The sequence below is a fragment of the Heterodontus francisci genome, chromosome 11 (assembly GCF_036365525.1).
Source record: "Heterodontus francisci isolate sHetFra1 chromosome 11, sHetFra1.hap1, whole genome shotgun sequence".
Taxonomy (NCBI): domain Eukaryota; kingdom Metazoa; phylum Chordata; class Chondrichthyes; order Heterodontiformes; family Heterodontidae; genus Heterodontus; species Heterodontus francisci.
In genome coordinates, this window is record NC_090381.1 from 98,274,254 (window position 1) to 98,346,342 (window position 72,089).

The 72,089-nt window shown below is 43.9% G+C and overlaps 1 long non-coding RNA gene across 1 annotated transcript; it reads left to right on the forward strand.

Moving 5' to 3' along the window:
- The first annotated feature begins 1,066 nt into the window (after nucleotides 1-1,066).
- Nucleotides 1,067-44,655, forward strand: LOC137374936 (uncharacterized). The gene is made up of 3 exons (XR_010975923.1): nucleotides 1,067-1,122; nucleotides 35,857-35,980; nucleotides 44,418-44,655. It is a non-coding gene; the product is annotated as an uncharacterized lncRNA (long non-coding RNA).
- The last annotated feature ends 27,434 nt before the right edge of the window (nucleotides 44,656-72,089 follow it).

Below are 72,089 nucleotides of genomic sequence, written 5' to 3' on the forward strand. Positions count from 1 at the left end.
AGCAAATTCACTGTGTTTTGTGAATTCTAACAATGGGTGTAAATAAGTTTGAGGAACTGACTCCCTCTAGTGACCTGATCATAGCATTTCTTTTTCTCTGCACATCTTTTTCAGCCCAATGCTCAGGCACCAGCTCCTGACATTCCACTTTGGCTTAGACCTTCAGCAGGCAGATGTTCAAGCGCACTGATCAGGAAATTGTGAGGACTACAGTGCTGGTATTATTGGAACCTGGACAGGTCCGTGCCCACCAACAATCAACAGGACATTATCTTCCTTTGCCATGTCACACTAGACAGTCCTTGCACCTTCTCCTGCTACCCAGAGAAGTTATCAGTGGAGTTTTAGGCAGATACACTTTGTTGGATTAGAGACCAGATAGAATAATGGATGCTTGGAGTGATCACATGCAGTAACCTCTTGAAGAGGTTCATAATAGGGACTGATTACCAGCAGTATCTAATGGGGTTTATTAAATTACATGTGGACACTAAATACTTGGAGTGAGTACAGAGTAATCTATTAGAATGTATTAGATGTCATGTAGTATAATGGACAACTGAAGTAGTTGCAGGTTTATAATTAAAGATATTTCTTGGAGAGTTTCAGTTACATGAAGTTCCTTGTATATACCTTGCACAAAGCAGTCAGAGTACAAGAATGCTTTTATGCAGCAGGCATGAAAGGACAAAATATCACTTTTGAATAGATTTTCCAGCCATTATTATTTCCATGAGTTTTCTTTTTAACTGTTTTGTTGACCTTCTCTCAATATTGTGATTCTTTTTTTGGGGGGTAACTATATCTTAGAGCAGTACTATCGCAGATGCGATCTATAGACGACCCGTTAAACCGAAGCCATGTCTGCTGTCTCATTTTGACATAACCGATCCCTGGCCACTATTGTGAAGAGGAGCAGGGGAGTTCTCCTGGTGCCCTGGCACTCAAATCACCAGAAACAGATTAGTGACTCATTGATCCTGTTGCTGTTTGTGAGGCTTTACTGTGAGCGGATTGGTTGCCTTGTTTGCCTACAAACCAACAACAAATAAACTTCAAAACAATTCCTCGGCTGTCAAGCTCTTTGGGATGTCCTATGGATGTGAGATGTGCTTTATACATGTAAGTTCTTTCTTCCATATTAGCAATTATTTATTTTTGAGTTGAAGGGGGAAAGGCTAGTCAATTAAGTTGTAATGCAAAGCATTTTGAAGAATTTTCTATCCATTCATGGGATGTCAGCGTCACTGGCCAGGCCAGCATTTATTGCCCATCCTTAATTGCCCTAGAGAAGGTGGTGGTGAGCTGCCTCCTTGAACCGCTGCAGTCCATGTGGTGTAGGTATACCCACTGTGCTGTTAAGAAGGGAATTCCAAGTTTTTCCACAGAGAAGGAACAGTGATATGGTTCAAAGACAGGATGGTGTTTGACTTGGAGGGGAACTTGCAGGCGTTGGTGTTCCCATGCACCTATTGCCGTTGTTCTTCTAGGTGGTAAAGGTCATGTGTTTAGAAGGTGCTGTTGAAGGAACCTTGACGAGTTGCTGATCAATGGCAACCCCCAGAATGTTGATAGTGGGGGATTCAGCAATGGCAATGCCGTTGAATGTCAAGGGGAAATGGTTAGATTCTCTCTTGTTGGAAATGGTCATTGCCTGGCTCTTGTGTGGCACGAATGTTACTTGCCACTTACCAGCCCAAGCCTGAATGTTGTCCAGGTCTTGCTGCATGCAGGCATGGACTGCTTCATTATCTGAGTAGTTGCAAGTGGAATTATACACAGTGCAATCATCAGCGAACATCCCCACTTCTGACCTCATGAAGAAGAGAAGGTCATTGATGAGGTAGCTGAAGATGCGCTAACGCCCTGTCCTGAGGAACTCCTGCAATGATGTCCTGGGGCTGAGCTGATTGGCCTCCAACAACCACAGTCATGTTCCATTGTGCTAAATATAATTCCAACCAATGGAACATTTTCTCCCTGATTCCCATTGGCTTCAATTTTGCTAGGGCTCCTTGATGCCATACTCAGTCAAATGCTGCCTTGATGTCACTCTCACCTCACCTCTGGAATTCAGCACTTTTGTCCATGTTTGGATGAAGGCTGTAATGAGGTTAGGAGCCAAGTGGCCCTGGCGGAACCCAAACTGAGCATCGGTGAGTAGGTTGTTGCTGACTAAGTGCTGCTTGATGGCACTGTCGCCAGCACATTCTATAATTTTGTTTATGATTGAGAACAGACTAATGGGGTGGTAATTGGCCAGAATGAATTTGTACTGCTTGTTTTGTGCAGGACCTACCTGGGCAATTTTCCACATTGTCAGGTAGATGCCAGTGTTGTAGCTGACATGGAACAGCTTGGCTAGAGGCGCAGGTTCTGGACCACAAACTTCAGTATTACAGCCGGAACGTTGTCAGTCCCATAGCCTTTGCTGTATCCAGTGTGCTTGGTTGTTTCTTGATATCACGTTTGGCTGAGAAGTGTATGTTCGAGCAGTTGGAAAAATATAGTTCACATAAAACCTTTTCCCCTGAAATGGTTAGAATAGTCTTGACAGAAGGGTGGCACAGTGGTTAGCACTGCAGCCTCACAGCTCCAGTGATCCAGGTTTGGTTCTGGGTACTGTCTGTGCGGAGTTTGCAAGTTCTCCTTGTGACTGTGTGGGTTTCCTCCGGGTCCTCCAGTTTCCTCCCACGTGCCAAGGACTTGTGGGTTGATAGGTAAATTGGTCATTGTAAATTGCCCCTAGTGTAAGTAGGTGGGACAAGAATTGTGGGGATGTGAGAGGGAAATGGGATTAATGTAGGATTAGTATAAATGGCCTGTTTCAGTGCTATATCTCTCTATGAGAATGATGGACAAGGGGCAAGATACACACAATTTATCTTGTTCAACAAGATAAATAAGGAAAGCAAATGAGAACTAAGGGCAGTATCCAAGTTACATAAATTACTGTGGTAAAAAGGAGAAGAAGTGATTTGTATATACTTTTTTTAAAACCCAGATGGACTGCATAAGATAGATGTTCACATGACTAGCTGCTATGGAACAGGTAGCGCTAAGGTGGAAGTTTTGACGAATCTGATCTCTAAGGCAGCACACTGCATCGTGCAGATGCTCACATGCTCTATTCCACTTTGCACAGTCTAGCTCATGAGAAATGCTCACGTTTATTACCACTGGAGCCTTAGAGTTGCCAATCTTCCAGGAGTTTGTTCACTTTCCACTTGTAGTGGGAAGGCAGCGTTCGTGAGGATGTTATTGTTGGGCGACCAAATAGAGGGACGGTGGCAGTGAGTCATGTGATGAAACCAATAAGAACAAAGAACAAAGATAATTACAGCACAGGAACAGGCCCTTCGGCCCTCCAAGCCTGCGCCGATCCAGATCCTCTCTTTAAACATGTCGCCTATTTTCTAAGGTTCTGTATCTCTTTTCTTCCTGCCCATTCATGTATCTGTCTAGATACATCTTAAAAGACTCCATCGTGCCCGCGTCTACCACCTCCGCTGGCAACGCGTTCCAGGTGCCCACCACCCTCTGCGTAAAGAACTTTCCACGCATATCCCCCCTAAACATTTCCCCTTTCACTTTGAACTCGTGTCCTCTCGTAATTGAAACCCCCACTCTGGGAAAAAGCCTCTTGCTGTCCACCCTGTCTATACCTCTCATGATTTTGTACACCTCAATCAGGTCCCCCCTCAACCTCCGTCTTTCTAATGAAAATAATCCTAATCTACTCAACCTCTCTTCATAGCTAGCGCCCTCCATACCAGGCAACATCCTGGTGAACCTCCTCTGCACCCTCTCCAAAGCATCCACATCCTTTTGATAATGTGGCGACCAGAACTGTACGCAGTATTCCAAATGTGGCCGAACCAAAGTCCTATACAACTGTAACATGACCTGCCAACTCTTGTACTCAATGCCCCGTCCGATGAAGGAAAGCATGCCGTATGCCTTCTTGACCACTCTATTTACCTGCGTTGCCACCTTCAGGGAACAGTGGACCTGAGCACCCAAATCTCTCTGGACATCAATTTTCCCCAGGACTTTTCCATTTACTGTATAGTTCACTCTTGAATTGGATCTTCCAAAATGCATCACCTCGCATTTGCCCTGATTGAACTCCATCTGCCATTTCTCTGCCCAACTCTCTAATATATCTATATTCTGCTGTATTCTCTGACAGTCCCCTTCACTATCTGCTACTCCACCAATCTTAGTGTCGTCTGCAAACTTGCTAATCAGTCCACCTATACTTTCCTCCAAATCATTAATGTATATCACAAACAACAGTGGTCCCAGCATGGATCCCTGTGGAACACCACTGGTCACACGTCTCCATTTTGAGAAACTCCCCTCTACTGCTACTCTCTGTCTCCTGTTGCCCAGCCAGTTCTTTATCCATCTAGCTAGTACACCTTGGACCCCAAGCGCCTTCACTTTCTCCATCAGCCTGCCATGGGGAACCTTATCAAACGCCTTACTGAAGTCCATGTATATGACATCGACAGCCCTTCCCTCATCAATCAACTTTGTCACTTCCTCAAAGAATTCTATTAAGTTGGTAAGACATGACCTTCCCTGCACAAAACCATGTTGCCTATCACTGATGAGCCCATTTTCTTCCAAATGGGAATAGATCCTATCCCTCAGTATCTTCTCCAGCAGCTTCCCTACCACTGACGTCAGGCTCACCGGTCTATAATTACCTGGATTATCTCTGCTACCCTTCTTAAACAAGGGGACAACATTAGCAATTCTCCAGTCCTCCGGGACCTCACCCGTGTTTAAGGATGCTGCAAAGATATCTGTTAAGGCCCCAGCTATTTCCTCTCTCGCTTCCCTCAGTAACCTGGGATAGATCCCATCCGGACCTGGGGACTTGTTCACCTTAATGCCCTTTAGAATACCCAACACTTCCTCCCTCCTTATGCCGACTTGACCTAGAGTAATCAAACATCTGTTCCTAACCTCAACATCTGTCATGTCCCTCTCCTCTGTGAATACCGATGCAAAGTACTCGTTTAGAATCTCACCCATTTTCTCTGAGTCCAAGCATAACATTCCTCCTTTGTCCTTTAGTGGGCCAATCCTTTCTCTAGTTACCCTCTTTCTCCTTATATATGAATAAAAGGCTTTGGGATTTTCCTTAACCCTGTTTGCTAAAGATATTTCATGACCCCTTTTAGCCCTCTTAATTCCTCGTTTCAGATTGGTCCTACATTCCCGATATTCTTTCAAAGCTTCGTCTTTCATCAGCCGCCTACACCTTATGTATGCTTCCTTTTTCCTCTTAGCTAGTCTCACAATTTCACCTGTCATCCATGGTTCCCTAATCTTGCCATTTCTATCCCTCATTTTCACAGGAACATGTCTCTCCTGAACGCTAATCAACCTCTCTTTAAAAGCCTCCCACATATCACATGTGGATTTACCTTCAAACAGCTGCTCCCAATCTACATTTCCCAGCTCCTGCCGAATTTTGGTATAGTTGGCCTTCCCCCAATTTAGCACTCTTCCTTTAGGACCACTCTCGTCTTTGTCCATGAGTATTTTAAAGCTTACGGAATTGTGATCACTATTCCCAAAGTAGTCCCCTACTGAAACTTCAACAACCTGGCCGGGCTCATTCCCCAACACCAGGTCCAGTATGGCCCCTTCCCGAGTTGGACTATTTACATACTGCTCTAGAAAACCTTCCTGGATGCTCCTTACAAATTCTGCTCCATCTGGACCTCTAACACTAAGCGAATCCCAGTCAATGTTGGGAAAATTAAAATCTCCTATCACCACCACCCTGTTGCTCCTACATTCAATACATTCAAGCGGAGTTGGCAGCCCAATGGGGGACCAAGCATAGTTATTTAAGTCGACAGCTGGCTAGTTTGGGATTGGACCAGTTTTGAAGATTTCAACCAACTTCAATTGTCGCAGAGAAAAGTACCTGATCTACATTACAATACTGCCATCTGCTGTTCAAAACTGGAAGTACAACCAGGTTAGAGTTTGATCAACTGAATTATTCTTGGTTGCACAGTTAGAAACATAGATAAAAATAATTCAGACCACAGACTGAAGCCATTCAGCTCATCGTGTCTGTACCAGCTTTAAAGAGCTATCCAGCCTAATCCCACCTTCCAGCTCTTGGTCCATTGCCTTGTGGTTACGCACTTCAAGCGCATATCCAAGTGATTTTTAAAAGCAATGAGGGTTTCTGCATCTACCACCCTTTCAGGGAATGAATTCCAGACTGCCACCAACCTCTGGGTGAAAATAATTACCCCCCAACTACCCTCTAATCCTGCTAGCAATTACTTTAAATCTATGCCGCTAGTTTTCAACCCCTGCTAACAGAAATAGGTCCTTCCTATCCACTCTATGTCGGCCCCTCATAATCATTGAAAACAGTCCCTTTAAAAAAAAATGAAGCCCAACTTTTCAGAGTTTCAGATAGAACCCACAAAATATCACTTAAATTGCCTTGTGGCAAAATGCTTTCTGCACCACACACACATTGATTTTCCTCAGAGGTGGTTTCCTGACAGCTGTGGAACCTGCATCCGTGGGGGTTCGTCCAATATAAGTCAACAATTAGAGATTTCAAAGGTAATTACTATAGTTATGGCTATAGTTATAGTCCTGGCAGTGGTCCTGTTGTATTGTATGGGTTTTCCTAAGGCATGAATAGCTAAAGACGAACGCAAAACAGAAGAGAGTTTAAAGGTTGAGGCTGTTCGGCTTAAAATGGAGGCCTTGAAGACTCTCAGTCAGAGACTGGGCAGAATTTTGTACTGCTCTTGGAGGCAGACATGGAGGCGGGGGGTGGCAAACATAATGGCAGGGGTTGCTGTTCCCGATGTTGCCCGAGCCCCTGCCATTATGTCTGGTGCGGGGAAGGCCAAGGACAACCTTCCTGCCTCAGGCCAATTGAGGCCCTTATGTGGCCAATTAACGGCCACGTGAGGGCCTCTTCCTGCCTCCACCTCAGTTTTGCTGAAGGCGGAGGGGATCTGCTGCCACAGGGAGGCACTGCCAAGTAAAGCCTGGGGGCCTCCTAGCAGGGTTGGGGGCGTCCTTCCTTTGGGGGCAATCCAGGACCCTTGGAGGGCCCCCTCGGCAGCTCGCTGGCCCCCTGACCCCCTGACCCCCTGACCCCCAGAAGACCCCCCCTTCAGCATCATAGCACCGCCCCCCCAACAACTGTTGCCAGGGCCTGCTTGAATGGCCCCTGTGACTCCAACCCCACTCACTGCTCCTGGGATCTGCACTCCCCTCAATACTGCAGTGCCTCCTGTAGTACTGGCAGTGGCCTTCTGATTGGTCAGCAGCTCTGGAGGTGGGAGCTCATCCCTTAAAGGGATGGCGACCCCAATGGCAGGCAGTTAATTGCTTGCCCTCCATGAAATAGTTTTGGGGGTCTGATGGAGGGACAAGGCAGGGTCTCCATTCTGCCTTCTGGCCTGCCACCGGAATCCTCATCCCCATAATAAAATGCAGCCCTGTGAGTCAGACTCTGTGAAAAATAGTGATCAATTGGAGGACAGTTGGGAGTCACGGTCGAGAATAACACTTTTACCTGTTATTTGTAAAACAGTGGGTTGTATTTTACAGTTGGGTAGTAGTAATCTGTGGGACCATCCTGTGAATGCTTTAATAAGTCTATCACATCTGTTCTCCGTGGTTTAATGAATTACCAATTGGCAAGATTTTGGACCACACAGATACTCTTCCCTCTGAACATTGAATGGTGGCATTGAGCAATTATAGCCTTTGATCAATGAAGTAACCCTCTGATTCGAAGACTCTGTACTCAGCAAGGAGTCTTCATAAACTATAACCACAACCTCACTCCCGTAGGTGGAGAAAAATACAACTGTACCCATTATATTCGACAGCATTTTTGTAAGAATTCCCCAAAACAATTAACAAATCAAACATGCATTGTCCTTAGGAAGGGTCAAACTTGTCTTGATGTAGTTGAGGAATGTGCAGCCTAAATATTTTGCTACCACTCAGACAGGTGGGGGCTGTGACTCAATGGGCAGCACGCTTGCCTATGGAGTCCGCAGATTCAACTCCGACTCCATGAAATTTGAGCACAAAATCTAGACTGACATTTCAGTGCAGTACTGAGGGAGTGCTGTACTGTTGGAGGTGCCATCTTTCAGATGAGATGCTGTGTGCCCCCTAAGGTGACCCCAGGGCACTATTTCAAAGAAGAGCAGGGGAGCTATCCCTGGTGTCCTTTGCTGTACATAAATTGTGTGTGTTTCCTACATTACAACAGTAACTGCACTTCAAAAATGCCTCATTGGCTATAAAGCACTTTGGGATGCCTTGAGATAGTGAAAGGTGCTACATAAATGCAAGTCTTTTATTTTTTAACCACTCTTGCCAACACTCCACCTCCACATGCCAACAGGCTATTCCCCAGGGTAGGAGACTGACTTCCAGCCGCCATTGTAGAATCAACTATAATCCAGAGATTCAGTTGCACTTGCTATCTTCCAGAAGCTACATGATGTTCCCTGGATATCCTGCAACATGCAGTCCAACTGCAATGCGAGTGAATGTGATCAGCTAGTTTAGCTTTGCTTCTCTTGATGAGTTTTGACAGTCACAGATTGGTTTTCTGGTGTTTTCCTTTAGTGTTTTAGAGTCACTCAGATAGGTTTCCAATTTTAAACCTCTCTGAAAAATTGCAGATCGGTCACCCATTATAGAAGTTGCCAGATTTCCGTTTCAATCAATTTCAATGGTGATAAAAATCGGACAGTTTGACAATAGGCTGCTGATCCACACTGGCAGTTTTATATCCAGACAGCAAGTTGAAAATCTCCCCCAATTTCACCTCGCTATATTAGAACCATTAGGTTTCCTATATCTCCTTTTGATGCAAATCAGTGAGTGTTTCCCATTCATGCTAAAGGAGTGACTTGTCTCCTAAGGCTGATTTACCCCTGACTCTCACCAGGTTTGGTTATTGTATTATGTTTGGCTGGAAGAGGGCTACTGTAAAATCTCATGTGCAGTTTCAAACCATATTGTTGTGAATGCTTTTAGATGTCTGGCATAGCGTATTAATGGGACATTGCATAAATTTCAGCAGTCATATGGTTTATTTGTCAACGGGCCTTTCTTGTCACCTTATGGGGAACATCTGGCCGCCCCCTGCTCAATTTCCATTGAATGGGAATGGAAAGGTGCATAGGAAAAATTTGGAACAGGGTAGGCCACTCAGCCCCTCGAGCCTGTCCCACAATTCAATTAGCTCATAGATGATCAGCCCCTCAACTCCATTTTCTCACCCTTGCTCCATATTCCTTGATAACCTTGCACAGGAACATAGAAACAGAAGTAGTCATTGAACCCCTGGAGCATGTTCTGCCATTTAATTAGATCTGTATCTTAACTCCATCTACTTGCCTTGGTTCCACAAAATCTCGCCTGACAAAAATCTATCTCAGTCTTAAAGGCCAAAATTATTCTAACATTTACAGCCTTTTGGGGGTGTTTTCTAGTGCCCTTTCTGTGAAAAAGTGAGAGGGTAAATTGACAGGGTGTACAACAGGTGGACAATCTCTGCCCACCTGTTTTGCACCCCTGCTGCAGTTTAGAAGCTGGTCATAAGTAGTACCCTTGCTTCTTCCTTCTTTAACTTATGAATGAAGATGTTATTTGTGGTGCTTAAGACAGGTCTTTGTTATGTAACCATAGCTTACAGTCCAGACTCTGCCCCTGTTGAGAAATTAAATAAAAAAACTTTTAAACAGCATGGGGTTGGGAGACAATCACAATGACTTAAAAGACTACACTTGTCAGAGATGTACCATCCCACTGATTCCTTCCCCTCCCATCATCTTTATGATGCCCTTATTCTCTTGAACCTCTCCAGGTAGATTAATTTGTGGACTCTTTGCATGAATTGAAGCATTATAAATGTGGGTTTCTGTGGGGGGAAGCTCTAACTGGGGGTGGATTTCAGGCAAGCAGGCGTCAAGGCAAGTGTCAAATCTCCACTCTCCCAGAAGCCATCAATTTAAGGCCCAGTATAATTTAACTCCCAGTGTCCAGCTGCCCCCTGAATTGGCCGTAAAGAGTCAGGGAATGGCTGTTGGCAGGCAACATTCGGGCAACCATAGAGTGCCCTCTGCCACTCAAATAAGTTGTGCAGGGGCCTTTGGCAGCATCCTATGGGTGGTATAGGCCCTATATATATTGACTTATACATTAAAGTAATAGGGTAGAGTCATGAAAACCCTATATGTCAAATGGGAAATATTAATTTCATCAGTTGGAACCTTACATTAGACTATTAATGGCCACTGCAATTTACATTTGACATACCAGAAGATTAAACTGGAGGTGAAAAGTCTCACCCAACCAAGCCAGAACAATGGTTGGCTCTCAGTGATTGAATTATCAACACGGTTGTCAAGGCCATCTACACCCATTGACTTTGAAAGAGCCAACCCCCTCCAAGTGTGACTGGACATCTTGAAGTATGTAACACCTTGAACCTGAGAGAAGATTCCAGAAAAAAACTCATTAAAAAACAAAGGGGCTTGATAGAGTCATGTGACTGCCTGCACAGCTCTAGAGAAACTGTAAGCTTTGTCACACAGAGAGCAGACAGGAGTAACTGAAAAGCCATCAACGAAGCAGCTCTCTCTCTCTCCATCTCTCTATCCCCAGAAAGTATCAAGAGAAGATCTGGCTGCGACTGGGAACCCCCTCAAGCCTACAGACCACCACAGCCAGAAACCAGGGGACGAGAATCAACCCCCTCTTTTGCCTTCAGGAGCCCTGAGCAAAGCAAGGCCACCACCATGCACGTGACCCAGCGAGGACTTCAGGACTACATTTTCAGCTGAGGCCTATTGGACTCAAACTGTATTTAAATTCCATTTATTCCAGTCTTTAATCCAGCCACCAAATCTGTTTCCCTCTGTAATCTATTTGTGTATGTGTGTGTGCCTCTCGTGTGAATATGTGCGTGAATGTGTAACACATTTTTGTATTTTTAACTGGGTTAGAGTGTTAGGAGTAATAAACTTACCTCTTTCTTGTTTAAACTCAAGAAAACCTGTCTGATTGGTTCATTTGCAACCATATTAGAGGAACAGGAGCAAACACTCACTGAGCTGGTAAGCTCAACCACTGTGTTAAAAAAGGATAAACCCTGTTGCGGTCAAACCAGAGAAGGAGGGAAAGGGGAGCCTGAGACCCCCTCCTCACCTGGCAGGAACAGTAGTGATAGAGTAGACATCGAGAAAATGTCTCCACTTGTGGGGGAAGCTAAAACTAAAGGCCATGAATATGTCAATCACTAAAAGGCAAAGGAGAAACTTTTTTATCCAGAGAGTGGTCAGAATATTAAACACATTACCATAAAGAGTAGTTGAGGCAAATAGTATTGTGCATTTAATGGGTAGCTAGATAATCAAATGAGGGAGAATGTGTGAGAAGGATATGCTGATAAGGTCAGATGAAGAGTTGTGGGAGGAGGCTCCTGCAAGTATAAATGCAGACATGGACCAGTTGGGCTGAATAGCCTGTTTCAGTGCTGAGGACTTGGCGGAAAGGTCGTATATTCACTATTTCACAGAAAAATGGACAAGCATTGCGGAATTTGATCCCCAAAGCACTGGTTAAAATCACAGAATAAAAACAGAAAATGTTGGAAATACTCAGCAGGTCTGGCAACATCTGTGGAGAAAGAAACAGAGCTAACGTTATTCATTCACCATAAATCAGTAACCCTAGCTACAGATGGTGTCTTACAGAACATGAAAACCCTGTTGCTATATAACAGCGCAGCCTCTCACTTACAACAAGCATCACCGCAGGTGATCCCCCAGTAATGTAACCACCATTTTGCTTGTAGCGTGCACTTTCTGTAACTGTCGCGTTTACCTCCTGTGGTGCACTGCTCGTCACATGCTGTTGACAAAATCCTGTTGTACTATAGCCTCTAACCCACCACTGCAAGAGATCAGGTAGTATAATGTAGTCAGAAAAGTTTGCTTTCCAAATAAGTGAGTTGACAGATAGGTGGCAATAGCACCAAGTTCTTCTTAATTCCTTAGAAACCATCGAAAATGCCTTTTGTAGTAAGGTTTACTTGATATCACTATTGCATTGAAATTGCTTGTTTTTATTGGTGATGGGAAGATTAGGATAATGTCTGGAGGACATGTCCATGAATCTCCTGCTGACTGGCCTGTGGAAAATGACCCCTCTAGAGTTCAATTAAGATGTCAACTCTGCACAGTTAATGCATCCTCCACCTTGGGCAAATCACAGTTCTTAAAAATTGCCACCTTCTATCATGCAACTACTGCAAATTCAATTTTCTGTAAATAACTAATTCTAGGTTTTGCTAAGATATAATGAATAAAATATTAACATCCTATGCCAGTGGCTCATTTAAATGAATCTGTGTTGCAATTTCATTATAATAGATGTTGAAGCAAAGAGCGTGGGAGTCAAACATCCACCTGCCACATGTATAACATAAAACTGCTTTATTACATTCATAAACCCTCTGGAGTAGATTCCACATATCTCGGAAAAAAAGGTTAATCCTGGGGGGTTGGGGAGGGGGTGGGTGGGGGGGGGGAGGGGTGGGAGGGAAACTCTTGGTGCAGAAATTCGTCTTGGGTTTTAGTGCTGTATCAACAGACGAGGCATGGCCCGCCTGTTGTGCGCCCCACCCAATATTCAGTTCTATTGAAGTCAATGGAACTGAATATTGTGTGGGTCATATAACAGACGGTGGGTGCAATACTCGTCTTGCACTACCTCCCAAAACCAAAATCTACCCCTTTATCTTTAGTGTGGGCCAAAAGCTGACCATATGGGATTAGCCCCACTGTTATATATCCTGCCCAATTTTAATTTCCATTGAAGATATAGAGAGGAGAATTGGGGGGTAGTGGTAGTGCTGGGGGGTGGTGTGGGGCCAGTAAAACAGGGTTGGAGAGTGGGTCCAATCTGCTACCATTTAATTTGTCAGACCTCTTTCTACTGGACAACAGTTTTGGTACTTTAACCTCATTCATAGAGATAACAGGATGTTAAATCTGTTTCCAAAATTCATTATTCAGGAGCCATATATTTTTAGACTTTTTTATACATTGCAAAGATGATGATTGATTAAATAATTATTAGCTTGGAAGTTGCACTGTTTTGGTGGGAATGAAATAGCAAACATTTAGGGCGGACCCTACTCTCATTGGTTTTCCATCGTTTGCTGGTTCCAAAGGCAGTGGGAGTAGACATTTCTTCGACCCAATCCCTGCCTCCCAGGGTGACATCACTTTTGGGCGCAGGGTAGGGGAATGTCAGGCTAACCCAGGAAGTCCTGTTAATTCTGCTTCTTGAATGGATAAGCGTAAGTGTGGAGGCAGGTTCAATCGAGGCATTCAAAAGGGAATTAGATAGTTATCTGAAAAGGAAGAATGTGCAGGGTTACGGGGAGAAGGAGGGAGCATGGGATTAGGTGAATTGTTCATTCGGAGAGCTGGTGCAAGACACGATGGGACAAATAGCCTCCTTCTGTGCTGTAACAATTCTGTGATTCTGTAAACCATCATGAAGCAGGTGTACTTCCTCTGCAGGGCTATTTCTGGACACCCAACTCCCAGCAATACTGTATTCAAATGATAATTCATCCAAAAGAGATCAAAGGAGTAGAATTAGCAGGGGATCTGCAAGTTTATCAATCTTGACCCATGCTCTTGTAACTGAATCAGAAGGTTGTGAATTCAAATCCCACTCTTGTGGCTCATCTGGAAGGCCGATTTTGTGGCTGGGGGGCTGGAACAGCCCGCCACGGTACCAGACGCCGAATTCCTGGTTCCTATCTTAGCGGTGATGGGATAGGCCGACGACGACCTTCCCATCCAGAAGCCTATGAGGCTCTTAAGTGGCCCATTAACGGCCAACTAAGAGCATCTTCGCACCGCTGCTGGAATCTTACCAGCGGCGGGGGGAGGAGGAGGCCTCCGCCACACAACAAGGATGCCTTGGTGCTCTCCCTGCAGGCTTGGGAGGTGTCCGTCCTTCATGGGCAATTTGTGGCCCACAGAGGACACCCATCCTCCCCCAGGAACAACTACACACCCTGGGATCTCCCTCCCACTGAACCGAACGACTATACCCCACCCCCCTTCGCTGAGGCCTTCTGGCATAGTCCTGGTGACCCCGCCTCACCTACCTGTGTTTCGTACCCACTGGACCTGGGTCCAAGGGTTCTGTAGTACCGGCAGTTGCCACCGCTCCTGGTGGTGCTGCTGATACTGCTGAGCTGCCGGCGCTCTGATTGGTCAACAGGTCTTGTAGGCGGGATCCCTGTCCCTGTAAAGTCTTTAAAGGGACAGGAACCTACCTCCTGAAACGTTGACCCCAAAAGACAGGAGGATCGCTTCGGGTGGTCGAAGAAATGTAAAGGCAGGGATCCCCCTGCCTTTACGGCCCAGCACCAGGAACGCTGCATCCTGCACAAAATCCAGCCCTCGGACTTGAGCAGATAATCTAGGCCAACACTTGAGTGCAGTACTGCAGAAGAGCTGCTTTGTCAGAGGTATTTTCAGATGAGATGTTAAACTAAGGCCCCAATAGTCCATTCAAATGAACGATATTCAAGAAAAAACAGGGAGGTGCCCTCTATCCCCCTAAGTAGTGGCAGGATGGCATCCCGAAATACCACCAGATCTGGGTGCATAGTAATATTGGTATTGACATGGGAATTCTGCACCTGCTTTTAAAATACCCTCGTCCCCAAGGATTGGTGCTTCTGCCAAGATGAGGACCAACACTAGGGATAGAAGGTCTGCTGTCGCGCGGTTAGGCGCAGCACCAGGAGTACTATTCCTAGATTGTTATATTTAATATACAATGCACTGTGCTTCCTATTTATTTAAAGCAATGGCATTCAATGGTATTACCATCGCTGAATCCCCCACTATCAACATCCCAGAGACTACCATTGACCAGAAACTGAACTGGAGTAGCCATATAAATACCGTGGCCATAAGAGCAGGTCAGAGGCTAGGAATCCTGCGGCGGGTAACTCACCTCCTGACTCCCCAAAGTCTGTCCACCATCTACAAGGCACAAGTCAGGAGTGAGATGGAATACTCTCCACATGCCTGGATGGATGCAGCTCCAACAACAGTCAAGAAACTCAACACCATCCAGGACAAAGCCGCCCACTTGATAGGCATCCCATCCACCACTTTCAACATTCACACCCTCCACCACCGACGCACAGTGGCAGCAGTGTGTACCATCTACAAGATGCACTGCAGCAATGCACCAGGGCTCCTTAGACAGCACCTTCCAAACCTGTGACCTCTACCAACTAGAAGGACAAGGGCAGCAGATGCATGGGAACACCACCACCTGCAAGTTCCCCTCCAATTCACACACCATCCTCACTTGGAACTATATCGCTGTTCCTTCACTGTCGCTGGGTCAAAATCCTGGAATTCCCTTCTTAACAGCACTGTGGGTGTACCTACCTCACATGGACTGCAGTGGTTCAAGAAGGCAGCTCACCACCACCTTCTCAAGGGCAATTAGGGATGGCCAATAAATGCTGGCCTGGCCAGCGACGCCTACATCCCATGAATGAATATAAAAGATTCAATAACTGATCTCACACCTTTCAGAATGTCCCACTGCCAAGTAATTACTTCAGTCATTATAGTTTCAGCAGGCAAATTTAGCAGAAAATTTATGCTCAGTAAGATCCCACAAACAGTGTCTGAGTGGCTTGAGGCATGATATTTTATGCTTTTTCCTGGTGCAAATTATAATACAGGCAGCAGAATTGTGAATGAATACATGTTTAGGTAGGGTGGAAGTTGGGAGGTCTCTGGGAGAGCACTGGAATAGTCAAGTCCAGAAGTTACAAAGACATGGATGAGGGTTACAGCAGTACATGAGCCGAGGCAGTGTCGAAGTCAGGTGATGTTACGAAGGTGGAAATGGGCAATCTTGGTGATGAGTAGATACGTGGTCAGAAGCTCAGCTTGCCATGAAACGCCAAGGTTGCGAGCAGTCTTCAGCTTCAGAGATTTGCCAGGGAAAAGGATGGAAATGGTGGTCAGGGAACAGAATTTGTGGTGGAGACCAAATGCTAAGACTGAATTTAACCTCCACCAGCCCTGAATGCCACAATGCTATTTTGTATCACTCAGGCAATTAATTGCCTGGGGCTGTGGCTTCCGCCTCACTGAGGCAGCTTGTCCCGCCTCCAAGAACTGCTGGCCAATCAGAGGGCCGACAGCTCTTCAGTCCCAGCAGTGCCACCAGGAGCAGTGGTCATTGGTGAGACTGCACCTGGTTCTGGAGCTGCAGCCATCATGGAGGCCTTGGATTACAGGTAAATGGGATCAGGGCTCGCCGGGACTAAGTCGCCAGGCCCGGCAAGGGGGAGACGCGCCGGTCACAAGGGCGGGGTGGGTCTCCCAGTGCGGCCAGGGTGCCCAATTAGAGGACTTCCCCTCCAAAGCCTGCAGGTTTTTCTGGGTGGCTCCCCAGGTGGTGAAATGCCCATCCACTGCTGGTAAAATCTGAGTGGTGGCGGGAAGAGGCCCTTAAGTGGCTACCTAAGGCCCTCAATTGGCCTAAGGGCAGGAGAGCTGTCCAGCATCTCCCCTGCTGCTGGTAAAATACCAGCAGAGCTGGGTAGGCGACGGGTATGGCTCCTTGGGTGGTGGGAGGGTGGTGCGTAAAATCCAGCAAATGGGTCGATATTAATGGGCCCTTCAGGAGCAGGCTGGGAGGTGGGGTGGAGCCGGATGAAAAATCGGGAGAGAGGACGAACGCGTGGTGTGCCCATCGCCTTCCTGCCCCACTGGCATTTTACTGGTGGCGGGTGGGCCCTCCGCCATGTGGGGAGACTACCTGGTAAACCCTGGTAGCCTCCCTGTGGGTTTGGGATGGCGGGGCTCTCCTGATCGGGCTCTCTGTGGCCCATGGAGGCCCCCCCACCCCCGGCGGCAATGGTCACTGCCACAGCAACACCCTCCACAGTCGCCAACCATCCGTGTCCCCCCTTGCTGGGGCCTGCCTGACTAGGCCCAGCGACCCTGATGCCAATTACCTCAGTCTGAGGTCGACGTCCATGGTACTTCTCCGGACTAGGTGCAGTCCCAGCATTGGCCAGCAGCTGTTGGAGCTGGGTTCCTGTCTTTTAAAGGGACTGGAGGCCCGACAACAGGCAGTTAATTGCCTGAGCACCAAAAATGTGGCCAAGGGTCTCCCAAACAGCTGAGGCGGGGTTGTCCTGTGCTTTCCCGCCCTGTGTTGGGACCCCACCACACCAACAAAATTCAGCCCAATGACGTCAATCTTCTCAATATTTCGTTGGATGTTGAACAAGCAGTATGAAGATTAAGGATCGTGACAGGACCATGACAGGTGGTGGTGAGATAGAACTGAGTGTCATCAAACTACATGTGGAACCTGACGTGTTTTCAGATGATGTCGCTGAGGGGCAGCATGTAGATGAGATGAATAGTCCAGTGGTTTGAATAAATTGGAATGATCCATCAGCTGTCAGTTTAAAATCAGCTCAGCTTTCCTTATTTAACCAGCATACTGCAGAATACTGGGAAGAAACCATGCCAGGTTCCCCATTTTCCAATAAAAAATACCCCGGCATTGAAAATGGTTCATTTACATTTACTTTTCAAAGATCAGAGCTTCTATGAAAAAAAACATAATTAGTTCAATTTTAGATAAAATGTACCTAAGTTTGGAAAAAAGATCAAAATGTGATGGGTTGTTTTAAAAATTGCCCATCAAATTAACACCATGGTCAGGCAACAACTGCATAAACATACAAGCCTCCAGGAAAAGCTTTACGGTGCCATCTGTGGTCTGATCTGAAGCAAACTGAACCCCCCTGATATTTAAAATGCTCTTCAAGTCTCTTTCACAGAAGGAGTTTTATCTTCACAGAAGGAAAGGGATGTGGTCTGATGTGTTTCAATTGTAGGGTAATGCTTGTCCTCCACAGCCTTTCAGTGCGATCACCCGGGAAAGGTGGAGTTTTGGGGGGGGGGGGGGGGAGTTGCACCTGTGATTTTTGTATTCCAAAGAGACACTTAAAAATACTTTTTGTGTCAGCCACATTGTGAGCATCCTGTATCAACAAAAGGTGATGAAACAAAGACATTGAAGAAACAAAACAAATAGAATATTATTCACACTTCTCAGTGTGAAAGGAAGCTCCCGTTCATTTGAACAGAAGCAAGGAAGATGAAAGGAATCTGTAGATGATGTAAATAATAAATGCATTTTTTATAAGGAGGTGAAAGTTGCAGCACTTGGAACAAAACATTTTCTTCTACTTTTGGCACACAGTGCAAAGCACTAGTTGGTTGGATATAGAAAGAAAAGAGTTCTCCTGGTTGCTATTTGTTAAGTGACATTTTAAACATAGTGGGAAGACTTCCTCTGGTTACTATTTCCAGTGAATTTATAAATTAAACTCTTTTTGAACACTTTTACTATTTTGCTCCAAGTATCAAACTCTCTACTATATCTCTGATGGCATTGATGCATGGTTGCAGTGCAATTCTTCCATCCATAGTGCAGAAGTAAAGATACAAATAGAAAGTGTACTGTTATGAAAGGGGAGTGGTTGGTTCCCACTGTTAACCTCCCAACTGCCCACAATCGTGTTTTGCTAAAAATGGTGCATTAGTCCTGAGTGTTTTTAGGATCAAATGAACAGACACATGATAGGTTTTCTTGTAGGTTAAGAAGAAAACTATTTTTACACAATAACTGAAATGGTTGCAATCTCACCCACACACATATTCACCCGTACACAGATTCACAAGAACAGATAGCTAGAGAGAAAAAGGGTAGGATGTAGTTTAAAATGCAAAGTGAGATAAGTGTTCTTGGTTTACAATAAACCTGTTGAATCTTCTCAGGAGGAAAGTGTTTTTAAGGTGCAGGCCTGGATGTTTGCAGTCTTGAACTTGTTGAGGTGTTGCAGCATTCTAGTGGTTACAACTCAGCACAAAACTGGTGGTGTTGATTTTGTTGCCCTCACAGATGGAAAGTCTCAAAGTCACTTTGTGATGTCTCTGTGGTAGTGGCTGTTCCAGTTGTTGTTCCGCAGGGTTCTTCTTGCTTGGCTGGATCTCTTGCACAGCCTCTGGCTGGACTGACTTTCTGAGGTTTTGGCTTGATCTCTCCTCTTTCTCTAGAGGGCTATCTTTTTAAGGCAAAAATCCAACACATTCAAGTTTCTGTTAGGAAACACATGGCCCTCTTCCCTGGTGTGACCACACAATGGACCAGGATAGGGAGACCATTGCTATCGATTGATGCCTGAATGAGGACCATTCTGTTAATACGGTGCTACTTTATACCTATTCATTTTGGATTGGGCTGTGAGTCAGTCTGTCTTTAGAACACTTTCTTCGTTCTTTCATGTCACAAGGGGCCATCAAATATGCAATAGTGCTCCTTTCAATTTAAAATGGGTTCTTCCCGGAGCTATTTCAGACGAGGCTAGTAAGTTTCATCTTTGCAGATAGGTTTGTTGATTTCTAGTACAGGAGGGGTCACGTGACCATTACTTCATTTTGACTGTGGTACAAATGCCCATGTTATTGTGGTTTTGATTAATCGGTTGACTTTTTATATTCATAATTCTTCCATTTCATTGTTTATTCCATCACGGCTCCTTCTGTACATGACAGTACCTTGAGAAACTATCATTTTGCACATTTTTTCACAAACCATGTACCAATTGTCCTGTCATGGACTCTATCTAAGCTTTTGAATCTCTTGACGTGATCTGTAAGGTTTCTCACTGATTCTCAAAGGCAGATTAACATGTCTAATCTTATAACCGGTATCATTCAACCATGATTGATTGCTTTTTGCACATGATATTTCAATAGTCACAGAGCACAGGAATCACCATCTTGCATGGACTGTTTGATTAGGCCTGTTGAGGCTTCCCTTCAATCTCATTCCTCGCTAGATATTTATTCTGCTCTTTTTGAAGAAGTCAAATGACCCAGCATTGTCTGTAATTTCTGCTGCAATCTGTCCAGTGTAAGCTGTGGAGAAAAAAGAATTGCTCAAGATTGCTTCACTTGCAGCTTGTTAAATTTATGTTCATAGCCATTAGCTCTGGACTCACAGACCAAGTTAAATAGATTGCTCACAGATATGTCAACGAATCCAAATCATTTTTTTGCTGCCATTTCTAAATGACATCTCTTTATCACGTTCATGCATCACGGTCCCTGTTCTAATACATAGTATCTTACTTTTTTCATGTTAAATCAGAAGATTATGAATAGTATAGGTGCAATCAACCTATTCAACAAAGCCTGTAAGTGATGGATATATGCAGCAAACTCCAATGAAATGGTATTATGTCACCTTTCCCTATTCTGTAGCCTCATCCAGCACTACAACACTCTGAGAATTTTGTGTTCCTCCAATTCCGGCCTCTTGCGCTTCCCTGATTTCCTTCTTCCTACCATTGGATCCTGTGCCTTGGCCATCCTAGCCCTAAGCTCTGAAATTCCCTTCCTAAACCTCTCTGCCTCTCTACCTCTCTCTCCTTCTTTAAAGCACTCCTTAAAACCGATCTCTTTGACCAAGCTTTTGTCTCATAGGAACATAGGAACAGGAGTAGGCCATTCAGCCCATCGAGCCTGCTCCGCCATTCAATATGATCATGGCTGATCATTCACTTCAATGCCTTTTTCCCACACTATCCCCATATCCCTTTATGTCATTTGTATTTAGAAATCTGTCAATTTCTATTTTAAACATACTCAATGGCTGAGCTTCCACAGCCCTCTGGGATAGAGCATTCCAAAGATTCACAGCCCTCTGAGTAAAGAAATTTCTCCTCATCTCTGTTCTAAGTGGCTTCCCCCTTATTTTGAAATTTTGAAATTGTGTCCTCTGGTTCTAGACTCCTCATCTACCCTGTCTATCCCTTTAATTATTTTGTAGGTTTCAATGAGATCACCTCTCATTCTTCAAAACCCTAGAGAATACAGCTTAGCTTCCCCAATCTCTTTTCATAGTATAGTCCTGCCATCCCAGGAATAAAGTCTGGTGAACCTTTGTTGCACTCCCTCTATGGTAATAATATCCTTCCTTGGTTCAGTGTTAATTTTTCTTTGTTTCAGATCATGCCCCTGTGACATTTTCCTACGTTAAAAGCACTACATAAATGCACGCAGTTGTAGATAAACTTCTTCTGAAAAAAACCCGGACAACTGGAGGCAATCCTCACCTTCTTGCGCAGGGACTCCAATCTCCCCGTCCAATATTGCACGGCCGCCCTGGGTGCTCGCCAGCTCCAAGGCAGCTTCCACGGTGGAGATGAGTGGACGTACGTCTGGGAGTCCTCCACCTGTCTGGGCCATCTACCTCCTATGATTGGGCCCTCTTGTCCTGTAAGAGGAAGGATGGAGATTGTAGAGAATGACACATGGATCAATGGAATGGTTTAGCTCATTTCAGTCATTCATTTCAGTACTGGGGAATCTGATGTTTCTCATACCAACACTCACTGTCAGGGGAGTTAAAGGAGGTGAGCTATTAAGGAAGGTGACCTGTGGCTGAGAGACAGCCATGCACCTGTCAGGAAGAGACAGAACTCTAGGCACTCAGCCAATACGGCAGCACTGCTACCCTCCCCATGTCGCGCAACCTCCCATGTAGTCACATGCAATCCTCAAGGAGGCGACTGGTATGGAGTACTCACACTGGCAGAATGCAAGAGGTATTGCTCATCTTCCTGCACAGTTCCGGTGTGTGACCCCATGGCTGCTGACCTCCTCGGCAATCTCCATCCAGGCTTGCTTGGTCAGGCGGGAGGATCTCATCATCGCGGTGGAAGAGAATGTCCCACCTTGCCCTTGTAGCCTGGAAGAGAATCTGCAAAGAGGCTTCACTGAACCGTGGGGCCACCCCGTTGTCTCAGACATCATCTTCTGCCCTTCTCAGAGAGTGGGGGGAAGGTCCAGGACCCAGTCGGACAAAGTTGTAGGCTGCACCAAGCTGACAATGAATGCAGTGCTGGCAGTCCCTTAAATATGATTGCAGCACCTGCTCCAGAGTCATCTAAGGCCCTAATCAATGACTCGCCTCCCCTCCCCCACCCCCCCCACCATGACATTGGGGGGGACCCCTGCCTCCACTATGAAAAATGGCTGCCCTCCGCGTAAGCGTGGAGGCGTGGGCGCTGATATGACAGACGGGAATGGTGCCCTTTACCAGGCCCATTGCAAGGATTGGCAGCGGGTTCATTAAATTCAGCCCTTTATCTTTAGAAAATCTTTGTGCCTGTTACATTTTTGCCACATTAGTGTACCAACTTTTTCTATTTTAATTTCCTATCTCCACATTTCTAATGGAAATTACCTATGTAAACATGTCACACTGTAATTACATCCTGCCAATGGTATTGATGTCGGACCTCCATTTGTGTCTGCTTCCATACATTACCATACATTATGTTATGTAACTGAAAATAATACAAAATCAAATATCTAACTATAATCAATTAAAATCTTGTACGAGTCTCAACATTCCATCCAAAGATATATTGACAAATCATGAGGTTTTGTTAATGGGATGACCCATTTTAAAAGTGTCAACTTTTACCTGTAGTACCAGTTATGCCTGTAGGTGATGGTGTGATTGATATTTAAGGTGTTAAGTGACTGCCATATAATGCTCGGAGCAAAGCCCATAATTCTTGGCCCTGAAACTCAGCTTGCAATTCCAGCACCAAGATTATTGGGTACCACAGTAGAAACATAGCAGGACCTAATCAGGGAATTCCAAATTTCAGGCAAAAGTTAAACTTTTTGATTAAAAGAATAATCATCAAGGCCAAAAAATCCATTCCCACAGTAACCAGACCAAAACAACCAGAGTTCCTAGTTCTAATTCCTCTGGCTTCAATTCCTGCTTTGTCCACTGTGAGGTGTCAAAAGTATTCCCGAAATTCATCCTCACCTTCCCTCTTTCTGAGATAGTTTTGTGACCTTCTGTATACCCTTTCCCTTACTATCCTATTGAGTAAAAGTTGTCTTTTGCTAACAGGGGCAACAGCGAAGAGAACAATAAATAACTTGTATTTTAAGTAGCCAAAATGTGAATCCCCCAACACAGAGGATTTGCCAGATAGCAAACCCCTCCCTTTCTCTCTAGCCTTTCCCCCTCTCCTTCCCTTCATTCTTCGCTGCCACTCCTTCTCCTCTTCCAACCTTGCCAATGTCATAAGAGGTGGACTAGAATATTACTAAAATTATGTTAAGTCATCTTCGTATTAAAAAGTCCTATGTCCAACAGTACCTAACAGATTTTTAGTGTTAACTGCATCCACAGTGTCAACATTGACTCAGAATGCCATGGGCTCAATCCCATCCCACAAACTTGAGCACATAATCTAGGCTGCTACTTCAATGCAGTACTGAGAGAGTGCTCCATTGTGGAATGTGTCATCATCCGGATGATACGTTAAACAGAGGCTCCTCTGCTTGTTTAGATGAATGCGAATATTGTCAATTCAGAGCAAGAAGTGCTCCAGGTGTTTTGGCCAATATTCATCCGTTAAATAATATCATCAAAGGGTTTGAACCTATGGCCTTCTGACCTAGAGATGTAAGTGAACCATAACATGTATTCTTTATTCTCCTATGAGTTATGGGTGGTGCTGGCGATGCCAGCATTTATTGCCCATTCCTAATTACCTTTGAGAAGGTAGTGGTGAGCTGCCTTCTTGAACTGATGCAGTTCATGTTCAAACCTAATTCAAGTGAACAGTTCCACTAATGTTTTGAACTTGAAGATAAGAGAGTTAGTGTGTAAGAGAATAAAATGAGTGGCTTTGTTGAGCAGGGGTAGATTCCCAAAATCAGCATTGAGTTGCATTCTCAATGTAAAATTTTAATGGGACACCCTAGTGCTAGAAGTGACTGAGGAGTGCTTGTAACGCTCAATGAAGGGCAATGGAAAAATACTTAGCATTTTCCAGCTGTGTTATCCTTCACTATAATGAGCACTTTAAAACAAAGAGTGACGAGCTTCTTTGTAACAACCTTAGACATTGTATAAATTTTCTGTAAAATTATCCAGCGAACAGCAGGAACACTTTTTTTGGATTGATTTTATTTTTTGGAGGCACTATTGTTCTGACAATCAACATGACGGGCTCCAAGAATGAAACATTGCTGTCACTTCCTGTCCAAGTAGTAACCGTTTTTATATCAGATACAGCAGGTGCCGATAGCTTAAGTACCAACAATGAACCCCTGCGCTCAACCTCAGAAGAACATTATGCAAGTTATTTGACTTGAAACTACTGAACTAAATGCCACATTTTGGAAATGCCCTGCGATAGATAAATAGAACAAACACTATGCCAAAGATATCATGCAAACGCCCTTACTTCCCAGCTTCAGTGTTGTACTATAGAACACCTCAGTATGTTATTAACTGCATTGATTTCTTATCATTGGCCCCCCCCCATCATGGAATGTAATATATTAGAGAATGCAAAGACAAAAATAGCCTTACCAGAGGATCTAATTACAGCCATAACCATACCACCAGCTTAACATATAAAACAGCAGCTGCACTCTAGTGAATTAGGTCCATGGCACAAAAGAGAGGTCCAGAGGATGCACACAAACCACAAAAGAAAAAATGTGAAGTGGCTTTTGAAAATCTTTTGAACTTTTTGCTCCAACTTAATGGGGTAGATTAGTAACTTGCCGGCCAGACATAAAACTGGCATTGCAGATCGGACTGTGGAATCCACACGATTTTCGTCTCCATACATTTGAATGGAAAGGAATGGAAAGTTGTATAAGCTCTATAATTTGTTGTGATAGAGTTTCACCTCACAACAAAAGAGTTTGGAGAAAACTGAAGGGGGGGGGGGGGGGTGGTGTGGTCAGGTCTCACACCCGCTTTAGGCTCCATCTGATTTTACACTCAATCGAATGGAAAATGAGCACCCGGCCTGAACCCGTCCTATTCCCACCGGAGAGGTTAGGTTAAAATTGCGGCTTAAGTTTCCACAAGCTATTTGACCACAGAGAATGTTGGAACTGAGCCCAGTCTTGCCATCATCTGACATTTATGCAAGCACATCTGCTTTCAGTGGAGCGGGGTGGGGGTCACTGGAAAATTACCAGGAGCCGGAAACTTGGCTGACTTTGTACTTTCTCCCACATTCTTCACAGGGGCTAAGGTCAATTCTTGCACCTGACTCATTGAGAGCATCAAATTTAAGATAGAATAAGGATCAAACCTGGAGCAATAGTTGAGCACCATGTATATGGTGTGATGACTCATTAAACCTGAGCTGTCAAAGCTTTCGTCTTCATGTTTCACATTGGTTCTTCTGTATCATGGAGCTTCAGGGGCCGTACATCAACCAATTTTCCATTAGTTTATATACATCTCATATACCTCCAAGCTTAAAAATTCAGAAGCAATAGTAAATGAGAAATGTAAACACAAACAAGACTGTATTTTTCTTTATTTCAAGTTTCTGACTACCAGATTTGGAGCCTACTTGTGGCAACAGTGCCGTTGGTTGCATCCCACATACTCAGCCATCAGTGGATCTATCGATATCTATTAAATTGAAAGCTCTTTACCAGGAAGTGAATTCTACAACAGTGTCAGGGTATCAAGCTATTAGGAACATTTTGTTTGAACTATCAGATGTATAGAATCACAGAATCACAGAATTGTTAAAGCGCAGATGGAGGCCATTCAGCCCATCGTGTCTGCACCAGCTCTCCGAGTGAGCAATTCACCGAGTGCCATTCCCCCACCTTCTCCCCATAACCCTGCACATTCTTCCTTTTCAGATAACAGCCTAATTCCCTTTTGAATACGTCAATTGAATCTGCCTCCGCCTCACTCTCAGGCAGTGCATTCCAGACCTTACCCACTTGCTGTGTGAAAAATTATCAGTTTTATTTACCATGCCAACACTATCATTCAGAAGGAATATGATTCCATACACAGTAAAACACTCATAAGGAAATATACTGCCTGTTCTCCACATGGAAATTAACATACACTTTTAATAGAGCTTCAACTTCATTGTTGTACTGGGAATTACACAACATCCTTAGAAACTAAACCATTTGCCAAAGTGTCTAGAGTTTTCCCCCCTTTACACCTGTATTTTGGTTGATGAGTTGAGAATATTTTACTGAAACGATCAAGGTGGAAAAAATGTTGATTTGATTTCCCTGCTATTCATGTTTGATATTATCTCCAGTTGTGGTCAGTGATGTTATTCTCTGATATTGTTGACAAATGCTGACCTGCTGTGCCAGACCATCAAAATGTTGATCGTCAGCAGGAAACACTGATGATTGACATGAATTATGGAGCTTCCTGCAATTGGAATTAGAAATTGGGTTTACAGTACAGTGTGCAACTGAATACAGCCCAACAGGTGGATTTGCTTATGGTCATATGACCTAGTATTCAAACTGTAATTTTCTTGGGCATCCATTGTTTGATAGATAACTAGACTCATTGTTAGTCAGTTCGTTAAATTCTCCTATGGTTAGTCGCACACAAGGTAGCCCACTTCTTTCACTGCTGTCTGTCCAGAGAAAGATATTTGACTCCAATCGGAGTATCATCTTGCCTGGTCTTCTCACACAGCATGCTCACTGCCAGAAGGCCTTTGCTAATGCTGTCCTGAATTGGCAGCCAGGAGATTCACTACATTGGCTTGCTTTCTCTCTCTGGTATTTTCTTCCCTGTAGAGAAGTTCTTTGCATATTGCTTCCCTGCAGTGATATAACTGAAGCTGGGGACTCAGGGCATGAGACATTGAACAGCATTCTGCCATTTGCTGGCACTGTGCATTGGTCCCCTGAAAAGCTCCACCATCATACTTTAGAAACCCCTTTTAAAGAAGCAGCCACAATGACAGTGTGCTCTTGAATATGCAGACCAGAAAAATGCCAGGTTGAGTCAAATGATTCAAGGTAGCAGTAGGATACTGTAATTTGTCTCAATGTCTTTTTGCTCGGGTTGGTAAGAGTCAACCAAACATACCAGCTTCTGATCATTAACCAGTGACCTCTGCTGGACAATACATATGTGCATGAAATCTGGAACTCTCTCCCCCTAAAAGCTGTTGAGGCTAGAGGTCAGTTCATAATTTCAAAACTAAGAGTGATAGGCCTAGAAATTTGCGAGGGTCCATTTTTGGGAGTTTTACAGGAAAGTGCGATAAGCCTGCGCCTCAACTGGGGAGGTCCAAGGAGCACGGAACTTTGGGCCTCGGACCTCATTATCATGTAGATGGTACAGCAGTCAGAACTCGCACAGGTTTGTGCGTCAATTTTCAGCTAAGTGATTGTGTATGATCTTGGGAGTCTGGAGGAGAAATAGTTGGGCCTCAGGATGCAATCAGAGAGATGTTGGGGGTTGGGAAAGAAGATTACAGTTGGTTGGAGGAGAGAGGACCGGGTCAGAGTGCGATCGGAGGACTGTCAGGGGTCGGTGAAGAAGATCGTGGCAGTCTGGAGTAATGTGGGGAGTGCTATCCAGGGGAGGATAGAAAGTTGCAGCAAGGGTATGGAGGGTGGTGAGGGGGGGGGGGCGGGGGCGGGGTGGAGATTGGAGGGGAGGGTGCATGGAGGTCAGATATCTCAGGAATGAGGTCACAGATCTTGGGATTGGGAGTGGCAGTGATTATGCTTTTTTAAATTCTCTGCTTTTCAGCATTAGTTTTCCCAGAGGCAATCAGCACTAGTGCTGCCTGCCTTAAGTGCAAACCAAAGTTGCAAGAGGGAGCAGAAGCATGTGTTGGGCCCCTTAACTGCCAGAAATAGCTGTACATCAGGAAATGGAAGATAGGGAGGAACTCAAGAAAATTACAATCATCAGGGAAGTGTTACTGAGCAAGTTGTCAGAACTGAGGGCTGACCAGTCCCTGGGTCCTGATGGACTTCATCCGAGGGTCTTAAAAGAAGTGGCTTGTGAGATAGTTGATGTACTGGTTTTAATTTTCCAAAATTCCCTAGATTCGGGGAAGCTTCCATTCGATTGGAAAATAGCCAATGTAGCTCCTTTATTCAAAAAGGGAGACAAAAATCAGGAAACTACAGGCCAGTTAGCTTAACATCTGTCATAGGGAAAATGTTAGAAGTTCTAAAACTAATTAAAGAAAGGTTTTTGGAACAGAGGGATGAAACCTCTGTGCTAGATTATGTATCCGTGTTCTGGGAATGGCTCACGAGAGCTTGCAAAGTGGCTCAGGAACACTTAAATCTTCCCATAAATTGTCCCAAACAACTACGAAAAATGGGCAGACAAGCATGCCAAGACCCGAACTTTGCATCCAGGGGATGAGGTGTTCGTATTACTGCCTTTACAGGGTGAAATGTTGAAAGCACAGTTCTGTGGTCCATATAAAGTGCTCAAGAGAACTGGTAAAGTAAACTATTTGATTGACACCCCAGATTGCCGGAAAAAGAATTGGCTGTGTCATATCAATATGTTCCGCAAGGAGGAGGAAAGGCATGCACAGGTATGTCAGGTAGTAGGGACAGTGAAGGATGAAAAAGATAGTGAGGATGAGACAGAAGGAGGCCTAGACAATTCTCAAATTGAACCTCCTACTATCCAGTTAGCTAATACTGAATTGCTAGGGAGATTGGACACAATGCTTTCATATTTAGATGCAGAAGAACGAGAAGACCTAACAAGACTACTCACAGCATTTAAAAGAGTCTGTGGGGATAAGCCAGAATGTACAACCTTAGCCACACATGATGTGGATGTAGGGGAAGCCTTTCCTATAAAACAGCATCCTTATCGCTTAAGTCCAGAGAAACAGGCCCAGGTAAAAGCAGAAATCCAATACATGTTGGAAAACAGCTTAATAAACCTAGTTAAAGCAGCTGGAGTATGCCAGTGGTAATAGTGCCTAAACCTGACGGTTCAAATAGACTCTGTATACACTACAGAAAAATTAATGCAGGAACAAAGGCAGACTTCTACCCAATTCCTCGCTTGGAAGACTGTATTGACAGAGTGGGCAGTGCCATGTTTCTTACAAAAATAGATTTGTTAAGGGAATACTGGCAACCTCCTTCAACACCCTGAGCTAAAGAAATATCGGCCTTTGCCACACTGGACAGCGTTTGCCAGTACCGAGTGATGCCATTCAGGCTAGGCGACACCCAAACCACTTTTCAGAGACTAGTGAACCAAGTGGTAGCCAGTGTTCCTAACTGTGTGGTTTACCGTATGCTGGTCTACTGTGACACTTGGAAGGACCACTTGGAACAGCTGGGGGACTCTGTTTGGAAGGTTGCAGTCAGCTGATTTGGTGATAAACTTTGTGAAAAATTTAAAAACCAGAATGCCAGACTATTCCAATGGAGTTTACTATTACAACCTTATCATTTAAAGATTATCCACATTGCGGGCAAAAATAGTTATTGCAGATGCTTTATCTAGAATCTAATTTTGTTTTGAGTTATCCGAATGAAAAGAGGGTACAGAGCAGAATCGTATTAGTTACAAGAAAAGAGTGAATGAGTATGAGTGTGAAAGTGTGTTTTTAAATTTTTCATCTATTTTTTCCACATTTTGTAATGAAACGCATTTAAAATTATGTTTAATTTCTCTAAGGATGGAGGTGTTACAAAAGTGCCTCTGTGTTTCATTAAATATATTTTTTGAGGATTCAATTTTGAAATATTGAAGAAATGTTAAACTTTGTGGTTTTCAAAGGGGGTCATGTAAAGGCAGCTTGGCTTTGAAAAACAATCCCTGGAAATGTTTTTTAAAAGGGGGACTAAGAGATTTTGTGAGGAAAACCAGTCTTTCTGGGAAACCACCTGACTTCCAGCAACAACAACAAGCCTTTCTGGGAAACCACCTGACTTCCAGCTCAATAAACAACAGAGAATTTTTGACACCTGGAGAAGTTGTTTACAATGAAGTGATAGGTCAAGATTGATGAAGGTCAAAAGATTTGAGTTAGAGTTGAACTGTATAAAAAGGGTGAGAACTTCCTACGAGAGAAGAGAACTTCTAAGGAGAGAAGGGAATTCCTAAGGAAGGAGAGAAGACCACAACCCAGCTCAGCTTTCCAGCACCTCTCGAAAAGACACTGAGAAGTCCACTTTGTCATCTCATCTCATCTCCTGTCTTTGAAGCACAACATATCTCATCTGCTGTTTCTTCAAGAATGAGCAAGTATTCGGCCCAAGTGTTGATTTTTTTGCCTGTAATAGAGCTCTAAAAACAAAAATCCCTTTATTTTTCCAGTTAACTGGTGTATGTGTGTGTGTGAGTGTGAGGGGCTAAGATAAAAAGAGAACTTTAATATTTCAATCTGTGTTTATGCTTTACTTCATTACTGGTTAAGACTTGTTTTCTAATAAACTGATAAGTTTGCTGTTTATTAAAGAAACCTGGTTGGTGTGTTTTATTCTGGGATCAAAATAGAGTCTATGATTGACCATATTGGTAATTGGGAAGAAATTTTAATATATGTTGTGACCCATGGAGAAGTGGAACTAGAATAAACAGTGCCCTCCTCCTGCCTCGGTCATAACATTATAGAAGGGCACTTAGAAAAATTCAAGTTAATCAGGCAGAGTCAACATGGTTTTGTGAAAGGGAAATCATGTTTAACCAATTTATTGGAGTTCTTTGAAGAACTAACATGCAGTGTAGATAAAGGGGAACGAGTGCATGTGCTTTACTTAGATTTCCAGAAGGCACTTGATAAGGTGCCACATCAAAAGCTATTGTGGAAAATAAAAGCTCATGGTGTAGGGGGTCATGCATTGGCATGGACAGAAGATTGGCTAGCTAACAGGAAGCAGAGAGTAGGCATAAATGGGTCATTTTCTGGTTGGCAAGATGTAATGAGTGGTGTGCCACAGGGATCAGTGCTGGGGACTCAATCTTTTGCAATTTAAATAAATGATTTGGATGAAGGGGCCAAAGGTATAGTTGCTAAATTTGCTGATGACACAAAGATAGGTAGGAGAGTAAGTTGTGAAAGTAAAGAGACTACAAAGGGATATAGATAGGTTACGATCTGGCAAATGGAGTATAATGTGGGAAACCGTGAAATTGTCCATTTTGGCAGGAAGAATAAAAGAGAAACATATTATCTAAATGGTGAGATTGCAGAGCTCTGACACGCAGAGGGATCTGGGTATCCTAGTGCATGAATTGCAAAAGGTTAGACTCATGGACTGTCTCTCCCATCCTTGTAACTTGTTTTCCTTGACGATAAACATCAAGAAAACCATGGTCATGGGACAAGGTATTGCATCTCCGTCCTTGATCACACCAAATAAAAGCCCACTGGAAGTGGTTAGCAAATACTGCTACCTTGTGTCCATGGTGACAGACAATCTGTCCCTTGATGCAGAGCTCGATACATACATAGGGAAAGCAGATACCACCTTTGGCTGATCTGAGAAACACACATGGAATAAGACCAAGCTATCCCCTAGGACCAAGCTCATGGTTTATAAGGCCTGTGTTCTCAGCACTTTGTTGTTTGACTGTGAAACATGGGCGACCAAGCAAAGAAGCTCAATAATTTCCATCTTCGCTGTCTGCGGCACATTATGGGTAAATCCCGGCAGGACAAAAATCACAAATGTGGCAGTCCTTTTAAAGGCAGAGCTCCCAAGTATGTTAGTACTAATCAAACAGAGGTGGATTTGGTGAATCAGACATGTCTGCAGAATGGAAGACGATTGCATACCCAACGACCTTCTGTATGGTGAGATAGCCGGGGACAGACGACCAGTGGGGCGCCCAAAGCTCCGCTTCTGCCATTTCGTGCCCACCTGTAGCGATCCTCTGGTCGATTTGAATCAAAGTTTTAGGAGGTGGAATCCCCATTCCTTTAAAGACTTTAAAGAGACGGGAATCCTGCCTCCTAGAACTGCCAACCAATCAGACGGCTGGCAACTCAGCAGTATTGGCTGCGCTACCAGGAGCGGTGGCCACTGAGGTAGGTGACATGGGGTCATCCCCTCCCAGCAACGGGAGGGGTGGGGGCTGGTTGTGCAGTACAAAGGGAGGAGGGGTCCAGAATAAAGTTGTTCCCGGTGGGTGTCCTCCATGGGCCACAGATTGCTCACAAAGGAGGGACCCACCCCCCCCCCAAGCATCCTCCCCGCATGATGGAGGCCCTCCCCGCTGCTGTTAAGATTCCAGTAGCAGTGGGAAGAGGCCCCTAATTGGCCATTAATGGGCCACTTAAGAGCCGCAATTAGCCTCTGGTGGGAAGATTGCTGGGTGATGGGGAGGCGATTGGCCCTCTGCCCCACTGTCCCCCTGCCACCCGCCGCGATACTCTGTGCCCCCCCACCGCCTCCAGTCCTGCCTTAGGGGGCCTCACAAAATCCTGGCCCATGTGTGCATGACAAGCAAGAATAGGGTCGGGTTTAGCTGCAACAACCAAGTGAAACGAATAGCCTGTTACACTCCCTGGCTGGGATTTTATCCGGGCGACAGGGGTCTCGATGTCTGGCAAAAGCAACGGCGAGAACCTTGCACTGCCTCTTCTGTGGGAAGCCCATTGACTCAAGTGCCAATTAGGCACTTAACTGGACAGTGGCGGGCCTTCCACGGGATCAAGGACCTCAGCGACAGAGGTCCCATGCTCTGAGAGCTGCCAGCCAAACAGAGGCCGGCATCTCTTTAACTGAGCAGTGCCACCTACCCAAGGCCCAGGAGTGGCACTGGACCCAGGCTACAGGTAGGTCAGAACGGGAGGGGTTTCTCGGGGTCAGGCTAGCAGGGAAGGGGGTGTGTATAGGGGTTGGCAACAAGGGCAGAGGTATGGCTCAGAGCGTGTCCCCCCTCCTTCCTGTTGCTGGGTCCCTCGTTTGGGCACGAAGTGCCTTTTAATGAGAGACCCCCCCCACCCACCCGGAGCTGGCAAGTCGCCTGCACGGTTTTTCCTGCCGTGCTTCCTGTTCGGCGACAGGGCTGTCCGCTGCTCAGCTAATAGTGGCAGCCGTGGGATGAGGCCCTTAATCGGGCATTATTTGTCCAGTTAAGGGCCTCAATTGGCAGCAGGATGGGAAGGCCGTTTACAGTCTTTCCGCCCCAGACCTAAGTTTGGTGAAGGCGGGAAGGTGGTGGGAAGGTGGCGGGGCTCCATCCCCACCCCCCTCACCCGCCTGCCACCATCCCACCCGATTATATGCTCTCCCTACCGTCAAACCCGCATAAAATTCCCCCCACTGTATAGGTGTCACGGTGCAGAATGGCCACTGGGGTGCGGTATAGGAGGGTGGAAGACACCCATTGAGCATTGCCTCAGACTGACCCAGCAACATCAGGAAAGAAAATTGGGAGGGATGGGGGTAGGTGCATAGGAAACCTGTTCAAAATCAAATTGTTCTTGTCCAAAGAAAATTGTTAATTCTAATATCTGTGTGTTTCTTCTATCCAGATCTTTTTTTCTGAGAGGGGGGGGTGGTGGGGGGTGAAATATTTGCTTAAACAGCAAAGCACTGAAGATATCGTGGAGAGCAGCATTTGGAAGGAGTTGCTGAGTGTGACATTGAGAGAAAGCTGGATTAATGTCAGGTAGAGATAGTCATTAACCCAGGGCTGCTTCAGCGATCATTTCAATTCAGCTCCCTCGCGCTGTTTGGCTTAAAACGGATTCACATCAATGCTTCCCCATCCCCCCGACCCAAAGATGTCATCATCACTCACTGTTTAAGCAAAGATATTCAAAATGTGACAGAGGTGGTCAGAAATAAACAAACAACGGCTGGGACTGTGTAAATAGGGTTTGCACTGCACTTCGGGTGAAGTTACACTGACAGAGTGACAGCAGCTCCCAGGAATTTCCCGGCAAATATTAATGTTGATTGTAATTCCTTTCAACTGATTTTTTTTTTCATATTATGAGATTCCTGGTAGTGAGATTTATTCTTTAATAATCAGCAAAATGCATAAGAAATTAAGTGAAGAGTTATTGAGCCCGCAATTTGGCTCCAGATGTCAGTGTTAACATGTAGGCCCTGTTGTTACATGTTCAAGTGTTCTAGAAATGGATATGTGTTTGTGTGGTGTATGGCACATGTTAGCTGCAGAAAGTATAATTGATATTCAGTAATAGTAATTACCCTGGTAATTGATCTGTGAGGGAAAATACAAGCAACCTTTAATCTCAATAAAGTGCTTCACTCGGGATACAGTCCATGAAAATCTGGCAGAAACAGGAGACTTGGTTTGTTTTATACAGGATCACAGGAACAGCAGATGCAGGTCTTCTGCAATCATCACTAAATCATGCATCTGTAAAACAAGCACATCTTGTTGGTGACAATCTCCTGCCTATTTCTGTGCAATTTCCATGTGGAATATAACTGCACTCGTGTTTTTTTTTCAAGTTTTTTTTTCCAGCCTTGTATCACTCCTGTTATCTTGAGGAACGGCTGCAGCTAAATATAAACAGCTTCAAACTGCCAACACAACTAGTCACCAGGGGGACTAACTATAATTATATTGGAACCAATCCAACAAACCAGTGACTCTGTTTGTGATCGCTGCTTCTATGAAACATATAGACAGCTATTTGCAGTCTTTGGGAATTGCTTTTAATATTCAGTGGAATATCAATTTCGCTTTCAACTATGAGCAGCCATTAGGCTAGTCAAGACACTGTCAAATAGCCATATGCTTTGAAGAGGACATTACACATCACTCTGCTTTCAAGAAGAACATTTGTGTGTTGTATTTTTTCTCCCTTTGCCCCTCTTAATATATGCATGGCTCCTCCCTTAATCGTTTCACATAACAACTGTCTCTACCCATTAATTTTTCAACTTTAATGTGAGAGTGTTGCAGAATCTTTGCCCAGATGCCTCACTAAACAAAATTACATTCAGTGGTACGGCTTGAAATGAAGGCATCACAACAGGTCCATGGGGCTCATTAGGCACAGGAAATGAAGTTACAGTAAATTGTATTCCACAGTAATGGACTAAAGAATTGTAGAAAACTGTACAGACAGCACAATGTGTGACTTATGCTCATATTTTATAGAATGAGTGCAATGTGTTTTAATGGCTTAATGTTCAAACATTCTACCGTACATTACTGCCTCCTTTCTGAGTGGACTATTACATGTGATGCAGTGTATGTATATACATATGATCTTATTTTAAAAAGAAAATAACTTGTCAAGATGAGGTGTCATAGCTTTCTTTTTCCTATTTATTTGAACACATGGTGATGAAAAACAATAATATAAATAATTACCAATTTGAATGGGAACAATTGTAACATTTTATTCTTCAGTCTTTGATCGCAAAAGGAGGTTATCTCTTTCAAAAAGGAACAAGAGTGTACTTAGCTAAGTGTATTGCTTCAGATTTTCCCATCCCATGTTTTTAGCATTGATTATGCCCCCCCTCCCCTACCTTAGCCCTCTTATGGCTTCTGGGTGCCAGACATTATTCTGGCGATGAGGGGATGTGTGGATGATCTGCTTCATGGCTCCCATTACCAATATTGTATAACTATCTACAATGAGGTAGGGAAGAAAGATGCTTTTGGATTTACCACCAGACTCTCCCCTATGTGCGTGAGAAGCTCATTTCTTTCCCTCCATAAACATGGTCAAGTTCTAACACCCGCTTTATGGATATTGACAAGCGCTCAACCATTCTCTCCCATCTGTGCTCAGAGAGCTGTGCTTGAGAGTTTACTATAGTTGAAAATGGAATGTAAACTATGCAGTTTAGCATTGAATCTGCTTTAAATTATTGTCAGTTATTCCACAGGTTCTTGATCTGATCTCCATGATGTTGGTTAGTTATTGAGGCGGCGTTTGAACCAACCTCTGTGATGATGCCCAGTTATCGAGAAGGTGCTCAATCCAATCTCTATGGCGATGGTAAGTTATTCAGAAGGTATTCAATCTACTCTGACTCATACTGTGCAAATCAACAGCAATGCCAATACTTAAGCTGTCCATAACTAATTCAATCATATCTATAATGATTCCCCTAATTTTGTATTTCATGCCAGCCTTTAGGAGTTCTAGTGAACTGAGGGAGAGAGGGAGATCTCAAACGTGTGCACAGTTCAGGAGAAAAAGTCACAAGGGTGAATGTAGAGACAAAAGAGGAGATTTTCATAAAAGCAAAATATTGCAGATGCTGGAAATCTGAAATAAAAACAGAAAGTGCTGGAAATACTCAGCAAGTCAGGCAGCATTTGTGGAGAGAGAAGCAGAGTTAATGTTTCAGGTTTGTGACCTATCATCAGAAATTACCTCATAAAATGTTCCAAAAGTTCATCAGAAGATAAAGATTTTTAATTAAACGTTTCAATTGAAATAGAGGCTTGTGACTAAAATGTACAACCACTTGATAATTATTTTTCTAACCATCATCACCTAACTAGCACACTGCTCTAGAAAGATGCTGTCTGTTTTTGAGCATTTCATGACAACATTTTCTGATACACTTAAACATCATGGGTGTAAAATTCTATTGTGTAGTGCTGCTTCTACTCCATGTTAGTAGTGCAGGAGGCGACACTGGCCGCTTCCCGCGTGGGCTGCACAGTGTTAGACGACGGGCATGGTGCAATCAGGTGCGGCCCCTGCGTGTGCCCAGAGGCTGAAAGGACAAGAGCTAGATGCCGAGGAGCTTATGCAATGCACAAATAGTGGGCTATATGGCGACGACGGTGAAAAATAGCGGCCCACACGCACAGGTTTTACTCCGCAGAGCCACTGCGACATTGAACGCGGCGGCTCATTTACATGGACCACCCACACAATGACGTGGAGGGGGTGGGAGTTCCGTCCTGGCAACAGCGTCAGGCACCACTGTGCAGGCGCGACATCATTTTTAAAGGGCTTCCAGTCCTTCAATTTAATATAAATTTTGAAAGAAACGTGAGTGTAAAAAATTTAATAAAGTTATCCTGTCCCTCTCCCACTCCCCACAATGACCATCAAATTTATTACTTGCCCTCTCCCTCACCAAAAACATACCTTGTGCTCCTGAACGTCCCCCCCACCAAAGTTCATAAACTATGAACTTTACCCCTTCCCACCACCCCCTAGACCAATCAAAAACATTTGACCCCGCTCCCCCCCCCCCCACCCTGAAAACTTACTGGCTCCCCACTTCCCACCAGTGTTCTGAACTGAGATCCAAAGGCGCGGGAGTGCCAGCCGCCACCACCACCAATATGGCACCGGGATCGACAGCGGGAGCGGGTAAGTATTTAAATCAATACTTTAAATACACTTACCTATTTAAATTTTGATGCCGCCGCTGAGTAGCGGGGTGGGAGTGGGGGGTGTCATCACAAAGCCTCACCGCCACCAGCAATAATGAGCTGGGCCTTCCCTGCATCAAGGCCTCTGGCAGCCTTTCCCGGAGGCATTTTCTGGCCCCACCCCCACACCCCCACCCCCGACATCAGGGGGTCTGTAAAATTTGCCCCAGTAAAATTGGCCAATGAATGTGCAGGGAATTCACTCCTGAAAATGGAACTAGGGCTGTTTAAAGGGCCACTCGACAAGCTGCAGCTGAGGTGATTGTGATTAGTTGTGCTCAGGCAAAGTTGGTAGAAGCACTGTGGTGAGTTGCTGGAGGTGTTTGAAGGTTCCTGCCTACCACAAAGAGGCAAAGAAAATTACATTGCCTTTCATAAGTATGGGGGCGCTAGTTGAAGTACCACTTACTCTGCTTTATGAGCAGGGCAGGCAGAGGGGGAGCCAGAGAGGAGAAGCTCTGGGAGGTGGGAGAGAAGGAGGGCTCCCCTTAGAAGGCGCTACCCTGAGAGGGTTTTCCGAGAGCACCAGTCATATAGTATGATGATCCAGGAACAGTGACCTAGGAGGCGTCACTTTACGGAGGATGTGGTGATGGAGTTGTATCACCTCCTTCAAGGCGAAGGCAACTCTCCCAATGCCAGTGATTATTGCCGTTGTCCCTTCCTTCTTTGTAACTGGTTCCTTCCAGGCGCAAGCTGGCAACATCAACAACGTGTCGCAATTTGCCATCCACTAAAGCATCCAGGAGGTGACAGATGCTCTCTACAGGAGGAGAAGAAACTTCATCCTCTACTCCCTGAGGTGAGAAGACCAGGATGAGAGGGCAATTGGGTTTGCCAGGATAGCGGGCTTCCTGATGGTACAGGATGTCATCGACTGCATGCTTGTGGCTCTGTGGGCCCTTCCCATCAACAGGGTGCGATATCCCAACTACAAGGGCTACCATTCTGTCAATGGGCAGTTGGTGTGCGGCCACACCAGGAAATTCATCTTGGTGAGTGTCCACTGTCCTGGCAGCACCCATGATATTTTTATCCTTTGGCAGTCTGCAGTACCCGCTGTCTTCAAGCTTCCAGGACAGACAACAGGATGGCTGCTCAGAGACAAGGAATATCTCCTCCCCACATGACTCATCATCCGATTCCGCCATCCCAACATGTGGGCGATCAGAGGGCCATCAACGAGAGCCATGAATCCACATGTAACACCATGGAGCAAGTCATCAGTCAGCTGAAACAGAGATTTTGCTGCTTAGATTGCTCAGGGGGATCGCTGCAGTCTATGCCCGAGAGGTAGTCCATGTTTGTGGATGTATGCTGTGCCCTCCACAACCTCGCAATTCTGAGGATTCAGCCACTACCTCCTGGGATCCGGAGGCCACTTGGGAGGAGGAGGAGAAAGAAGAGGAGGAGGAGGGAGAAGAGGAGGAAGAGGAGGAGGAAGAAGAGGAGGAGGAGGGAGAAGAGGAAGGAGGAAGGGATGAGACCCCATGCACTAGCTGCAACTGGACGCAGCGAGGGGGACCACATAGTGAGGTTTCGCTTCAGTTAAAAAGAACTTCCCCATGCCCAAAATGGACCCACCATTCCTTTGCAATACATCCATTTCAGACTCCCCATTACTCAATAAAGTGGAAGCAACTGGCAGAGTGGCCCTTCAGACTGGCAGTGCCTATGCCATGGGCATCACCCATCTAGGAGGCAGGTGCTCCGATGAGGAGGAGAACCTGAGATGGAGTGAGAGGTGTACAGACAGATCCAGTCAGCAGGAGCCTCATGCCACCTGCAGGGGTAGCCTTGGATGGGGAAGTGGCAGAAGACCTCATCGGTGACCTCCTCACTCTCTCCCAATGGCAGGTCTGCACTGCTGGCTGGGTGTCTTCTGTGGCTGTTGCAAAGGTGATTACAGGCTGGTGGTCAGGATGGTCTGAGACTGTTGCACGGTTGGTTACAGGCTGGTGAACAGGATGGTCTGAGACTGTTGCACGGTTGATGACAGGCTGGTGCCAGGATGGTTTGAGACTGCTGCATGGTTGATGACAGGCTGGTGCCAGGATGGTCTGAGACTGCTACACAGTTGGTTACAGGTTGCTGGGCAGCGTTCTGATGCTGGCGGCCCTTCAAATATGGTGCCAGCACATCCGACTGCATCAGCTGACAATGCGGCCACCTCCTCAGTCCCTGCATCTGGCCGGTGAATGGTTGGCCACCCTCCCTGCCAGCCGTTAACTGGCCAGCTGGCAAGAGGTTGCCCAGATAATAGGGATTGGAGTGGGAGTGTCAGCACCACCCGCTTTCAGTCCCGCCTTCCCCTCCCCGCTGGGCCATGGCCCTGATGTGCAGATGCATTTACTAACCTTGACCACTTGAGTGAGGTCATTAACCCTTCTCGGTACAGCTGCCAGCTGCTACACTCTCAGCATTTACCATTTTACCAACTGCCCCCATTCCCTTCTCAGGGTCACCCTGGAGCCTTTTTGCCTCCCACCAGAAACAAGACCCCCTTCCTGGCTTCAATCTCCTGGCAGAGTGTGGCCAGGGCAGTGTCAGTAAGTTTGGGAGCCCTCTGCTTCCTTCACTATGACATAGCTTATCTGTAAGGGGGCAAAAACAAGTATCCAGCAGCTGCAATGCATTGCTGCAACTTCCCTTTTATCGGGACTGTGCCTTTAAATAGGGGAGGTGACCTGGAACAGGTGCATTCTACTGAACACTACTCGGCCCCTGAAGTTTACAGAGGATGCCTGGACACTGGGGCTGTGTGGGATCGCACTTTTCCATGCCACAATTGTGGAAATGAGGTGGTAGATCAATCTTCTGTCTTACTCACCCTGCTTCCAACGGTTGTGGGCATGTCGAGAACTTCCTCCCGGCACAAAATATCAGGGCAATTGAATTTGTGCCCCAAAACTACCTGAAATAAGGTTTGTAAAATTCAATCTCCCGTGTGTTTTAAAAAATCCTCTGCAATTTTCACAGATCGAGGAGATAAAATCTTCAACACTTTAATTCATGCTGATGCACAGATTGCGTGCTAGGAAATTTTACAAACTCCACATGTTCAGAATGCACAGCTATGATTAAAATCTCAGTCCTGCCACTCTGAGGTAAAAATATCAAGCCAGCTCTCAGACTTTTTAAATAGAACGAGGCATTGAAGTAAAAACTTTAACGAAGGCATTTTAAAACATTAAGGGCAATTCAATTGGCAAATTTAATCATGTCATCGTTAATATGTGTTTCTTCATTTTACTTATAAGCTTACTTTGGACAATGGAAATTTCAGTCACTGAGGAAAGTGACATTTGTTTTCAAACAGCTTGCTGACTGATATGCTTGGTTTATCAAAGAACCACAATTGTGAAATATGCCCCAGGACATCACTGCAGGAGTTCCTCAGGGTAGTGTCCTAGGCCCAACCATCTTCAACTGCTTCATCATAGAAACATAGAAAATAGGAGCAGGAGTAGACCATTCGGCCCTTCCGTCCTGCTCTGCCATTCAAAAAAGATCATGGCTGATCGTATAATTCAGTACCCTGTTCCTGCTTTCTCCCCATATCCCTTGATCCCTTTGGCATTAAGAAATATATCTATCTCCTTCTTGAATATATTTAATGACTTGGCCTCCACTGCCTTCTGTGATAGAGAATTCCACAAGTTCACCACCCTCAGTGAAGAATTTTCTCCTCATCTCGGTTTTAAATGACATCGCCCGTATCCTGAGACTGTGACCCCTGGTTCTGGACTCCCCAGCCATCAGAAACATCCTCCCTGCACCTAGCCTGTCTAGTCCTGTTTGAATTTTATAGGTTTCTATGAGATCCCCTCTCATTCTTCTAAACTCTAGTGAATATAGTCCTAGTCGACCCAATCTCTTCTCATACGTTAATCCTGCCATCCCAGGAATCAGCCTAGTAAATCTTCTTTGCACTTCCTCCATGGCAAGAACATCCTTCCTCAGATAAGGAGACCCAAACTGCACACAATACTCCAGATGTGGTCTCACCAAGGCCCTGTATAATTGCAGTAAGAAATCTTTGCTCCTGTACTCAAATCCTCTTGCAATGAAGGCCAACATACCATTCGTCTTCCTAACTGCTTGCTGCACCTGAATGCTTGCTTTCAGCGACTGGTGTACAAGGACACCCAGGTCTTGTTGCAGCTCCCCCTTTCCCAATCTATCACCATTCAAGTAATATTCTGCCTTTCTGTTTTTACAACCAAAGTAGATAACCTCACATTTATCCACGTTATACTGCATCTGCCATGCATTTGCCCACTCACCCAACTTGTCCAAATCACATTGGAGCCTCTTTGCATCCTCCTCACAGCTCATAATCCCCCCCAGCTTTGTGTCGCCTGCAAACTTGGAAATGTTACATTTAGTTCCCTCACCCAAGTCATTAATATATATTGTGAATAGCTGGGGCCCAAGCACTGATCTCTGCGGTACCCCACTAGTCACTGCTTGCCACCCAGAAAAAGACCCGTTGATTCCTACTCTCTGTTTCCTGTCTGTCAACAAATTCTCAATCCATGCCAGTATATTACCCCCAATCCCAAGTGTTTTAATTTTGCACACTAACCTCTTATGTGGGACCTTATCAAATGACTTCTGAAAATCCAAATACCACATCTACTGGTTCTCCCTTATCTATTCTACTAGTTACATCCTCAAAAAACTCCAGTAGATTTGTTAAGCATGATTTCCCTTTCGTAAACCCATGCTGACTTTGTCCAATCCCGTTTATGCTTTCCAGGTGCTCTGCTATCACATCCTTTATAATAGACTCTAGCATTTTCCCCACTACTGATGTAAGGCTAACTGGTCTGTAATTCCCTGTTTTTTCTCTCCCTCCATTTTTAAATAGTGGGGTTACATTTGTCACCCTCCAATCTGTAGGAACTGCTCCAGTCTGTAGAATTTTGGATGCCCTTCTCATCATAAGGTCAGAAGTGGGGATATTGCTGATGATTGCACAGTGCTCAGTACCATTCGAGACTCCTCAGATGCTGAAGCAGTCTGTGTCTGCAAGCAGGAAGACCTGGACAACATTGAAGCTTGGGCTGATAAGTAGCAAGTAACTTTCACGCCAGACAAGTGCCAGTCAATGACCATCTCCAACAAGAGAGAATCTAATCATCTCCCCTTAATGTTCAAAGGCATTACCATCGCTGAATCCCCCACTATCAACATCCTGGGGGTAACCATTGACCAGAAACTGAACTGGAGCAGCCACATAAATGCTGTGGCTACAAGAGCAGGTCAGAGACTGGGAATTCTGTGGTAAGCAACTCACCTCCTGTCTCGCCAATGCCTGTCCACCATCTGCAAGGCACAAGTCAGGAGTGTGATGGAATACTCTCCACTTGCCTGGATGAGTGTAGCTCCAACAATACTCAAGAAGTTTGACACCATCCAGGGCAAAACAGCCCGTTTGATCGACACCCTGTCCACCATCTTAAACATTCACTCCCTCTACACGATGGCAGCAGTGTATACCATCTACAAGATGCACTGCAGCAACTCACCAAGCCTCTTTCAACAGCACCTTCCAAACCCGCGACCTCTCCCACCTCGAAGGACAAGGGCAGCAAATGCATGGGAATCACCCCCACCTGTAAGTTTCCCTCCAAGCCACACACCATCCTGACTTGGAATTATATCGCTGTTCCTTTACTGTTGCTGGGTCAAAAACTTGGAACTCCCTGCCTAACAGTACTGGGGTTGTACCTACACCAGATGGACTGCAGCAGTTCAAGAAGGTGGCTCACCACCACCTTCTCAAGGGCAATTAGGGATGGGAAACAAATGGTGGCCTTGCCAGCGATGCTCACATCTCAAAAAAGAATCAAAAAATAAAAAAAGTTTACACTGTTCTCGCAATAAAAGAGTTTACATGTTTAGACAATGTTCCCCAAACTTCAACCTAGAAAACATTACAGGAAGTGTTATTTATGGTCAGGAAGTGCATATCATATGCAAATTTTAAAATAATGTTTCAATATTCTGCATATTGAACTATAATGGAAACATTCTGGCATTAGACCAGTCAATGACAAGCCCAATCAAATTGATGTCTTGGATTATGCAACTGAAGTTAAAGAAACGGGGAACATTTACCTGGAAGAAAAGAAAGTTCAAGAAGGATGTTACTGGGGTATTCATGATTCTAAGGGGCTTAGATAAACTGCGTCTTAATAATGTATTCAACATGAGTATGAATTGTGAAGGCTCAAGGTTGGAGTGAAAAAGGTGAACCATTAGGGTAGATCTAACTACTTTTCCCAAAGGGATGAATATTTGGAGTAGGCTGTCCAGCGGAGACAGTGGAGGAGGATATTGTTGACAAACTCAAGGGAACAGGATAGGTATTTGGCAGAAGGAGCAATTGAACGTTGAGAGAAAGTTGTGAATGATATTTTTTGGGATGGGCCAAAGGATATTATCTGCTCCACAACTGCAACACCTTCTCCTCCAAAAGTACTTTTTTTCATTTGTTAAAACAACGTTTTAAATCCTATTTCTGCTTGTAAAAGTATTTTTTGCTGAAAGACTATTGGCTTTCCAACTACAAAACATCAATTTGCAAATACATAGTGGCCTTCAACGTGGAAGAATGTCCCCAAGCTACTTCACAGAGGCATAAGGGGAAATTGGGCATAAGCCAAAGGAGGAGACATTAGATGAGATGACCAAAAGCTTGGCCAAAGTTTTAAGGTGAACCTTAAAGGAGAGGGGGTGATGGAGCAGCAGGATATCCTAGAGTATCAGGCATAGGTGAATGAAGGCACAGACGGTGGGACAAAGAGAGGAGGGGTGAATAAGAGGCTCAAGTGATAGGAATGGTGTGTTTGGAGAGAGATGTAGCACTTTAGAGCTATTCAATCCTGACTTCTGACATGGCTGGAGGAAATAGTATTGAAATTTATTTGTAAATTGCAACCAGTATTAATTAAAGGAACAGGGTAGAAAAAGAAAATGAAAGAAAAATATTTGTGCTAAATACAAGTTATGTGCAACTTTGTTTACAGATTCTGTCTGGATCTTCACATGACACAGCAGAATCTAACTGAGGCTATAATACGGTGATCAGCATCTTACAGGATGGGAGGGTCCTCAATCAGGAGTGAAGCAAATCAATCTTTTTACATGAAATCAATGGAAATGAAATTCGTGAGAGATCTATAATGGGCAGCTGATCCAATATCGCCTGTTTTACACTACTGACAAAATTCCAAATGTCAAAGAGTCATAGAGTCGTTTTCGGCACAGAAGGAGGCCATTCAGCCCATCGAGTTCATGCTGGCACTCCACGGAGCAATCCAGTTAGTGCCACTCCCCTGCTTTTTTAAAATTTTTTTTATTTAGAGATACAGCACTGAAACAGGCCCTTCGGCCCACCGAGTCTGTGCCGACCATTAATCACCCATTTATACTAATCCTACACTAATCCTACATCCTCACCTGTCCCTATATTCCCCTACCACCTACCTATACTAGGGGCAATTTATAATGGCCAATTTACCTATCAACCTGCAAGTCTTTTGGCTGTGGGAGGAAACCGGAGCACCCGGAGGAAACCCACGCAGACACAGGGAGAACTTGCAAACTCCACACAAGCAGTACCCAGAATTGAACCCGGGTCGCTGGAGCTGTGAGGCTGCGGTGCTAACCACTGCGCCACTGTGCCGCCCATCTGCTTGATCCCTGTAGACCTGCAAGCTTATTTTCTTCAAGTGCCCATCCAATTTCCTTTTGAAATCATTGATTATTTCCGCTTCCACTACCCTTGTAGGCAGCGAGTTCCAGGTCATTTCCAGCCGCTGTGTAGAAATGTTCTTCCTCACGTTGCCCCTGCATCTCTTGCCCAAAACCTTCAATCTGTGTCCCTTAGTCCTTGTACCATCAGTTAATGGGAACAGTTTTTCTTGTCTAACTTATCTAAGCCTGTCATAATCTTGTACCCATTTATCAAATCTCCCCTCAATCTCCTTTGCTCCAAGGAGAACAGCCCCAGATTTTCCAATCTAACCTTGTAACTCAAATCCTCCATCCCTGGAACCATTCTGGTAAATCTCCTCTGTACCCTCTCAAGGATCCTCACATCCTTCCTAAAGTGTGGTTGACCAGAACTGGATGCAGTACCCTCATTGGAGCCTATCCAGAGCGTTATAAAGGTTCATATAACTTCCCTGCTTTTGTACACAATGCCTCTATTTAAGAAGCCTAAGTTCCTATATGCTTTTATTTCCTATATGTTTTTATTCCTGTATGCTTTGCTGTGCATAGATATATCTCCCTTAACAAGATATATGACATTTAGTTTAACTTTTTAAGGAGTTGCATTCCTCATATTTTCACAGGCCTGGTAGCAAATTGTTTCATTTGTTAAAGTTTTCAGGTTTATGAAGCTCATTTTAAGTAGTATAGTAAACACTCTTAGGGAGACACCATATTATTTGTATGTTACCCCACCTGGTAGAATTTATGTAAGAAATACACAATATGACATATATGCTCACACCAGCAAAATTACTTATGTACATAATTTTGCATATGATTGAGGTAATGTGTTTTTTTTCCTAAGGTTACTTATGTTAATTAAACAACCAATAAAGAGTAAAAAATTATGTGTGTTCATCGACAGTTGCTAAGCAGTTATTATCCAACCAGTCAGAACTGGGAACCATAGCGAGATTTAAAATAACTTTCAGCAATAAAGATTAAGGATTCTTCAGTTTGATAAAAGCATGATCTTTAATATTTAGATCCGGTTAACATTGATTGCAAGCTAGAATTTGTTACTGCTTGAAAAATATAATGTGGTCAAATTATCTGAGCGTTAGTAGGGTGAGATTTGATTTCCTTGCTCACTGCTAAACCTGATGAGTGGCATTCATGTTTCAGCTGATTAGATGTGTCCCTCTTCCAGCTATGCAACATAGTATTACAAGCTTGACCACTTGGGGAAAGGTAAATCTCCTAACAAGAGCATTACAAATACCCAGTCAATTCAATAGAGCAGTCATATTGATTGGGATGGGGAAAAAAAATCAGTTACTTTATCAACATTGTTAACTTATAATAAATCTATTAACTCCTGACTTAGCACCTAATTGAGTGACTTTTCCTGGTCCAGTGTTTCGATAAAACCATACATGTGATTGTTACCCTCTGAAGCTTCACGTCCCACTCTTGTTACCTTCATCAGTCCATTGTAAACTGAACAAACCAGGCTCTGCTATAACATTGAGTAAATTTTACCTGTATTAACTGCTTTACTGACTGGTTATCAAACAACCCCCCCCCCGTCTGATTGTAATAGTCCACTGTTAAATTTTCACATATAAACTTTAAAGCAGCACAGAAAAACTTGAGATACAGACACCTTGGGACTAAATTTAGAAATGACTGTAAGTGCCAATATAAAACACTAAAATAACATTATAACAGATTTATAACATTTTGGGATGAATTTCCTCAATATTGTCCATTCCACCATTGTAACGTTAGTGTAAGATCAGCGGGCTCCCAATTTACACTGAACTTCCACTGATGTTAAAGTGATGGTGTAAGAGAAGTTTGGAGGTATTTCACACCCATTTCCCACCTGCAGTAGTCAATGGTTTGATTGATCTGGGTTTGATTGTATTAGTCTGTCCACTGATCAGTGTTCACTGTGCTTGATTACTTAAACCTAGTGTTTTGAAACTGAAACTAAAAGAGTGGCTGGAAAGTTCTAGTAACTACAAGTGTGTTCTGAGAAAGACATTGTACTGAAATCCTGTAAGTGCTGAGAACATTTAAAGTACAGTAAATACATCTGTTGCTTATTTAGAAGTAGTGTCATATCTGCATTGTTCTGAGATAAATCAGATATATAAAATTATCTGGCAAAACCAGCGAAAACATACCACCTACCCATTGTTTCTGTAATGCAATATATAGTCAGATCAAGCTCAATCTTATTAAGGAAACAATATGCATGAACTATTACAAATGTTAAAGGGTAATGCTGGACTTTACTGTAAAAGTTAATGCGATGTAGAAAAGCATGGTACTCTTGCTAGAAAATGGTGTCCATAACACTGAAGTTGTCCTGTAAAAGCAGTCATAACAAATTCATTGTAGGATGACATCAACATCTAAACAAAGCCCATGTGGCATATCTAATTCATGTTGGCACGTTAATCTGGTGCCCTCAATAAGTCTGCCTTGGAGGTTGATGAATGCCAATGGCTACCCTGTCGCTTCTATCATCTGCTCTCTGTGGTTTTAAATAGCAGTGCCAGGACCCCTGAGGATTCTAAATGGTGCTGAGCTTTGCCCCCAAGTTATTCTGTGAACTTTTGGGATCATGTTTGCATGATGCAACACTTCAACCACTCATCAGCAGCACTAGTCCCTCTCAGGTCAGATATAGTGCAGACTGCATGCAGAGTTGTGCAGGTTGGATGTTCTCTCTCGTATACCACAAGAATGTACTTTAAATGGAAAAATATAGTCTGGAAAACCATGTAAATTATGAATTAGGCATTGAACTAATGGCATGACTGTTACTGCTGGAGAACATGCTACTACATAAAGTCAGCACGTAGCAGAAATGAAATCTTGTTGATTTCATCAGAATGTAATCTCTTCTACCAAAATACCACAATACAAACTCACAAAAATCCACATTGCTGAGGATGCCCTTCACTGGATTCAATTCAAATAGTCATACATTGATGTGTGTGTCATTAAATGAATGCATCAGTTCTGAAAAGAATTCATCTGCCTTCATGGCTATCTGTAAAGAAGCTTTTGCCCACTTAATGATTCTCCGTGAATAAAACCTTTTATTTATTAGTGCAAGCAAAAGCAGCATTGAAGCACCCCACACTGGAAATGTCTGTTGATGTCAAAACAGCAGTTATTTAACCAATGCCTGTCATGGTTGTATAAGACCATTGCTTCATATTCTTTGTATACTGTTGGAGAATATTATCCTTTATTACACAAACTTAATGTTTTATGAATGAACGGTTTTGCTCCATCTCGTCAATTTGATAAACCTTAACCTTTCAATTTTTTTTAATATTCTACTCTGTTCCCAGAGCCTTTCAAAGGGAACAATTCTGACAGTGGCTTTTAATGTGTCCCAGTTTGGTAATCTGTAATGGGTGTTTAACAGCTCTGTTTGTGAGCCTGAGTCAAGAAAATAGATTACTTTCATCAAGTGCTAATACTCAAGAGTGAAATTTCACCGTGCTCTTGCTCTGTGAGTGAAAGTGTCACGAGGCACCGATAACTATTGTCACTGTTGAAATAATTCAAATTGTTCAGCCATTCGAGAGAAGTAACACGTCACCCTAGGCTACGTGCCCACTCCTGCATTCATTCCACTCAGATCAGAAAATCTGCTGTCAGCGGCTGCTAAACGCTGATGTCGGTTCAATTACTTGTTCCATCATTCAGCATCCAAGCATGTTCTATCCACTACACCTGACAAACTTTGTAGGGTGTTAAATGGATAGCTGAGGAAGTGGTTCAAGGGACCGTCTTTGCTGAAGAAATATCACTGGACTGGCCACAAATCTTTCAGGAAACACAGCTGCATTGTTGAAGGATTCCCCTCTCTCCCGTGATAGGAATGGTTGTAAATGATTGGCTACATTACATGTATAATCACAGGCTTTAGTAAAGGAAGAAGAATTGATTTGCTCAAATGGAGCAATGTCTGTCCATATAAAACCACTGGCCAAATAAAATGAAATAGGTGCAATAAAAGCAAAATACTGCGGATGCTGGAAATCTGAAACAAAAACAAGAAATGCTGGAATCACTCAGCAGGTCTGGCAGCATCTGTGGAAAGAGAAGCAGAGTTAACGTTTCGGGTCAGTGACCCTTCTTCGGAACTGACAAATATTAGAAAAGTCACAGATTATAAACAAGTGAGGTGGGGGTGGGGCAAGAGATAACAAAGGAGAAGGTGCAGATTGGACCGGGCCACATAGCTGACCAAAAGGTCACGGAGAAAAGGCAAACAATATGTTAATGGTGTGTTGAAAGACAAAGCATTAGTACAGATTAGGTGTGAATACACTGAATATTGAACAGCAGCAAGTGCAAACCTGAAGAAAAACAACCTGAAAAAAACAGTGGGTAAGCAAACTGAACAAACGAAGATGAAATGAAATAAATGCAAAAAAAGATTGTAAAAAATGTAAAAAGGAATGTAAAAAAAAGGAAGAAAAAATAACTAAAAATGAAAGTAAAATGGGGGGCTGTCATGCTCTGAAATTATTGAACTCAATGTTCAGTCCGGCAGGCTGTAGTGTGCCTAATCGGTAGATGAGATGCTGTTCCTCGAGCTTGCGTTGATGTTCACTGGAACACTGCAGCAATCCCAGGACAGAGATGTGAGCATGAGAGCAGGGGGGAGTGTTGAAATGGCAAGCAACCGGAAGCTCAGGGTCCTGCTTGCGGACTGAGCGGAGATGTTCCGCAAAGCGGTCACCCAGTCTGCGCTTGGTCTCCCCAATGTAGAGGAGACCACACTGTGAGCAGTGAATACAGTATACTACATTGAAAGAAGTACAAGTAAATCGCTGCTTCACCTGAAAGGAGTGTTTGGGGCCTGGGATAGTGAGGAGAGAGGAGGTAAATGGGCAGGTATTACACCTCCTGCGATTGCAGGGGAAGGTGCCCTGGGACGGGGACGAGGTGGTGGGGGTAATGGAGGAGTGGACCAGGGTGTCGCGGAGGGAACGATCCCTTCGGAATGCTGACTGGGGAAGGGAGGGGAAGATGCGACTGGTAGTGGCATCACGCTGGAGGTGGCGAAAATGGCGGAGGATGATCCTTTGGATATGGAGGCTGGTGGGATGAAAAGTGAGGACAAGGGGAACCCTGTCACGGTTCTGGGAGGGAGGGGAAGGGGTGAGGGTAGAGGTGCGGGGAATGGGTCGGAATGGGTAAGCCCACTGACTCCCACAGCTACCTCGACTACACTTCTTCACACCCTACCTCCTGTAAGGACTCCATTCCATTCTCCCAGTTTCTCTGTCTCCGACGCATCTGCTCTGATGATGCTACCTTCCATGACGGTGCTTCTGATATGACCTCCTTTTTCCTCAACCGAGGATTTCCCCCCACTGTGGTTGACAGGGCCCTCAACCGTGTCCGACCCATTCCCCGCACCTCTACCCTCACCCCTTCCCCTCCCTCCCAGAACCGTGACAGGGTTCCCCTTGTCCTCACTTTTCATCCCACCAGCCTCCATATCCAAAGGATCATCCTCCGCCATTTTCGCCACCTCCAGCGTGATGCCACTACCAGTCGCATCTTCCCCTCCCTTCCCCTGTCAGCATTCCGAAGGGATCGTTCCCTCCGCGACACCCTGGTCCACTCCTCCATTACCCCCACCACCTCGTCCCCGTCCCAGGGCACCTTCCCCTGCAATCGCAGGAGGTGTAATACCTGCCCATTTACCTCCCCTCTCCTCACTATCCCAGGCCCCAAACACTCCTTTCAGGTGAAGCAGCGATTTACTTGTACTTCTTTCAATGTAGTATACTGTATTCGCTGCTCACAGTGTGGTCTCCTCTACATTGGGGAGACCAAGCGCAGACTGGGTGACCGCTTTGCGGAACATCTCCGCTCAGTCCGCAAGCAGGACCCTGAGCTTCCGGTTGCTTGCCATTTCAACACTCCCCCCTGCTCTCATGCTCACATCTCTGTCCTGGGATTGCTGCAGTGTTCCAGTGAACATCAACGCAAGCTCGAGGAACAGCATCTCATCTACCGATTAGGCACACTACAGCCTGCCGGACTGAACATTGAGTTCAATAATTTCAGAGCATGACAGCCCCCCATTTTACTTTCATTTTTAGTTATTTTTTCTTCCTTTTTTTTACATTCCTTTTTACATTTTTTACAATCTTTTTTTGCATTTATTTCATTTCATCTTCGTTTGTTCAGTTTGCTTACCCACTGTTTTTTTCAGGTTGTTTTTCTTCAGGTTTGCACTTGCTGCTGTTCAATATTCAGTGTATTCACACCTAATCTGTACTAATGCTTTGTCTTTCAACACACCATTAACATATTGTTTGCCTTTTCTCCGTGACCTTTTGGTCAGCTATGTGGCCCGGTCCAATCTGCACCTTCTCCTTTGTTATCTCTTGCCCCACCCCCACCTCACTTGTTTATAATCTGTGACTTTTCTAATATTTGTCAGTTCCGAAGAAGGGTCACTGACCCGAAACGTTAACTCTGCTTCTCTTTCCACAGATGCTGCCAGACCTGCTGAGTGATTCCAGCATTTCTTGTTTTTGTTTGTGTAAAATGAAATAGGTAATTGATCTACTGCAATACCTGTTGGATATATTGGTTACAAATTCTCACAGAATAGCACAGAATTCCCATTTTATAAGTACTAGAGCTATATATTTCGACAAGGTGCACTGGTGTCCTCTAGGGAAGGTGCCCTGCATGTCAGATTGGGCAACCTTCCTTACATCCACCTTCTGCAGTTGTGTGTCTATTTAGCCAGCTCTCAAACTAGCAGTCAGGTGCTGCACTGTTCCTTCATTTGCCCACAGTATCTATTTTGTATCTCCTCATTGGGTATACTTCCACTCATGTGGAAGGCATTTCTCCCATCCCCTCCCAGGAATTATCTGAAATTGCCTTCAACATTTTGAAAATGGCTGAAATAAATATTTGCCACCACATCCTTTCAGTATTCACAGCCCTTTACTTTTCAGCTGCTGGCCAGAAAACCCACTTAGAGGGCTAGTTTTTACAGCCCCCCCCTCCAACGTCAAGGGCGATGGCGGAGGGAGCCAGAAAGTGCCTCTAGGAGAGGCCCGGTCTGATATTGCCGGCAGCCGCGAAGCCTCATGACGGCACCCCCATCGCTCAGCGAGGGGACCAAAATTTAAAGATGATAATGTAGTAAAATTAATGAATTAAATACTTACCCGCTCCCGCTGTCTGTTCTGGTGCCATATTGGTGGGGGCGGCCGGTACTCCCGCATCTTCAGATCGCCATTCGGAGAGGGGACACTGGTGGGGAGGGGGGAGCAGGTAAGTATTTCAGTGCAGCAGTGGGGGGAGCAGAGTCAAACTAATCCGATTGGTGGAGGGGATGGTGGGAAGGGGTTGAAGGTAAATGTTTACGAACTTCAGGGGGTGGTGGGGGTGGGCAGGTCAGGTACACAAGGTATTTTGGAAGGGGGAGAGGGCAAGGAATGAACTGTCTGGTTATGGGGGGGGGGCAGTGGGGTGGGATAGGGGCATGAAACATTTACTTAATGTTTCTACATAAATTTAAAATGACAATATCATTAAAATGTAAATTGTCATGTTGGTCTCAATGCCCTTTAAAAATGGCATTGGCGCCTGCGCAGTGGTGCCTGACGCCATTGCCGGGGATGGACCGCCCACCTCCTCCACATCATTGGGGAGGGAGGGCGGTCCACCCTGGCCATTTAAATGAGCCACCGAGCAGTCCGAGATCGGTGGCGAGCTTATAAAATCCAGCCCAGAATCTATCGTAGAATGGTTGCAACACGGAAGGAGACCATTTGGCCCATTGCATCCATGCTGGCTCTCTACAAGAGCAACTCAGCTTGTCCCAGACTCACGCCTTTTACCCGTAGCCCTGCAAATCTTTTCTCATCCGATAATTATCCAATTCCCTTTTGAAAGCCACGATGGAATCTTGCTCCAGCGCATTCCCAGGTCGTGCATTCCAGATATGAACTGCTCGCTGCGTGAAGAAGTTCTTCCTCCTATCGCTTCTGGTTCCTTTGACAATCACTTTAAATCAGTGTCTTCTGGTTCTTGACCCTTCAACCAATGGGAACAGTTGCTCCCGATTTACTCTATCCAGACTACTCATGATTTTGAACACCTCTATCAAATCTCCTCTGAACCTTCTCTACTCTAAGGAAAACTACCCCAGCTTTTCCAAGCTATCCTCATAACCACGGAACTATTTTCGTAAATTTTTTCTGCATCCTTTTTAATGTCTTCACATCCTTCCTAAAGTGTGGTGCCCAGAACTGGATACAATACTCCAGTTGAGGCCAAACCAGTGTTTTATACAGGTTCACCTTAACTTGCTTGCTTTTATACTCTATGCCTCTATTTATAAAGCCCAGGATCCCATATGCCTTATCAACTGCTTTCTCAATCTGCTCTGCCACCTTCAACGATTTGTGCACATATACCCCCAGGTCTCTCTGATCCCAGCACCCCCTTTAGAATTGTATCCTTTATTTTATATTGCCTTTCCCCATTCTTCCTACCAAAATGCAACAGCTCACACATATGGGGAGATGGTGGCATAGTGGTAATGTCACAGAGCTAGGCAGCTGGTGGAATTTAAATTCAATTGATTAATAAAGAAGAAATGGAATTGAAAGCCTATCTCAGTAATGGTGCCATGGACCTATTTGATTGTCGTAAAAACCCATCTGGTTCACTAATGCCCTTCAGGGAAGGAAATCTGCTGTCCTTATCTGGTTTGGTCTGGCCTACATGTGACTCCAGACCCACAGCAATGTGGCTGACTCTTAACTGCTTTCTGAAATGGCCTCACATGCAATTCAGTTGCCAAGGGCAATTAGGGACGGGCAACAAATGCTGACCTTGCCAGTGATGCCCACATCCCATGAAAGAATTGAAAAAAACACTTGTGCTGTTTAGCTTGTTCCCTGCAAAAAGGTACATCTGCATTATAGAACTATGCATATGAGCTGGAAATTTAAAATAGTCCATACCCTGGGCCCTTGGGACAGCTTGTACCAGTGACGTGGCACAAAAAAAGTCATATTTGCGCCAGTAGTGGAATTTCAGACCCTTTGTTTATTGCTCCATACAGGCTTGGGCAAAAACCTGATTCTAGACCTCTAGAAAGGCAGCTTTGCGCAAGGTGACTTACTCTTCAGTCTTCCATCAGTTGTTGTTGGCAGCCATATGAGCTCAGCACCCCTGATGCAGTTGGCATTGCATTGCAGATCCCACCTTCCCAAACATGTCAGCAGTACATCATTTTAAGAGATAGCATCAATGTTAGCAAGATTTTTAAAAAAAAGTTAAGTCTCTTTATTGAGATCCTTTATTTTTATCTCTTATGAATCTTGAAACTGAGGTGGGTTGATGAAGTTGAGATACAGATGAGCTGTGAACCCAGTAAATGCAGAACAGGTTTGAGGGTCTTAATAGCCTACTGCTGTCCCCAAATTCCTATGTCAGATGAATGATACAAAAACATCCTTAAAAGGCAGGATGACTGACATTAGTACCACTTTGTAGGATTTTCACCATCAAGACATCTTTTAATATGCAGCAATGATATCAGTACCCCTTTAAAAGGAGTGTCAATACTTCACTTGTCTTTATTTAAAATGTTACAACTCAAAGTGAATATGTTTAACAATCTTCTGTTTTTGAAGGCTGAAAAACAACTTGCCCCAAGTTCAGTGGAGGAACAGGGTGGATGGATACAGAGTGGACAAGTACAGAATGGGCAGGCACAGAGTGGACAGGTTCAGGGTGGACTGGTATAGGGTGGATGGGTACAGACTGGATGGGTACAGAGTGGATAGGTTCAGGGCAGATGGGTACAGGGTGGATGGGTACAGGGAGGTCAGGTAGAGTGGATGGGTACAAGGTGGATGGGTACGGAGTGGACAGATACAGGGTGGTTGGGTACAAGTTGGATGGGTACAGGGTGTAGGGTTACAGGCTGATGGGTACAGTGTGGATGTGTATAGGGTGGATGGGTATGGAGTGGACAGATACAGGGTGTAGGGATACAGGGTGATGGGTACAAGGTGGATGGGTACAGGGTGGATGGGTACAGAGTGGATGGGTATGTAGTGGGCAGATACAGGGTGTAGGGATACAGGGTGCATGGGTACAGGGTGGATGGGTACAGGGTGGATGGTTACAGGGTGTAGGGTTACAGGGTGATAGGTACAGGGTGGATGTGTACAGGGTGTATGGCGACAGGGCGATGGTACGGAGTGGACAGTTAGAGGGTGGATGGTTACAGGGTGTAGGGTTACAGGGTGATAGGTACAGGGTGCCTGGGTACAGGGTGATGGGTACAGAGTGGACAGTTAGAGGGTGGATGAGTACAGGGTGTAGGGATGCAGGGTGGGCGGGTACAGGGTGTAGAGATACAGGGTGGGCGAGTACAGAGTGGATGGGTACAGGGTGGATGAGTACAGGGTGGACAGGTACAGGGTGGATGAGTACAGAGTGGACGAGTACAGGGTGGACGAGTACAGGGTGGATGGGTACAGGGTGGACGAGTACAGGGTGGACGAGTACAGGGTGGATGGGTACAGGGTGGATGGGTACAGGGTGAATGGGTGCAAGGTGGATGGGTACAAGATGTAGGGATACAGAGTGAACGGATACAGGGTGGACGGGTACAGGGTGGAGTGGTATTGGGTGGAGAGATATGAGCACTGTTTTGAAGCTGTCAGCAGTCACAGGGAAAATTTGCTTTCCCAGTTATTTAATCCACTTTGGACTTTATGGCTGCTAACTCATATTCTGAGCTGTGAATTAATTGCAACTGTTAAGCACCATCAGTCAAGTAGAAAATCAGCAATTAAACCAATAAAAAAGGGGCAGGAGAGACCAGAACCAAACCCTGAAATCATTTTGTGTTACAACTGTTAAGCATGTTCTATTTTGGAGTTCTGGCTGGGATGCTCTGCAGCAATGCTTCATCTCAGGCACTGTGTTGGAATTAGAGTGGTCTGATTTATAACATTATTATAATTCATTACTAATCACTGTGAGGCAATCAGGGCCGAGTTGTGGATTACTGTGATGCAATTAGAGGAGGGCAACAAGTTTGTAAACAACAGACATGACATTGAGACTGAGATGGATAGATTTTTCTTCGGGACAGGAATCAAGGGATATGGAGCAAAGGCAGATAAATAGATTTGAGGTACATGTCAGCTCTGATTGTAAATTTGAAACTATGACAGAAGGAGTATGTGCCTCATTTGCATATCATTGAAGACACCCTAATGTCATTGGGTCCACCTGCCGGGCATGTTGCATGACTCCAATCTATTTTCTAGCTTAGTCCATCCAAGATCTACCAAGATGCTAGAAAGCTCAGCCTTAAATGTCCCTGTCACTAAAACCAAAGTGAAACAGATGCTAAATGGGGCACACGTAGAGTGGGAAGGATAGAATATCTAGCTCAGATCCGTAAAACCAGATCTATGCAACTGTTCTGTGCATGATTTTCCAGCAGGCCTTTCAGACCGGCCTAAATTGGCAATGTTCAAATGAGGCCTCACTGGTCTTTTCATTCCTTCATGATGGAATTGGGTGGATCTGGACCAGTAGGAAGTTGGCAACAGTCAAGCTGCCCAAACCCTTCTGCTTTAGCACTTGAATAGTAATTCTCCCCTCAGACCTGTTTTCCACTGGCAGCAAACTCTGGTATTCAGTCTGCTACACTGAAAATTATCCTCAAGAGTTCACAAATACCATTGCAAAATTGCAAATGTCTTGGAAATGGGCCTCAGCCTTATTAACAGTAAAACTCCCTTGACCCTTGTAGATCACAATCTGTATTCTTGTCTCTTTATGTTCCAGAAATGGGCCTTATGTTTTTACAGTCCTTTAAACAGCTTGATATGATCTGTCAGAAAATTGATTTGATTTTTATGAAAATGTTTGGCTATCCCTTCTCTCATAACATACTGTGAACTACATTAGTATTTCCTGAGGATCTGATAGCACACTGGGATAAGGCAGTGGACTAGCCAAATCTCACTCTCCTTCACTCGTTTCGGGTTAAAAAGTAATTGTTTATTATTAGTCTCACTCTGTGAAATAAACTAACACATGTACATGGGTTTGTAATTTCTCTCAAGAGTTTGTAGTAAAATCCCGATCCTGCTAACACATTAAAGTTGAACATTGTCAGGGTCTCAGACACTGTCGTCCTCCAAAGGCCTCACTGAAATTGAAAATAAAGATGGGCACAAAAACATGACCAAGTGTTCCTGTCTTTGTGCTTCTGACAGTCGCTACTTAGGAGCAGGATTGGGAACAAAAAGGGAGATGATGAAATGCAAATGAGGCAAACTTTTGTTACTAGAGTTACCAACTATTGCTCTATTTAACATTCCATGATACAGTTGTGGATTGAGCATGCGAGAGCAGGACTGGACTAGATGGCACAGTTGGAAAAAAAAATTAACACAGCCTTGATAGCCCGAGTGGTCTGTTTCAGTGCTACAACATTCTTTGATTCTATTTGGGGCACTAGCACTGAGAAAGGAATTAGACTTGATGTGGAAAAAAATACCAGCATTGGACTGATGGGCCAAATGCCCTAATTTTTGGTGTAACATTCTATGAATCTATAACTGGATTAACAAACTAATAGGTTGTATCCCCTTTTACCATTTATAATAAAATGGAGTTTAATCTATGAATATTATTACACCATCTCCTAATGCACTATATAATGCAATCACATACAAATCCCCATTGCTCATAACACTAAGTAATGCCATTGGCGCATTGTTGAAAGGGTCTGATTATCTTTACTGTTTTAGCACAGGGAGATTGGACCTTGAGTATTTTTCACAACATAACATACTTTATTTAATATGTGATTAGTAGTGAATCTGTATATTTGCTGTAAATAAAAAATGTGATAATGCTGCAGGACCTACACTATAAAGTCAATATACCTTGAGCTTCTTGCTGCTTTGCAGACACCACGACAAAGGTGCAAACATTTTCATAACAGTGGTAAGTAAGAAGAAAAGATACTTTTATATAGTATGAATATTGCCCTGAACTTATTAATTCAATTTTGGGGTTTAAATGAAGGACATAAATCAGGAATGTTATATAAATGGAATATTTTGATTAGATTTCTGCCTTTTTATTAATGGAACAGTTATCTAATATATTAAAGCAAGATGACTTTACTATCTTACAAATGTAGTAAATTAGAAATGATGCAAAATTTGCAATATTCCCGTTGTCTAAAGCTACTAAAATCCAAGTCAGGCTATTGCATTCCAAGCCAATAAAAGCTCAGTTGGTTTTCTTCAGTCTCAAACTGCCTTGAACAGATTGTTACTGTGATGACACATGTCCACTCTGATTTCCACATGGTTACAAGCATGCTGAAATACGGCTCTTTTTTACATGTGAAGATCAGAGCAGACTTTCATTATTGCAGTCATTTCAAAAATTACTACTTGACCCTTTCTTTGCTGCTGACTACAGGAAGAGCTCCAGTGACCATCTGCAAAGGGATTCTGGCTACAGAACTGATCAGCTGGCTGCCAGGTTGCTAAGTAGCTGTGCTGGCTAGTTACCAGTAGCAATAAGGAATGCTTAACTTGAATTACAAACATAGCACTACCAACAGAAACTTGCATTTAACCAGTGTCTTCAATGTAGTGAAATGTCCTAAGACTCCTCACAGGAGTGTAATCAGACAAATAAAATGTTGACACCAAGCCACAGAAAAAGACATTAGGGGAGGTGTTATGATGGTACTTCTATATTTTTGTTAAGTACTGTTTGAAGACTCATGTATTTTAGAATTATGGACATTGTTTTATTTGGGAACACTGAAAAGGATTCCATGGATTTTCTTTTCACTGGAGTCATTGAAAAGACACTGAAAGGTCTTGTTTGAAAACAACATTTAATGGAAGTCACCTGTCTTCAAATAAGTACCCAGCAGGGGTTTTTTGACATGGGGAAGATGTTTACAGAGAAATGATAGGTCAAGATGTATAGGGGTCAGGAGGCTTGACTCTGGAGATATTGTTTTTGGTTTTGCTTTTGGACAGTGTGTTGAGGTGTTTTGAACGCATTTGGAGAAAACCAGCCAAGAGAGCAGTCACCATCAGCTCACCCTCTTCTATCTCTTTAAGAATTTCCTGAGAATCAAGTGTAAGAAATAGAGAAATTGATGCTGCATTTCTCCTGAAAAGCCTGCCAGAAACCCCTTTTGTTGCATTTCTCCTAAAAAGCCTGCCAAACTGATCTTCAATGTCTCCTGAAAATAACTGTTTTAGAAAGATCCCAGTGACAGATGTCTATGTATATTTGGGACACCAAACCAAAAAGGGGCAACTGACGTCTTTCCATCTCTGCTCTTTTTTCTTCAAGAATTAGCAAGTATTTGGCCAAAGTATTCTTTTTTGTCTTTTTTTGTAACAGAGCTCTAAAAAGAAAATCTCTATTTTTTAGTTAACTGGTTTATGGGTGTGTGTGTGTGTGAGGGGCTAAAGTAAAAAGGGAACTTTCATATTCCACTCTGTGTGTTGATGCTTTGTTTTGTTACTGGTTATGTCTTGTTTTATAATAAACTGATGCTTTTGTTGTTTACTAAAGAAACCTGGTTGGTGTATTTTATTCTGGGATAAAGAGTAAAGTATATGATTGACCATATTGGTAACTGGGTAATAGTTTAAATAAATGTTGTGACCTGTAGAGAAGTGGAACTAGAATAAACAGTGCACTCCTCCCACCTCGATCATAACAGAGATGACCAAAATCTTGGTCAAAGAGGTAGATTTTAAAGAGTGTCTTAAAGGAAGAGAAATGTGGAAAGAAATGTGACGCTGAAGGCATAGCTGCCAATGATGAGGGTGCGAAGGAATTCGGGGATGCACAGGAGGCTAGTATTGGAGCAACACAGAGTTGATTTTTGAACTTACAATTATATAGCGCCTTTCACAACGTCAGGGCATCCCAAAACAATTTACAGCCAATGGGGGTGACCAAGGTTGGGAAATAAATATTCCAGGGTACACAATATTTCAAAAAGATGGGCAGAAAGGAAAAGGAGAAGGTGTAGCCCTGATAATAAAGATAGACGTAAGGAAATTAGTGAGAAAGGATCATGGATCAGAAAATCATGAAGTAGAATCAGTATGGGTGGAGATCAGGAATAGCAAGGGTCAGAAAAAGCTGGTGGGATATGGGCCACATGGTAGTTATACCATTCGACAGAGCATTAAGCAAGAAATTATTGGAGCTTGTAACAAAGGCAGTGTAATAATTGTGGGGGATTTTAATCTTCATATAGACTGGAATAATCAAATTGGCAAAGGTGGTCTGGAAGATGAGTTGTAGAATGCTTTTGTGATGGTTTCCTGGAGCAATAAATTGTGGAACCAACTAGGGACGAAGCTATTTTAGATCTAGTATTGTGCAATGAGACAGGGTTAATTAGTAATGTCATAGTAAAAATCCACTGGCAAATAGTGATCATAATACAACTGAATTCCACATTATATTTGAAAATGACATACACCAGTCACAGGCAAGAAGCTTAAACTTAAACAAAGCCAATTATGTAGATATGAGGGGAAAGCGAGCTAATGTCGATTGGGCCAATAGATTAAAAGGTATGATGATAAATAAACATTGGAAACATTTAAAGAAACAATTCAAAATGTTCAAAAATACATTCTATAGAAAAACAAAAACTCAGCGAGAAAGATCCATCCATGCTTTACTAAGGTGGCTAAGGATAATATTAGATTAAAAGAAGAAACTTATAATGTTGCAAAGAATAGGGGCTGAATTTTACCAGCCCTCCGACACAGAGGTCGTGGCAGGAGGGCCCGGAAAATACCTCCGTGAGAGGCCCACCATGGGCCTCGTGCCGGGAAGGCCCCGCCCCATTTTACCAGCAGTTATCTCCGTTTGGCGATCCAAAGCAGAACACTGTTGGGGAGGGGGGAGGAGTGAGGTTTTCAGGGTGGTGGGGAGCGAGGAAAACTCTTCCTATTGGTTGCGGGGATGGTGGGAAGGGGTTGAGGGTCAAAGGTAATGAAGTTTGGGGGGGGTGAAGTTTGAGACCTGGAAAAAGGTTTTTTTGGGGGGAGAGGGCAATTTACATATTTATTACTCATTGGAGGTGTGGGAGAGGGAATTGAAATTGTGAATAAATATCTATTTTTATTTTTCAGCATTCTGTCACTTTAAAAATTTTAATGAGTCCAAAGGGCCTGAAGCCCTTTAAAAATGGCACTGGTGCCTGCGCAGTGGCACCAGAAGCTGTTGCCGGGGAGGGCGTGCCCACCCCCTCTACATCATCGGGGGTGGACATTCCATCCCCTCCATTTAAATGAGCCGCCATGCGCAGTATCAGCAGCGAGCTGTAAAAAATCAACCTTAGTAGTAAGTCTGAGGATTGGGAGTGTTTTAGAAACCAGAAAAGAGCCACCAAAAAGTTGATAAAAAGGGAAAAATTGAATGAGAGTAAACTAGCCAGGAATATAAAAACAGATTGTAAGAGCTTTTACAAGTATATAAAAAGGATGAGAATAGCTAAAGTAAACATTGGGTCCTTAGAAGCAGAGGTGGGAGAAGTTATAATGGGGAATGAGGAAATGGCAGAGACATTGAATAAGTATTTTGTGTCCATCTTCACAGTAGAAGACACTGGTTACATACAGAAATACAGGGTGACCTTGGGGTTAATAAGAATGAGGAAATTAAGATAATTAATATCAGCAGAGAAAAAGTACTGGAGAAGCTCAAGGGACTAAAATCTGACAAACCCCCAGGACCTGATGGTGTATATTCTAGGGTTCTAAAAGAGATAGCTGCAGAGATAGTGGATGTGCTAGCTAATATTTTCCAAAATTCCCTAGATTTGGGAATGGTCCCAGCAGATTGAAAGGTAGCAAATGTCACACTGCTAGTCAAGCAAGGAGGGAGAGAGAAAACGGAACTACAGGCCAGTTAGCCTGACATCAGTTGTCAGGAAAGTGCTGGAATCTATTATTATGGAAGTCTTAACAATGTACTTAGAAAAGCATAGATTAGAACAAGTCAACATGGTTTGATGAAATGGATATAGATTGGAGTTTTTTGAGGCTGTTACTAGAAGGATAGATAAATGGCACCAGTAGATGTAATATTCTTGGATTTCCGAAAGGCATTCGATAAGATGTCACACAAAAGGTTAATACACTAGATAAGGGCTAATGGAGTTGAGGGTGATATATTAGCATAGATAGAGAATTCGATAATGGACAAGAAGCAGAGAGTAGGGATAAACAGAGCATTTTCAAGTTGGCAGGCTGTGACTAGTGGAGTGCCACAAGGATCAGTGCTGGAGCCTCAGCTATTTACAGTCTATATTAATAACTTAGGTGAGGAGACAGAGAGTAATGTATCGTAGTTTGCCGATACAAATCTAGGTGGAGATGCAAGCTGTAAGATGGACACAGAGAGAGTGCAAAGAGACATAGATAGGCTAAATGAATGGGCAACAAGATGACAGATGGAATATAATGTGTGGAAGTGTGAGGTTATTCACTTTGATTGTAAGAATAGAATATTTTTTAAAAGGTGTGAAACTTGTAAATGTTGATGTTCAGAGAGACTTGGGTGTACTTGTATAAGGAACCCAAAACATTAGCTTGCAGGTGCAGCAAGCAACTAGGAAAGCAAATGGCAGGTTGGCTTTATTGCAAGGAGATTGGAGTACATGACAATTGTATAGGGCTTTGGTGAGACCACACCTGGAATACTGTGTGCAATTTTGGTCTCCATATTTAAGGAAGGATACACTTGCATTGGAGGCAGTACAGCAAAAGTTCACTAGATTAGTCCCTGGGATGAGAGGGTTGTTTAATGGTGAAATGCTGAGTAAATTGGACCTATATTCTCTGGAGTTTAGAAGAATGAGATTGCATCTCATTGAAACATTCAAGACTATGAAAGGGCTTGACAGGGTAGATACTGAGTCACTGTTTTCACTGGCTGGGGAATCTAGAACAAGGGGGCACAGTTTCAGGATAAGGGGCTGATCATTGAGGACTGAGATGATGAGAATTTTTTTTCACTCAAAGGGTTGTGAATCTTTGGAATTCTCTATCCAAGAGAGTTGTGATGCACATCATTGAATATATTTAAGGCTGGGACACACAGCTTTTTGGTCTCTCAGGGAATCAAGGGATACAGGGAGTGGGTGAGAAACTGGAGTTGAAGCCCAAGATCAGCCATGATCATATTGAATGGCGGAGCAGACCCGATGGGCCATATGGTCTACTCCTGCTCTTAGTTCTTATGTTCTTATGTACTTTTGAAGTATGGTCACTGTCATAATGTAGGATTTAACACAGGCTGCCAATTTACTTCATACAAAGCCAAAAATTTCCCCAAACCATTATGCCATATTAATCCCTTAGTTGATTACGATATGATTTGGTACAGAGAGTACAAGCAAGCAGCTAGATTGGATTATTTTAAAGGGGGGAAGCATGTTTGTGTACCAGTACAGTGCTGTGATATATTGTGGCCTCGAATTCCCCCATTGACCAGATAGCGAGATCTTGACCTCAGCTGAATTATCTGAAAGAGGTGGGGAGCAGAGGTTGGGTGCTTTCCTACAGGAAAACATCAATCTAGTTATAAAAGCAAAATACTGCAGATGCTGGAAATCGGAAATAAAAACAGAAAGTGCTGGAAATACTCAGCAGATCAGGCAGCATCTGTGTAGAGAGAAGCAGAGGTAATGTTTCAGGTCTGTGACCTTTCATCAGATCAAGTTCAATCTAGTTATGTTCCCTGTCATACCAACTTGCTTTGTTGAATGATTTTTTTAAAATCCACTGACTGGAAATCTGAATTTATATTTTTTGAAGAAATTTTTAAAAAGAACAAGTAAAAAAAGTTGACTATGCTGGCAACATAGGATTGCCCCTTAATTTACAACATTGTATTCTACATTGCAAGTCCTGTGAGGAGGGAGACAAAATGTCTGCTCAATCGCCAGTGAGAACCAAGACCCATGAAGTTTAAGGAAACTGCTTGTTCTTTATAGCAAGAAGAAGAAATACTACTAACTGCATTGTTTGAATCACTGAGTGACTGTCATGTGACAAACCCCTCCCCATCTGTGGTTTTAAGCTTGTGTTTTTTCTGCAGCAGTGAAAAGAGAAGCTTCTGGACTCTGACACATGCAGACCCAAGTGGGAGTATCTCTCTCTCTCTCCATTCCAGCTTGAAAGATTCAAGATCTGCCTGACCACCTTTGCATACTCTGGCTCAATCAGAAATGCCGTTGGCGGAAATCATCTGCACCACAGTCTCCAGGAGACCCACTGAACCTAAGCCTCAGGACCACCGAATTAAGCTAGAAGCCAACTGAATCACCAAACGCCGCAGACTGTATACCCCTTTTTTCTATGAACTCTAACATAACCAATCTACCTTTCCCCACTCTGTAACCTATTTGAGTATGTGTAAACCTCCAGAGTGGGCATGGAGTTTATGAGTCCAATGGTCCCCCCCATCCTGCTGCAGGGAGACCGCTTCCATGGAACTGGCAGCCTGCACATGCGACAGGGTCCTACTCTGCCACTGACAAAACGCCCGTGAGGCCACAAACCACCCCTAATTGGGGCCTTGACGATGTTAATTGGCTGTCCGCTTCCATGGAGCGAGCAGCTGATCAACTTCCCAGGCCACCCTTGGGAAAATTCCCCCTTATTTTCCTGCGCACCCCCCCCTCCCCCCCCCCCCCCCCACCTCCAAGTCTGCCACCATGTGGCCGGGAAAATACAGCCCTTCTATCAAGAGCACTCCCCCCATCGCCTATCCTTGGAACATTTTTAAATTGTTCAATGCAGAAATTGCATCACCAGCAACTGTGTTCAATAATAAATTGTCAGAAATTCTTGATGAGAGAGGCATTTATTACGGGATTTACTCCTTGGATGATTAAAATGACTACAGATATAGAAGTGTAGGTGCGGCTTGAGGTTACAACCTTTCTGGACTTTTTTATTTTGAAGCAGTGGCTGCTCTCTTTTCTGAGGAAGGTAAGGATGGGAGCAGAAAGGGTGAACAGTTATTTCCTTAAAAATGCCCTTGCAATGCAATCAGTATTCAGCATACTTATTATAAAGCAATTGGCAGAATCAAGGCATTAATTCAATCAGAGGGGGTTCCATGGCTGTTATGAACCCCTCAAGCCTAGCTCTTGTACTTTGTATCTCATTAGAACCCCAAGATTCAATTACTGCTTGATTTCTCCACGAAATACTTTCATTATCCTGTCTCTGTCTATCTATCTATCTATCTATCTATCTATCTATCTATCTATCTATCTATCTATCTATCTATCTATCTATCTATCTATCTATCTATCTATCTATCTTCCCATTACATATACAATATAATGTAACATAATATAGCTTAGTTCTTTTTTCTAATGAAAAGCAGGACACTTAGCAGCAGTTTGCAATCAGGCGTTTTGTAGCCTGATTGTGAGACCTGCAGGGATACAGAAATGTCAGGCTGCCTGATTTTTTTAGCTCAGAAATTGATCATATGAGTGATTACATGAGTATAACTCCAAAAGGAATTTAGCCATGGAAGATTTGGCAGGCCAATCGGAAAAATTATTCCAGGCTTAGAAAAACATGATAACGACGTCAAACTCAGCATGTACAGTTATTACAGGACTTTAAAATAATAGCTCTCAAATCCTTGAATTATTATTCATTTTAAATTAATTTCCTTGAAAATGGGATGGTAATATTAAACACTATCGAGACTCTTTTAAATCCAGAACAAAAGTGCCACAATTTGAAGTGAAAATCTTTTAAACTCTGAATTGTCTTTGCACCTCAATTGACTACCATTTCAAAGCCAGGTCACCCCTCTTTGCAGTACTTTGATTCAATTATGTTGCTTGAGGCATGACAAGCGAAACATGAAACAAAAAAACAAATTACATTAAAATGGTCAAACTCGCTTTCATCATTGTTTACTCAGCAGTCCTTTTATGAGTACATCTGCCTTTTAAAAGAAAATAAAAATCAAACTTTCTGTCAGCACCTCCCCCGGAAATCGGGCAGAATGGAGTCACTGAGGGAGGCTTCTCAGGCCTCATAGAAAGCTATCGTAACAGATTTCTTTTTTGAACAGTTCAAAGGGTCCATTTTCCATCTGTGTTTGGTGAAGGATGCAGAAACCATGGGGCCATCTGCAAATTTAGCTTCATCACTAACACTTGCAATAACAAAGGTGTTATTTTTCAAAGCTGTTCCTTCTCTCCCTCCCACCCCTCCTGCGGTGGCTATGCGGATATGGTTCAGGGAAGGTGGGAAACTTCTAAGCAGATAGTTTGCTCCAGGACTTTGCCTCCGTCAGGGAGTTCTTTGAGGATGTCATGGCTGTGGCCTGTACAACATGGGTTACTGCCAACAGACACCAGGCATATTTGATGAGGCCTGGAAAAGAATTCTCTTCATCATTCTTCTTGGAAAGCTGCAGTGAGACGAAGGCACAGTGGTAATGAAGGCAGTGTGCAATTTAAAGTCAAGTATGTAGGTGGCACTGTGGGTCCATACATTTCACTGAAAATTACAAATGCTGTCTGCTGAACTAACTGTAAGTAATCTGCTGCTATCATTCTCTACCAGATCCAAGCAGGCATTAGTACCTTCCCCTGTGTTCCCCTTCATTTACTGCCATTTTTATCCCTGACATTAACTTATTCAGGTCTGCCACTGCTGCTATCTTTCCCAAAGCCAGGTGTGCCCAGTTGCCCTGAAGTGCTATTACCCTATCTGATGCCATCAGTACCATTTTCTGAGTCTGTTGCTCTCTACTTGTATAAATGTGATTAATCAATCTCCAGAATCCAGAGGATCCACAGAACAGTGCATCAACCACAGTAACAAGTACATTTCGAATGGTCGTGCTCAGATCCTCATCATTTCCCCCTGCACACTGAAATTACATAAGGAGGGGTAAAATACTCTAGGTTTTACGAAATTCTGCTGCCACAAGCATATATTGGGAAAGCATGGGTCTGATCCTTAAGAAATTTTGTCCATCATGGATAGAAAATTGCTGGAATGTACCTGGGATTTCCCAATATGTACTTCTGGTGGACTCTGAGAGCATGTGTTCATAAAATCTGTTCTAGTTTCAGATGATACTGAGCCCCCCAAGGTTCAATTCCTCAGACAATAGTCTTGTGACAACCTGAAAAATGTAAGGAAACTTCGTGCAACTTCTCTCCATTTTCAGCATTTCTGTGGCACTGAATTGGTGCAAAACCAATATTCCAGATCACAAAATTGGGGAAGTAACCATTTTCACTGGTTTCTCACCCCAAAATCACTGCACCCAAGTTCCTAGTGCTTGTTCGTGTCTCCCTGTGGTCCACCTGCTGAGACCCCGTAGAACACATTAAAAATGTGGGGGAAATGAAGTTGATGCTCCAAAATCCCACAGGTTATTCTTAGAATGCACGAGGAGAAACAGAACCAAATAAATAAGATGCATCTGTTGCCAGTAATAACTGAGACTGGTGAAAGTGACAACTGATCACAAGAGCTGGGAAAGAATTTTTGGAGTTCTTTTTGGCTTTTAATCTAGACAGTGCTGGACTTGTGTTTGACTGCGAGTGGGATTGCTGGACCCACTAGGATATTTTTGCACCCACCCACAGGGAGACAGTCTGAAGACTGAGTATGGGATTCCCAATGAACATTTGTTTGTCATGATAATGGAGGAGAAGCAGGTCAGGTAGAGGAAAAGAAGGAAGAAGATTCTCCCTTTAAGTTATTGTCATCCTCAAAGAATTTAAGAGCCATGTAGATTCTGTGAAGACCTTGGTGAGGAGCTCTAAGCTAGAAGACTGTTCTTCAGCAAAGAGAGCTATTGCACAATGACCTGTGACTTGTCATCTGCCTTCACAGCCCAGCCTGTGTTTGTGATCTCAATCCGTGTAATATCACCTAGGCTGTCATCCAGTTGTGCATTTGTCAGGTACCCAGCATACTTTTCCTGAGAATTTGATTTGCTGAAAGTTGCAGTGTTTCATTAATTCATAGGAAGATGATCAGGTGAAAAGATGGCTTGTGGGTGATAAAATGAATCTTGTGAAAGTTGCAAGGACAGCAGCGAAGGAGAAATATAGAAGAACATGTGCCTCTACCAGCACTTTTTAAAATTTGTTTGTGGACTGCAGGCATCGCTGGCTAGGCCAGCATTTATTGCCCATCCATAATCATCCTTGAGAAGGCGGTGGTGAGCTGCCTTCTTGAACCACGGCAGTCCTTGAGGTGTAGGTACACCCACAGTGCTGTAAGGAAGGGAAGGGATTTCCAGAGATAGTGAAGGAATGGTGATACAATTCCAAGTCAGGATGGTGTGTGGCTTGGAGGGGAACTTGTAGGTGGTGATGTTCCCATGCATCTGCTGTCCTTGTCCTTCTAGGTGGTAGAGGTGGTGGGTTTGGAAGGTGCTGATGAAGGAGCCTTGGCGCGTTGCTGCAGTGCATCTTATCGATGGTACACACTGCTGCCACTGTGCTTTGGTTGTGGAGGGAATGAATGTTGAAGGTGATGGAGGGGGTATCAATCAAGTAAGCTGCTTTGTCCTTGATGGTGTCGAGCGTCTTGAGTGTTGTTGGAGCTGCATCCATCTAGGCAAGTGGAAAATTTTCCATCACACTTCTGTCTTGTGCCTTGTAAATGGTGGATAGGCATAGTCAGGAGGTGAGTTATCTGCCACAGAATTCCCAGCCTCTGACCTGCTCTTGTAGTCACAGTATTAATGTGGCTGGTCCAGTTCAGTTTCTGGCCAGTTTCACCCAAAGACAGTGGCATAGTGGTTATGTGACAGAACTAGTAATCCAGAGGCCAAGGCTAATGCCCTGGAGACACAGGCTCAAATTCCACCACAGCGGCTGGTGGAATTTAAATTCAATTAATTCATAAAAGAAAATGTAGTCATTAGGAAGACAATTGGGGTTATAAAGGGATACTTTCAGTTGCCTTGATAGGTCAGCAAGGGCTCTACAATACACTTGTGCCCCACTGAGTTATATCTTGCAATTTTGACATTCAAAAAGGCCAGGATGTGGGCATCTCTAGGGAGGTGACCCTAACTGCTTTAGTGGGCAAAAGTACATGGAAGAAAGTATCAGGCTGACTGTCAGAGTACACCCCAATGGCTGCTACACGGATATCAGAGTACAACTTATCAATGATTTAACAGAGTCTCCCATTGTCACAATGTGCATATCTCCATCTTCAAATAAAGGACACATTTCCAATCCAGTATCCATCTTAGAGCATCATATCAGAACAGACCTCTTTGGCCCTTTATAACCATGCAAGTCTTCATCATTTGATTGAATAAGTCAGTATGCAATAGATGCACTCTTTCCTGTGTGATGATAGTGTCCACAAGTAATAGTGCACATCATAATTGTTCATTCTCCTTGAATACAGCTAACTCCAAAGTGACCATGAGTTGTCCCTTACTGCCACTAGATGGCGGAGTCACCCACTGGTCCTTTGTTTCTGAGATAGTGGACGACAGCAGATTCCAATGAAGCTGTACACACTCCTTTGATGCCTACAATGCAAAGTAAGCTTCCCTGAAATTGCTGCACTTGCGGGCTCTAGATTCCAGAGCAAAACATTCTCGGAGACCGAACTTGGTGCTGGTACAAAGGTGTGCTGTTCCTTGAACATCCTACATCTTTGGTGAGTACCTGCAAGTTCTGAATCCCACAGTTCCAAACCACGGGCAGCTTTCTCCCCTATATAGATTAAGTGCATGAGCAAAACTGTGGAAAATAGATTTCAATGTAAGCAAATGTGAGGTCATTCATTTTGGGCCTAAAAAGGATAGAACAGGGTATTTTCTAAATGGTGAAAAGCTAGAAACAGTGCAGGTCCAAAGAGACTTGGGGTCCAGGTACACAGATCATTAAAATGTCATGAACAGGTATAGAAAATAATCAAAAAGGCAAATGGAATGCTGGTGTTTATTTCTAGAGGATTAGAATAGAAGGGGGTAGAAGTCATACTTCAGCTATACAAAGCACTCTTTAGACCACACCTGGAGTACTGTGAGCACTTCTCAGCACCACACCTTAGGGTGGATATACTGGATTTAGAGGAAGTGCAGCATAGATTTACTAGAATGATACTTGGAGTCCAAGGGTTTAGCTACAAAGAGAGAGAAACAAACGAGGGACGTATTCCCTGGAATTTAGAAGGTTAAGGGGTGGTTTGAACAAAGTTTTCAAGAATGGATAGGGTAGATTGAGGGAGAATATTTCTGCTTGTTGGGGAGTCTGGGAGTAGGGGACATAGTCTAAAGATTAGAGGCAGATCTTTCAGGAATGAAATTAGGAAATACCTCTTCACGCAAAGAGTGGTAGAAGTTTGGAACTCTCTTCCACACATGACAATTAATGCGGGATCAATTGTTGATTTTAAAACTGAGGTTGATAAATTTTTGTTAGCCAAAGGTATTAAGGGATAAGGGGCAAAGGCAAGTATATGGAGTTAGGTCGCAGATCTGCCATGATCTCATTGAATGGCGGAACAGGCTTGAGGGGCTAAATGGCCTACTCCTGTTCCTATGTTCCTCAGCCACTGCTGGGAGGGTGACTCATCTCCATTTCACTTCCCAGTTCTTTGGATCCTTTGTGCTCCGTGAATCAGCCCCATGCTACATCTTCATTGATATTCTCTAATTCTCTCCAGCTGGAAATATCTGAGCTGGTGTATGGGACCATGTTGCGAGGGTGATGGCAGAAGAACGTGGGGCCAGATCTTGCTCTGGGACTGATGTGGATCCAAGGACTTGTACTCAACATACCCTCTTCCATCACCTTCATCCTTATTGTCATCATCATTATCATTCTTTCCCACTCTTTCCCCTCCTCCTCATCATCATCAGTCCTCTCTTAATGTCTTCACCTGCCCCTGCCCCACCCCTTCCTCTGGTAGATCTTTTGAAAAAAATTATCAGGATTTGGGTGATGTTGGCAAGGTATCATTTACTGCCCACCCCCAGTTTCCCTGAGAAACCAGTGAGTGTCTTTCTTGAACTGCTGAAGTGCCAGCAAATATGGTGTTTCCACAGTGGTGTTAGGTGAGGAATTCCAGGATATTCTCTCAGTGACAATAATGGAATAATGTTATATGTCCAAGTCAGGATAGTATGTGCCTTGCCGGGAAATTTGGAAGTGACACTGTTGTTAGGCAAAAGGTATCAAGCATCAATCAAGGCAGATAGATGGAGTTACGGTGCAGATCGGCTATGACCTTATTGAACAGTAGAATAGCTCAATGGGCTGAATGGTCTACTCCTGTTCCCATTCCAATGCTCTCCATTCTAGCCTCCCACCTTGTAACCTCCGTAAATCTGAGTTCATCCAAAACTCCACTGACCATGTCCTAACTCACACCAAGTCCCATTCATCCATTAATCATGTGCTTGCTGAACCACATTGACTCCCACACTGGCAATGTTGCAATTTTAAAATTCTCATCCTTGTTTTCAAACCCTTCTATGGCCTCGGCCCTCCCTATCTCTGTAACTTCCTGCAGCTCTACCCATCTCCGAGATTTCTGTGCTCCTCCAATCATGGCTTCTTGTACGTCCCTGATTTTTACAACTCCACCATTAGCGGTCGTGCCTTCAGTTATCTAGGCTCTAAGCTCTCCCTAAACTCTCTGCTTCCCTACCCCTCTTTCCTTCTCCAGGACACTCCTTAAAACCTACCTGTTTAACCAAAGGTCCTAATATCTCCTTAATTGGTTGGTGTCAAATTTTATTTGATAACGCTGTCGTGAAGTGCCTTGGGATGTTTTATTATGTTAAAGGTGCTATATAAATGTAAGTTG